The sequence below is a fragment of the Conger conger genome, chromosome 7, assembly GCF_963514075.1.
Source record: "Conger conger chromosome 7, fConCon1.1, whole genome shotgun sequence".
In the NCBI taxonomy this organism is placed as follows: Eukaryota; Metazoa; Chordata; class Actinopteri; order Anguilliformes; family Congridae; genus Conger; species Conger conger.
The window spans coordinates 30,572,038-30,630,429 of NC_083766.1; the positions used below are offsets into that span (position 1 = coordinate 30,572,038).

At 44.3% G+C, this 58,392-nt stretch overlaps 4 protein-coding genes across 8 annotated transcripts in view; all 4 read left to right on the forward strand.

Annotated features, from left to right (window-relative positions):
• Positions 1-221: 221 nt before the first annotated feature.
• On the forward strand, positions 222-22,149 carry smtnl (smoothelin, like). Of its 3 annotated transcripts, none has more exons than XM_061249958.1 (10): positions 222-498; positions 749-1,545; positions 13,962-14,055; positions 14,459-14,728; positions 14,965-15,027; positions 15,243-15,309; positions 15,773-15,916; positions 16,734-16,854; positions 18,254-18,405; positions 20,001-22,149. In XM_061249958.1, exons 2-10 carry the CDS (start codon positions 1,060-1,062, stop codon positions 20,125-20,127), a joined length of 1,524 nt encoding a protein of 507 aa, XP_061105942.1. In that variant the 5' UTR covers positions 222-498; positions 749-1,059; the 3' UTR covers positions 20,128-22,149. The 3 variants fall into 3 exon arrangements, with proteins under 3 accessions (XP_061105942.1, XP_061105941.1, XP_061105943.1); XM_061249957.1 differs by having other exon boundaries at positions 222-480; XM_061249959.1 differs by having other exon boundaries at positions 222-467.
• A 4,067-nt stretch (positions 22,150-26,216) lies between these two features.
• On the forward strand, positions 26,217-27,975 carry sebox (SEBOX homeobox). The gene is made up of 3 exons (XM_061249370.1): positions 26,217-26,326; positions 26,762-26,954; positions 27,358-27,975. The coding sequence occupies exons 1-3, from the start codon at positions 26,217-26,219 to the stop codon at positions 27,973-27,975; spliced, it is 921 nt and encodes a 306-aa protein (XP_061105354.1).
• Positions 27,976-30,831: 2,856 nt separating this feature from the next.
• Positions 30,832-48,927, forward strand: poldip2 (polymerase (DNA-directed), delta interacting protein 2). Of its 3 annotated transcripts, none has more exons than XM_061248712.1 (11): positions 30,832-31,120; positions 33,310-33,391; positions 33,723-33,820; positions 34,395-34,494; positions 34,898-34,973; positions 35,285-35,392; positions 36,132-36,268; positions 37,367-37,393; positions 37,490-37,615; positions 38,384-38,463; positions 44,127-45,765. In XM_061248712.1, the coding sequence occupies exons 1-11, from the start codon at positions 30,942-30,944 to the stop codon at positions 44,236-44,238; spliced, it is 1,125 nt and encodes a 374-aa protein (XP_061104696.1). In that variant the 5' UTR covers positions 30,832-30,941; the 3' UTR covers positions 44,239-45,765. The 3 variants fall into 3 exon arrangements, with proteins under 3 accessions (XP_061104696.1, XP_061104694.1, XP_061104695.1); XM_061248710.1 differs by lacking the exon at positions 44,127-45,765 and adding an exon at positions 41,391-43,403; XM_061248711.1 differs by lacking the exon at positions 44,127-45,765 and adding an exon at positions 46,560-48,927 and having other exon boundaries at positions 30,833-31,120.
• Positions 48,928-56,104: 7,177 nt separating this feature from the next.
• Positions 56,105-58,392, forward strand: part of LOC133133269 (leucine-rich repeat-containing protein 75A-like) — a 32,307-nt gene continuing 30,019 nt past the window's right edge. Inside the window, exon 1 of the mRNA XM_061249373.1 lies at positions 56,105-56,458. Coding sequence (XP_061105357.1) covers positions 56,201-56,458 — 258 coding nt within the window. The 5' untranslated portion in view covers positions 56,105-56,200. The remainder of the gene's footprint in view (positions 56,459-58,392) is intronic.

Genomic DNA, 58,392 nt, shown 5'->3' on the forward strand with positions numbered 1-58,392 from the left:
CCAGTAAAAGTTGAGCCAGTTGGGTAAGGCCAATATACGAGAAGGAGGAGATCTGGGAGGAGAGAAAAAACAACAAAAAAAGCAGAACTCCTGCCAACTGCTGACAGCAGGCTGGAATGAGGTGAACACTGGCCCCTCCTCTCTCCCTCCCTCTCTCCCTCCCTCCCTCTCTCCCTCCTCCCCCCTCCGTCCCTCCTCTGCAGAACAGAGAGATGAACCTGCCTGCGTGACTTCAGCTTTAGATGAGCTTGTCAGGGAGAACAGACACACATGCTCACAAACACACGTACACACACACACACACTGGAACGGCTGTCAGCTCTGAAGGTGAAGTGGGCTGGAGGTCACTACAATTGACACACACACACACACACACACACACAAGAAGAGAGACACACAGACACATATGGGCTCACACATAACTCCTTGGTTGTGTGCACAGACGGGACTGCTAACCCAGATTGAAGGTGACTGACAGTGGTGAGGCTCGACTTGAAGGTTTTTTCTTTGCTAATCTTTTCCCTGAAATATTATTCTTTCAAGAGGAAATAATTGAGAATTGTTTTTGCAAGATTGTTAAAGATGAAAATTGTTAAAAATTTGTTAAAGTGTTAACACATTTTTGTGAATCAATTCTATTTTTCAGATCAAGACAGTGTTTTTAGATTCTATTTTTCATTGCACTTTTGACTTTTGCCGCTCTTTAAAGCCCTCCCTCTCAAGTGTCTTTTTTTCTTTCTTCTTGCAGTGGGTGGTTGACTTTTTGCCACGGCCCCTGACAGTGGAACTCTCCTGAGGGACCTCCGCGCAGTTCAATGGGATTTTAAAGGGTTGACTGCTCTGCTCTGCTCACCCCTGCAGACTGTGAGTGCGTCCCTCCCAAGGACCTCCCGAGACCCCCTGACAACCCCCCCCGCACCCACCCCACGCCCCTCTCTCTGATAGAGGCAGGAGCAGCTGAGCCCAGCCCCACCAAACACACACAACCTGAGGAGAAGTGAACAGACCCAGAGAAGACAGCACAGCGGGACTGAGGTGTGGGAGAGCGCGGTGTCACAGATGGATGTGTTAGGAGAGATGGGGGGACTTCCTGACGGGCGGCTGAAGGAGCGCGCGGACGTTCCTCCCGAGGACGAGACCGTCTGCGCGGCTCTGGGGCGCTACGAGGCCACCCTGCGGGACGCCGTTCGGGAGATCCGGGCGGACGTGGGCGCCTTCAAGGCGGGGGTGGAGCAGCGGCTGGACGAGGCGGGCCGGGCCAGCGGGCCCCTGGGCCGGGCCGTGTCCCAGCTCCAGCAGGAGAACCGGCAGCTCCGCGGCCAGCTGGAGGCGCTCACGCGTCAGCTGGAGGCCTTGACCGGCACGGTGTGCGACAGGAGCGCTCTGACCAATCACAGCTCCCACCGGGGGACCCACTCGCCCGCTTCCCCCACCAGCGCCACCCCCCCGGGCGTCTCCGCCGGGCCCAGCCCGGCCCCTGCCCTCTCCCCCACTGCCACACGCTTCTCCAGCCGGGCCACCTTCGCCCTCTTCAACAAGACCAGCGTGAGTACTGCAGGAACTCTGCTCGGGGGCCTTCTGTGTGTGTGTGTGTGTCTGTGTCTGTGTGTGTGTATGTGTGTGTATGTGTGTGTGTGTGTCTGTCTCTGTCTCTGTCTGTGTGTGTGCATGTGTGTGTGTGTGTGTGTGTGTGTGTGTGCAGATACATTTGTGTGTGACTGAGTTTTTGTAGTACATGGGGCTGGTGGAACGTGGGGGAGGAGAAAGCGAAGGTTTAATAGGCAGTCACTGGTCAGTCAGCAGCATGGAGTCCATTTTTCGCTTGTGGTACAGGGATTTTGAAAAGACCCCCTTTGGCTTGCGGCATGAGTGGAAAGGTTTTTTTTTAGGGGTTATTTGTAGGTTCTGATTGTACTGGCTGCAGTTCCTCCTTCCTCAAATCTGAAGTTTATTGTGTGCTTTGAGCACAGACAGTCCAGAAGGCTCATCACAGAGAGAGCTTAGCCTAGCCACAGGGTCAATGCTAACCATCTCTCGAGGACATTATTCCCTCAGCAGTTACATGCTGCAGGTGCTTCTCATTATTTGATTGTCGTTGGCTGGTGCGGTGGTAGATTTCTTTCACTCCCGCTGAATTTTGACAGTTCTCACGCCAGGTATTACTTGACCACTCAACAACGCACCTAACAATAATTCCAAATAGTGGGGTAACTATAGCTGCTCAAACTTCAGATATCTGCTTCAGTTTGTTTTTATTTCCCTGTCTCTTGAATTGTGAGATGAATTGCATGTCTAATGCTCAATGCATCCATTGTTCAGAGATCAGATTCCATTTTTTCACCCTTCTTTGATTAGATTTTCCCAACTCCCATCTGAAGTCCCTCATTGTTATTGTGCTGAAAAACCCAGACATTTCTGCCAGCCCAGCTGCTTTCTGTCACTCCGATCGGTGCCGGGTGTATTCTCAGAAATAAGAATACACACACACGCACACACACACAATCTCACGCTCTTATAAACATGATTTAATTTACCTTGACAAATTAGTGTAAAACATATTTATGCTCTCCCATTAGACCATCATTTTCATAAGTAAATATCAGCAAGGTCACACAAAACCCAAATCCTCCATAAGCAGGGAACGTGTTCCCTTTCATGCTTTTTCATCTCTTTAAAATGGACACTGTGACCCTTATATAATGAAAATTGTATGAATATGGGCCCTGAGCAACCTTCTGTTGTCGCAAAAAAGTGCAAATTAAGAATGGAAAAGTATATATATTGCGAAATGAAAACCTTCGTCTTTCGGGGCTAAACCTCTAGAGTGTGTGTTAATGTGAAGGTGTTCCAGCCATAGTAAATATGAGTCATGCACAGCATAGATTCCAATGAGAAGCGCCTACAAGCTTGTGTTTGGGGCGCCTGATGCCTGTTAGGTCTCACCACGGTGAAAAGGAAAAGGGAACACAGAAAAAAAGGCATTGATGACGTCATCCCTCTCCGGGCCCACACTTCCGCACCTGTTCCTTTCCTGTTGACGATATCTTGGAATACGCGCTAGTAAAAGGTTGTGAGGCTGTGAGTTAAAATGACTCATAGGTTACATATTCTGGACATTTATCATCGATGTATTAAAATGGAATGAGACCATTTCAGCAGGTCACAGATTCTGTGAACAGGGAGGTGTAGGCGGACAGATTGACAGGGGTATGAATCCTCCCCTGCGTGTTATTGCTGTGTGTCTCCTCTCCCTGCCGGACCCCTTCTCCCAGTGATGCGCCTGCCGCATCATCTTTCTTTCTTAACCGTTGTCTTTCCCAGGAGTCGTTTGAGACGATCGGGCCATGTGGGGGCTTGTGAGTGGTCAGAGGAGGATCCTACTCCCGCATAGGCCCCCAATATTTCCTCTTTAAAGAACAATATATCAGGAAAAAGATAAGCAAAGAAAAACCCTCTCTCACCCTCACCCTCTCTCTCTTTCTCTCTCTCTGCCTCCCCCGTGTGGAACCCCTCTCTCCCTCTCTCTCTCTCTCACCCTCTCTCTCTCTCTATCACCTGCGCTCTCCTGCTCTCTCTCTCTCTCTGCCTCCCCCGTGTGGGACCCCCCCTTCTCTCTCCTCTCTCTCTCTCTCCCTCTCTGCCTCCCCTGTGTGGGACCCCTCTCTCTCTCCCCTCTCTCTCTCTTTCTCCCCCTCTCTGCCTCCCCTGTGTGGGACCCCTCTCCTCTCCTCTCCTCTCCATCCTCTCATCCTCAGGTCACAGCAGAGTTAAGTTCTCAGTGCGTCTGCTGCCGCACGCCCCCCCCCCCCCCCGCGGGCTGGCCACACCTGCACAGCCAAAGTCACCGCGCATTCCTCCGCTGTTATCAGGGACGCCGTGCTGCCTGTTACTGTAAAAGGTTGGCATTTGGCATTTGTCAGTGTCAGTGTATACGGCTGGCTGAGGGGGTCAGGGGGTTATCTGTGACTTTACTGTACCATAACAAAGCAGCAGCACCCTGTAAACCTGCAGGGAACGTGTTTTACAGCTGTGCTCTGGAGCCTGCACAGCTGCAGGGGAGACAGTGGGAGAGATAAGAGTGTGTGCGTGCGTGCGTGCTTGCGTGTGCGTGCATGCGTGCGTGCGTGCGTGCGTGCGTGCGTGTGCGCGTGTGTGTGTGTGTGACCTGTGGAAACTGCGTCAGAGCGGTTATACTCAGAGTGAGAAAACGCAGATGGCAGAAAGGGGAAGAGTTTAAGGAAGAGTGCACACAAACAAGGAAAAATCAATTCAGTGCTCAGAGCATGCAAGAATACTCTTGCACAAAGCCGCCTCTCTTCCTCCCTCACGCACAGAAAGCAGAAACGGACGTTCTCGCATCGTGCGAGAGCAGGCTGCTGGAGCCCCCGTCTGGAACCTACAGTTGTGGTTCTGCATATGTTTTTTTCCACAGAAATCTGGAAACCATGCTGGTGTTGTAGGCTTCAGGGCTAGTTGGGGGATGTAACAGGCTTGCTCCAAAACCTCTGCAAATGCAAGCACCCACACACATACAGCCCAACATTACTCAATCTCAACTTTATCCTCGTTGGTTCAGGACACTTAGTACAGTGGAACCTATGGTATAGCAGGTTCATGTTTAATTCCATCTAATGTTTGGGATGGAAATGGTTTTGTATAGATGTATTATCTGGATCAAAAATGGTTTGCTTTATTTAAATAGAATCAGAAGGAAGCAATATACTGACTTTTGTGCTTTTCATTTAGTAGTTAAATGACAAAAGATATTGGTGATGGTGAATTCCAGGAACTGCTCTTTGAAGGACTATCAACATAGTTTACAAATGCATGCAATAAATAAGGAATCCAAACTGAAGCTGCAGTCTCAAGTCAAACAGGCAAAGGGTGGCACGATGGTGCAGTGGTTGCCGATGTTGCCTCACAAGAAGGAGGTTGTGCGTTTCTGGCCTGGATCCTCCCTGTGTTGACCTTGCATGTTCTCCAGGTGCTCTGGTTTCATCCCACAGTTCAAACACTGATCAAAATTAGCTTGTCTGGCTAACTTTGGCACATTTACAGAGATGTCCCTGCCAAATAAAACAGCACAAGCTAGGTTTTGTAGCAGCTAGTAGCTGGTTAACCAGCTCTATCAACATTGTTTGACCAGCTTAAGCTATGATTTGAAACAGCTGGTAGCTGGTATTTTAAGCTGGTCATAACTTGATTTTACAACTGGGATTATTAATGTCCATGTTACCCTGTCAAAAACAAATGAGCATGTCAATGTAACAACACAGTAGGGTTGCGGCAGTCACAGGGCTGAATTGGGCCTCCTGCCAGCTGAGCTGACACAATGTTTAAGGTTCATTTGAGTCGATGTAAAGTGAAATATCATATCTGGAGGTGGCCAGGCAGAGACAGAGAGGACTTGGATTTCATCCGTTCTGAATTCCGGCTTGCCTTTATTCCTGTGCGTATTAATTATGTTCTGCATTTCGATGCACGCAACAGATGTTCATCCGTAAACGCAGCAATCTGCACAACCCGAGCTTATGAAACGCATGGCTTGTGAAATCTTTTGCACTTTTTTTTGTGCAATTACCATTATATCGCTCCATAATCACTAGGAAACAGGACCCCTTAATTCTTTACCTTAAAAAAGCATTAATCTTTCCATTAACAATAAGGCAATATGGTGCTTTTAATGGATCTTTTTTAAATGCACGAATTAATGGACCATTAAGACATCTTGGTTTCCTTTTAAGGGGTACTTAATTTAAATTAAGGGGGTTGTTATGGTTTTGGGGTAAATGAATGTATAATTAATAATGATGTGTAATTGATTTGAATAGTGAATACCATTGAAGAACCATGTCTACCTGCTTTAGTGTGCCTGTGTTGTTGTGTACTGAAAAGGAGCTGTTTATCCCAAGCATGTGTGTTCTATGGTGCATGATAGAAGGCCACTTGAGTGGATCCGCAGATGGAATTGTTCAAATTATCCCCTGAAGGGGAGTTTTGTTTTATTCTTGGCAGTGATGATTTATTATTGGGATATCCAAGTATTCATTTTACCCACCATACCCCTGGCACCATCATTCAGCTTTTAAAAGTAGCCTGTTTAAAGGGCTTATAAAATATCGGGGGGCGGGGGGGTTTAAGCACTAACCCCCCTCCCCCAACCCACTGAAAATGAGTCTAATTTTGCTTGCACATTCTTTTATGTTTTAACCATTCCAACCCAGCCGATCAGTAACTAGGGTTACTAACAGCCCATAATAACCTGGATGTCCCACATTACAGCCTTAAACTGTTTGAGGCCCCATGACTCCTTCACATTTTACCTTCCATTGATGAATGACTGTGATGTATGCTAAACACAAAGCAGCTGGCTCACAGAGCAGGTCATTAACTATCGCTCTTGCACATACCCTACCAAATTAGGGTGGCTTTATGGCCACCATGTGCCACAAATGCTCAAGTAAAACTGATTTGATGATTTCCGCCACCCGGCGCGCACACGTACTTTGTGTTCTAAAGGGAGAATGTTGGCAGCGGCGTCAGTTACCAATTCTTAGTTATAAGCAGCTGCAGAGCAGACCTTACAATGCTGTCAAATACTTCTCAGAGAAAGTTCATTGGGAACAAAGGGCCAAATCCAAATTCAATGGCTCGTTTCTCCTGGCTGTACTTAACCCCACCTTTCCTGGTTCTGGCCACCATTTTGTCCTTGTTGGGTCTGTACATCATTTTCCCTCTGTAAACCTACAACTGACCTTTAAAATCCTCCACCAATAATAACAGCCTACCTACATATCTTGCAAGTTTCACAAGTACAAGTTGCAACAAGGAGATGGGTCGAGATTAAGATCTTAGGGCATGGAGTGTACATTGTGGAACTTTTCTGGGAGCATAAAACTGTCAATGACTCGCGCTGTTAACAAGCAGCCAGACAGAACAGGAAATGTAGCTCACAAAATGATTCATTTAAAAAGTGTCAAGTTGACAATTATCAAGGAAATCGCACTGGCTTATGTTGTGCAGCAGCCATGATGGTTAAAAAGCTTGGTATGGATTTATAAATGATTGGTTCAAATGAGCTAAACACCTTATATTGATTTTAATAAATTAATAAATATTTAAAGACACTCTCCACATTGAGAATTCACCCATCAAGAAAGGGAAAGAACACAAAGGGACAAAGAAATTAGACACTCAAAATCACAAAATGAAAAAATAAAAGAAAACGCATTAAGCCAATTGAGCTAAATGTGCTTCAGGCAAGTGTGTGAACAGACATATAAGAAATATGTTCACTTTTATCCACAGCCATACAGAACATGTTAACATACTTTTGGTCTTGCTGAGATATCCCAGGAACACTTTCTGGAAGCATCTATGTGGGGATATGGGCTTGGTCTAATGTGAAATGGGTCCTAATAATACGCCAAGTTTCCACTGCATGTTTATAAACCATTCACAGGCCACGTGGTACAGACAGAGACAAACAGCGGCAGAGGTTCTTCAGAAAGACTTATTTTCAACATCCCTAGAGTGTAGTGTGTGTGTGTGTGTGTGTGTGTGTGTGGAGGGGTGGGGGGTGTGCATGAGTCTGTATATGTGTGTGCGTGTGTGTGTATGCATGCATGTGTGGGTGTACATGTGCGCGTGTATGTGTGTGTGCATGGCTGGTGTGAGCCTTCTCTCAGTCAACTCTGAAAAAAGGATTGACTTTTTAGAGTTGTCACTGTGGAGCCCCCTCTGTACCCAGAGCTGAGCCGGCTGCTCCCCACCCCACCGCAGAGTTCAATGCCTAATCTCTCCACGCATGGCCGTGAGGATTCCTGGAAGACGAAAGGCCAGACCTAAAACCTTTTGCAGTGGCTATTAATACTGTCTATGGCAGAACACACTGACAGACAGAGCGAGAAAGGGAGAGAGAGAGAAAGTAGTGGGAGAGCGAGTAAAATCCATAGACCCTCCAATTCTCCAGACAGTTGCCACACCTAGCTGCCCCCAGGTCTCCAAATAACAGACAGATAATGTCTGTCAGGATACTAATGAGTGTTTGCGTCTCCCTGGTTACGGGTTAATAACGTTCCGTTTTGACGATGTCCTCGCCAGCCGCCCCTCCTGACTCCCATTGTTCTCCCGCTCAGAGGTCACCGAGAGGTCAGCTGGGAGAGCGAAGGAGGGTTTGTCTGGGCCAGACGACGGAAGGATGGGAAAAATTACACTTACTTTCTTTCTTTTTTTTCTAATTTCACAGATCGCTTGTATTAGACCCACAGGGAGTCGCCGGGGTCTTGGCGGCTCTGCGTTTTATTGCGTGCTTTAATTTAGGGACTGTCAGCTCAGGGGTTAGGGGTCAACTGGGGGAAAGAAGGTATATGTTCCAGTCAACCCCAACTGCGGAGATGTGGAAACCTTTTTATTTTTGGATTTTATTTGCTTGTTTTCGGGAGAGGAGACATGGGGAGAGGGACAGGGTGTGGTGATGTCTTCTGCAGCTGGTGTCTCTGAAATGAAAGCCAGGCCGAGGTTGAGGCCTGAGCATTAGCGTTAGCATTGAGACCGATAGCTTCACCGGAGGCAGCGTGTGCTGTGCGCTGAGCCGCAAGCCTGCTTGTGTTGCAGGTGCAGAGGCCATACTGACTGAGGATCACTGTTCCCCTAATCTCTGCTACAGATTTGATTGAAATGCACATGATGGTTATGTGCGCTAGCTCTCACTTGGCCATTTTAGGGAGAAGGGTCCCACTCTGCAGCTTTATTGGATACAGTCAGATTTTCATGTACATTAATTGATTGCTTTGGAAAGAGGGATAGATAGAGCAGTTACTCAGGAGAGAGGGATAGATAGAGATCAGGATCTGGATTCGTTCATGGTAATTGATTTAAGAAGATTTGTGGACCTGTGCAGATCTTGGCTTAGAGTCTTCGAGTTTGCATGCGTACTGCAAACACTTTGTGAACATGGTTTAGCTCAACTTCTGGAAGCAAAGTGCAGATGTAAAAAGTGTCCCTTAAAGTGTCCCAGCTTTCAGTCATAACATGAATGACTTGTGTATGCATGTGGGTGTGGGGGTGTGTGTACATGCGTGCGTGTGTGTGCGTGCAGGTGTGTGTGCGTGCGTGTCCTTGCATGTGGGTGTGCGTGTGTGTGTACATGCAGGTGTGTGTGCACATGTGTACATGATGCAGCTTATCTTTAATGCCCTGGATGCTTTACCTGCATGGACACAAAGCTAAGCAGCTTTCTCACAGTGTGTGTGTTGGAGAGTGTATGTTTGTTTGTGTTTGCTGTGTTGGAGACCCCGGAGCCACGGAGATTAATGAGCGATACATGGAAAATGTGAATATTACTTTCAGTCACAGGGTTATTTATATATCCTGTGTCGTGCAGGAGAGCTGCCTGCAAGGACATTTTGTCCCGCCCTCCCCCTCCCAAAACCTGACACTGACATTACACTTTGGTGAGACGTCAGTGTCCCCTTCAAGTGAGTCCTATGACATCCCCCCCGTGTCAGAGCTCTGTTTCACGACCCTTACGCTACAGGAAGAGCCTAGCTCAAATGTCGTCCGGTAGACAGCAGGAGGTCCGTAAATCCCACTGAAAATGCTGTCCTGGCACTACCTTAATCTAACCACGAACCATTTCCCATGTTAAAATAAAATAAAGATATACTTTTGGGTCCTCACAATGTAACCCCACAGGACTGAGGAATGGTATAGCCTCCGTTCTGTTTTTCTTCTCTCTAAAGGGAAATGATAGCGTTCCACTTTATTGTTTAATAGGGAGGGCGATCTCTTGTTCTCATGTTCTTAAAGGTGCATTTCAGTGGCGGTAGGACAAAGCTTGATCTCAGAACTCCATCATCCAATCTGTGATGAGATCAAGTGAAGTACACATGAATTAAAAATACAGGAAACATTTCAAAAGTGCTGCGCTGTGTAATTGGGCATTGTTGAAGTGTGTCCACTCTGAGCCAACGTACAGACCCAGCAGTTTCCCCTGTCTTCAGCTTCTAATGTTCCCAGAGGATGATCCGATGACGCATTCTCTGAGGTTTCAGGGATTTGCTCTTCAAGTAGAAAAGCAGGGTTTTTATGTGGCCTTGTAGAAGTGGAGGGGGGGGGGCATATGTGAAATTGGGGCAGAAATGTTCTGTCAGTCTGTGACTGCAGCAGGGCTGGGTGGACTGTGTGACACGTTGACCGGTCAGTTATACGCAGAGTAGAGTGACTTCTGTCTCCCCCAGCCAGCTGTTACATCCTCACATTTGGCCCCCCTCTCCCGTCACACCACCCGCCCCAGGCCGATCCCTTCCCTAAGTGCACATTCTTGAGAACTGATGCCACCCGGCTGTTCCCCCTGGCAACCGTAAAACCTGCTCTGCTCTGGCAGGAATGCGCTGCCCATTCACTTGCACATCTGTACACATCTGTGTTTGTGTTTGAGTTTGAGTGTGTATGTGTGTGTGCCTGTATGTGTGTGTGTGAGTGTGAATCTGTGTGTGTGTGTGTGAGTGTGTGTGTGTGAGTGCATGTGCTTGTGTGTCTGTGTATGCATGGAAGTGTGCATGAATTTGACCAAGCATAGATTATACATACTGGATCTCTGAGACCTTCCAAAGCAGGGATCAAATATGGCAGGAAAGTACACAGAGCTTTACATGGTAATGATTCATTGCATCTCCCCAACCCAAAAACCCTTTAATCTTGAGTGCCTCCTTATATAAGCCTAAATAATCACCCCTGTGTCCATGACAGCCTTGTATTAGGGTCTCCTGCCCTGGAGGGCTCCTCCTCACACCAGATCAGAGCTCACTGCGTTCAGAGACTTTGTTCTAACTGTCACCGTGTCAATGTTTTTATGATGTGCAGATCCACGTGGATCCCATAATTTATTTTTGAGAGTGTCAATAGTGCATAGTTGTCATGTACAGCATTGACGCTCCCAAAACAAATGTTTGTTGTGTGATGGGTCAAAGCGGATCTTCTTACTTGGCAAAATGTGTCTGGATCTGAACATTGACACAAAATACAAGGTTGTTTTGGGAATAGTATGTGCAAGGGCCATTCTCAAATGACACTCTTGAACAAACCTTTGGATCCACTTGAGTCCACCTTGTCAAAATGATGTGAATTCGTTTTGGGGGCATAAGCAGTGCACGTGCATGTTACGTGTGACAGCAGCAAATGATCTAGAGCCAAAATATGATTTGATTTGATTTATTTATCCTGCAGTACAATAGAATGAGTTTCCCAAGTTGTGAAAATAAAGAACAACAGTGAGGTAGGCTACAAAAGAGTAGGATATTCTACACAGCAAAGACTTGAGTGGAAGATGAACTCTGATACACTGTGTTTCACAGAGTGTATTTGGCCCCTGTTGGACTCTCGCTCTGTTAGAGTTGATTTAAGACTACACGAGGGGCCTCTGCTCCTTGGCTGCTTGGTCGTCATGGATACAGGTGTGCTTATTTGGGCCTATATAAGGAAGCACAGAGGACTACTGTCTCTCAGGGAGGGGAGGTGAGTGGCGACGCAAATCAAAAATAGATCTTAACAGCCCTGGCCTCTTCTGCCCAGAGAGCTGCTCTTCACCTCAGTTCTGAGACGAGACAGAGCAATAATATTCATATGATGAGTGTAATGCTCCTCTGCAGGAGTCCCCTAATCTACTGTCACCTGTCTATCTTTAGCCCTGGCATTTTGAACCTTAATCTAGGAATTTGTATTTGTCTCTGTACTGTAGTTCCTGAAGTTGTAGATGTCTTTTTATATTAGTTACAGACTTGGCCTATCTATCTTGTTTACGCCGCTTTGGATAAAAGAGTCTAAATAAAATGTTATGTAGAGTAATGACAGAGGACAGATTAAGGCCATGTTCAATACGGGGCGATGCATTTATCATTTATCTTAAATTTGATGGGCCAGAGGTGGAACTCAGATCTTTTCCTCTCATGAAAATGGAGTCCCCCATTTGTGTAAAGTTCACTGGCTTCACAGTCCCGGCGGCAAGAGCGATTTGAGGCACTTAAATACCAAAATACCAGCCTTTGAATGCGCCCTTTGGAAAATCTGTGACCCCTTTGTGACTCTCCCCCTGAGAACTGAAGCCTTTTGTGATGAATAAGCAGCACAATTTTCATGGTTAAATCAACTCTAACAGTTTATACGAGACTGCATGTACTCTATTAGGGTAGAATGTGTTATGTCAGAGTCCATTTTATACTGGACATTTTGCTCTGTGGGGCTACAGGGAGGATGATTCATTTACCGGCAGCAGTCCCTCTCTCATTCGACCTCTCCACGGGAAAGGTCACATGGTCTCACGCCATGATAGTTCTTTTCCAGGCCTGGCATGTCTAAAGCCCTCTATGAGGTGCCACTGACAGGAGCCTGGAGCCAAGATGGCTAAAGGACCGTTAGATTGTACTCCACACAGTGGGGTCTCGCATATCAAGCGTAAGCGTCACTCACTGAGGACTGATCTCGCGTTCACATGTGTCCAACTACTTAAAAAACACACATTTCAATCGGAGCAACTACACTAGTTTTACAGTGAGTCGTGTAGATGGTCTTTTTTTCTTTTTTTTTTACAAAATGCCTTGAAATTCTGCACCCCTCTCCTGCTCAACCTCCCATAATGACACAAATACTGTATTTGTTTTTTTTGATAGATTGCTTAGGGACAGATTAAGTCAGTACACAGCAAAATGCCTGTTGTGTACAGTACCTTGGACTCCTATGAGTGTACATATGGTTCCAGTTTAAACACTGCTTGAGTTGATTTAATGCTAGGAATTTTGTTGTGTAGGTACACAGGCCATACTGGTGGCAGTCCCTGCGGGTCCTTGCGAGAGCTTTGTTTCCCCTGCCTGACGTACACATACACCCGTTATGTCTCCCCTCCCAGCCTGGAAAAACAAAAACAAATCTATACATTTACTCATCCCTCCTGAGCCCCGTGAAGGAGATGTTTATCCTTCATAAATAAAGGATAAAGGGATGCTGAGTTTAGCCTAGCACAGAGAGGTCAGTGACGGGAAACGCCACTAGTTTCACATCTGTTTACAGTGCGTGTCCAAGCCTGCATTAGCTTACGGTACCAGCACGATACCCGATTGATTGATTCAATTCAGCCGGTGCTTTGAAAACTTAAGCTTTCATTTTGCATGTGGGTTTATCTCATTTGTTTCTGGAACATCCCAACATTGCTCACCGGGAAAGGAAAACGGCCCATGCCCGCAGATACAGTGAGAGATTATTCAAGTGGTGCTAATGCTAACTCGAGTGGTGCTAATGCTAACTAATTACTGTCGCTCAATGGTTAAGATGGCTTTTGTGGGAACTCAGCTGGCTGAACAAGCCATTCTCATACAAATGGGGCCAGGTGCTAGTGCCCGGGGCTAAGCAAATGGTGTTCATCAGCACACGCGGTACCAGAATGTTTATCTGTTGTGATAAACTATACAGTTGGTTGTTTACTGAATTCATTCAAAGCATCTTGCTCAGGGATAGGGTAATTCACGTGATGGGTTTAACCCTTTAAGGTCCAGATATGCAACTACAAAGCTACACATGATGACATAGATTTAGTTCAGCTGGTTTTTGATGCCCAGATAGAACAGCAGGAGCCAATGAGATTTTTCTCCGAAGCACCTGGGACATCTGCTTAACATGGCTGCTGAGAGGGAAGAGATGAGGAGCTGTAACTGAGAAAAGTCAAATATTTTATAAAAGCTTGCCATGGTCATATTATTATGTACATTTGTAGGTTTGATATGAGCTGGTTTGTAGAAAGTCATAGAATGTTGTGAATGTGAATGTACATGACAGAATATTGTGTCCTTTTTCACGTCTGTTCCAGTAGAGGAACGTGTCATGATAGTGCCAGATTCCATGGTGCGCTGCCCTGACAGAACTGTGTTTGCTTCAAGTTTCTCATCGTGATGCGTGTCTTCATGTTTCAGAGTGTGGATCGGGATGAGCCCATTGAGGTAGATCCAGCCCCAGCCCCTGCCCCTGCCCCTGTAGTGGTACAAAATGGGCACCAGCCTGCATCAGGTATCAGCACAGACACCGTGTCTCATGCTATGCTCACCATGCACACACTCTCAGAAATAAAGGTATGCAAAGGGCCTAAAAAGGTCCTTTAGGGGCAGTACCCTAAAGGTACATAAAGGCCCTAGCCAGCAATATAGAGTAATTCATTTGTATCTGCTTGGAAAACATACTCATTTGTACCCAAAGAGAACATTACATTACATCCAGGCTACAGTTGTGAAATGTGACCCTTGAAGAACAAAAATGTACCTCGACTGTTACTTTATTTCTGAGAGTGCACAAATTCAAATGTGCTATTTGTAGAAGTAGGACTACACAACTGTGGTGCTAGCGAGGAATAAAAGGATGTGATGAATCACAGTGAATGTTAGACCCCCTTCTGTTTCCCTTCTCATCCAATCAGAGAGCTCTGCCCTGCCTGCAGAAGTGAGATCGCCTCATACTGATGTCCCCCAAGAGCATATAGCCCCCATGTCCATGGTGAGGCCACACCTGCCCATCACCGCCACAACCAAAATGGCCGAATCCTCTGTCGCCTCAGTAACTAAAAGCCAAGAGTCTCCAACCAGTCCTATTCAAGCCCCGCCTTCGGCTCCGACAGAGGTGCAGCCACCCAGCCATTCAACGAGTGACACGCCACCCCAAACTGTGTCAGAGACTCCTGTCATACCAGGTGAGAGAAAGAGTATGCGAGCCAATGGTCTTACATTACTTTCACCTCTTGTTGCACATTATCATTCTCTTTTTTGATCTCTCGCTCTCTCTGTTTCTGTCCATCTCTCTATCATGATATTTAATTGTATGCAAGGAGGGACTATATTTACAAATACATGTGTTTCATATCTAATATGGGTTGCTTGCCTCTTCTTCTTCTTCCTATTCTTACACCTGCCTAACTATGTGTTTCAGCACCTACAGTGAAGACTTGGGCCCCAAGTCCCATCCGAGCGATGGGTTCCCCTCAGATCCCAGGTAAGAGCATTGCTGTCAAACTGTATGCTTGCTAGCTGGGGTTACTCTCTCTCTCTCTCTCTCTCTCTCTCTCTCTCTCACTCTCTGTCACTCTTTATCCCTCTCTCTCTCTGTCTCTCTCTCTCTCTCTCTCTCTCTTTGTGTGACTCCTTGATTGTATGTCTGCCCGTCTATCTCTCCTTTACATTGCACACTCTCTGCTTTGTTGTTTGCAGATAAGGCCTCTTCGGCACCTTCCAAGACAGTGAGTTACTCAGGAATTGGCTCAGCCAATACAGAGAGGTGAGTGATTCTGTGGAGAGAAAACCCCATACAGATCCAAGACTGGTGCTGGGGTGGAGATTGCTCTATCTCTGGTGCTGGGGTGGAGATTCTTCTATCTCTGGTGCTGGGGTGGAGATTCCTCTATCTCTGGTGCTGGGGTAGAGATTATTATATTGCTGGTGTTGGGGTGGAGATTTCTCTATCATCATTCCTATCAATTTCCCTGCAGCTCCTAAAACAGGAATGTCTAATAATCTACTGTAAATGCAATTTATTAATAACACAAACGATGAACCCTTAATTAATTGAGAAATGAAACCATGAATCATTTGCATGTGGAGGGGATGCTCTCGTATCTGATTCAGGGTAATGTAAATGCTTTATGTTGATTACAGTCCCCATGTATAAAAATGTCACAGCCTACAGTGGATGAAGTAATGGTCACTCTGGTTTTGTAATTTGGCTCATTGCCTCTCTGCAGGGACGGGGATGTGGGTGCGCCGATGGCCTTTGGGCGGGGTGTGGAACGGAGGCGGGAGCTAGTGAGGTCACAGACGCTGCCCCGCTCCATTGGAGCTCAGGCACGCCGCTCCCTCTTCGAGAAGCTGGACTCCGACCCCAGCAAGTACGGCTCACCCCGCCCCCTTCTCCACATACTCTATTCCAGACTCCGCCCCCTTCTCCACATACTCTACTCCAGACTCCGCCCCCTTCTCCACATACTCTACTCCAGACTCCGCCCCCTTCTACACATACGCTGCCCCAGACCCGCCCCCTTCTCCACATACTCTACTCCAGACTCCGCCCCCTTCTCCACATACTCTACTCCAGACTCCGCCCCCTTCTCCACATACTCTACTCCAGACTCTGCCCCCTTCTCCACATACTCTCCTGCAGACTCCGCCCCCTTCTACACATACGCTGCCCCAGACCCGCCCCCTTCTCCACATACTCTACTGCAGACTCCGCCCCCTTCTACACATATGCTGCCCCAGACCCGTCCCCTTCTACACATACTCTACCCCAGACCCCGCCCCCTTCTACACATACTTTACCGCACCCCCTTCCATACACCAACCTGCCTCCTACCCTACCCCCTACACCCCCCCTGCATCCATACACACTGCCATCTTCCATCTTCCACACACACACACTCACACACACACATACCCCACCCTACCCTGACACCATCTGTCCTAATGTATTTGCCCCCTCCCCAAACCCATCTGCATCCTTCTACTCATCAACTCTTCCCTACTCAAATTCTTCCCTTCTCTTCCGTTTATACATTGTTCCTGGTTGTGCCGTTCCTCATTTTAGGCGCTTTGATAATTCCTTCCCCTTCCTCATTCCTCAGGCTTATTCTTCTGCCGCTCTGTTTAATCTGACCTTTTGCCATTTGATGAGCCCAGCACTGATTGTGTCCCTCAACCCCTGTGCAGGCCTAAAGCCATGGACTCCAAGCCCAAACTGAAACGCTCTCAAAGTTTTGGGGTGTCCAGCGCCAGCAGCATCAAGCAGATCCTCCTGGAGTGGTGCCGGTCCAAAACCATTGGATACCAGGTACTGCACATTACCTGGGCTCAGGTAGCAATATCATATATTGGTTTGCACAAAGGGAGTTTAGTCTGCAAGCTGTAAATTGTGAATGGACTGCATTTATATGGCGCTTTCATCCAAGGCGCTTCACAATTAATCCCTCTCTTTCACCCTTTGACACACACACTCACATGCCAAAGCTGAAAGGCTGCCATGCAAGGCACCTACCAGCTCATTGGGAGCAATTAGGGGTGAGGTGTCTTCCTCAGGGACACTTTGACACTCATACAATTAAAATTTGTAAAATCTTTTAAAGGAAAAAGGGAAATTTTCCATTGCAGAACCTGAGAGCTCTACCCTGAAAAGCCCACTCTGCTTCCTTTAAAGCCTTGAGACAGGAGTACAGAGAACAGATGTACTTGATATCTAGAAAGTTCAAAAATGTAACTGGGAGCAATGCCAAGTCTTACCTTAAAAATAATCAAGGAAATCAACACACCCAAAATCAGTGTGATATGACTTCTCCTATTTGCTCTTATTAGTTGCCTAGCACCAGCTGGCTAGGGGGGAATAAATGGAATTCCTGTAGTCCAGCCATGAAGAGAGATGAAAGCATGGATTACTTTCTCTCAATAAAATGACCCTATTTTAGTTATGTTTATAAGCTGATGGTAGCAAGACTGGACTAGCTTCTTAGTGTGCAATTCAAGGCCATTCAAGAACATTCAGTTCTAATCCCAAGGTTCTCTGCAAACAGTGTTTTACCCTGGGGTAGGTAGGCAGCCATGTTTGGACTGAATTAGTTCTGCTTCATGCTTGAGGCCAATAATCAAAACTACTGTCAATTTGGAGTGCCCTCCAATTATTCACATGCTTGAAAAAGATGAGCAAAGACAGTTGCATACTATACATGTATACTGTGTGTGTACAAAACGACTAGTTGTACAAGTGATGTATAGAGAATAAAATGTTCTGTGTTAAATCAACAGCTGAAATGTTCTCTATTAAAGTCCATTTACTCCCTCTTGGACTCATAAACTCTGTTGGAGGTGAATTAGCGCCGATCATTTTACCGTGTATTGTGATAGCTTTCAAATACTTGTGTGGACTCCAGGGGTGGAGAGGGAAAAGTGAGCAGGGTTTCCTCCTCCATGGTGACTCTGCGCTCCATGCAGAGAGGGCCCAGGGGAGCTAGCTCTATGAACCTACAGTCTGCAGCCAATTCACTTTACTGCTCCACTTCCTGTATTTGACTCCACATTTTATTTTGTCTCCACTCCAAAGATGACAAAACATAACTCTCTTTTCTCTCACTCCCTCTCTCACTCACTCACTCAATTTCTGTCTCTCTTTTTCTCTCTGTCTCTTTCCCCATCACCCTCTCTCTCTCACTCACTGTTTCTCTCATCTGCCGCTCCCACAGAACATTGACATCCAGAACTTCTCGTCCAGTTGGAGCGATGGCATGGCTTTCTGCGCCCTGGTGCACTCCTTCTTCCCCACCGAGTTTGACTACAATGCACTGACACCCACCAACCCCAAGCACAACTTTGAGGTGGCCTTTGGCACAGCAGAGTAAGTGGGGCTGGGTGGGTCCTGGTGTCCTCTTCTGGTGGGTGGGATGAACATTTAAATGTTCTTTTATTTACATAGTGTATATTTTAAACAGCAATAGCTATAATCTCTGTATGCATAACATCAGCTGCATGAACCTGGTGTAAACTGGCTGTAATGATGCTATGTCTCTTGGTATTGTCTCTACTCAAATAAAATATAGCATTCTATGCATTGTATTGCAGGGATCAGTGATATGGAACTAAAGCCCAAATTATACCGTGAACATCAGCATGACCAGGGAACATTGTTAGGCATGCCATTTTTATATATGTTATATAAAAAACTATTCCTCATATCTAAACACTTAGAAACACTTCTAAACCTTAGAAGGGCTTTCTAAAGAGGTTGCATGTAAATGGCCGTTTGAAGCTGGCATTAATCACCCACACAATCAGTCCTCAATGTGAGGTCATTGCCAGCAGCAGCCACTCTGATTACATATTGCATCATTCCCAGTTCTGCACCTCACTCCAAGTCTTACGTGACCGTAACCCTACTGGTCCAATATAAACATATTGCTAGTATTCATGTTTTTATGACTTTGGACACACTTGAGTTGCGTTCTTTTATAGCATTGTACGTCTCATAGCAGTGTGTTCATGATGAAAACTGAAAGACCATAACTGAGCTGTCAGACTTGCTGCAATTGCAGCTGAAGTCACACAATGTTATAGCACTGTGCCTGTGTGTGTGTGTGTGCCTGTGTGTGTGTGTATGTGTGTCAGTGTCAGTGTGTGCATGTATATTTCTTCACTCAACAAGTGAGCAAAAGAGACAAAGGAGATTATGTCACACAATTCCAGCTCTTTCTCCACGTCCCTAGTCTACCCTAGAACCCTAACCCCCCCTTCCCCCCAGTACCACGTCTCCTTCTCTCTCCCCCATCGGACTCCGCCCCCTCATCTATGTCTGACATTCCAACACTCTGATATCATACTACTCTGAAAAACTGCTCAAACTCCACCAGTTCACAGTAACTTGGCACAATTATACATCTCAAAGTTTTTCTCCTTTTCTGACATTCTATTTATCGCTGTCTCAAGCAAATTCACATGCACACCACTTATATATATACAAACATTGCATCGTACATATTGTAAATGCATTCATAGACATGCATAAACAGCTGTGCATTTTCCAACCCCTCAGGCATATGTGCATGATGTCACTCACAGACTGTATATATGGACAAATATAGCTTCTTTCCTTATGTGAACTTTTTCCATATTTGACAAAAATACAAAATATGCTTTCTCCGTTTTCTTCCCATCTTGGTATACCTAACCAGATTCAACTCCTTTTGCCTTGTAGGGGGTGGGTGTGGGGGGGGGGGGTTAGAATAATTCCCAGAGCCCTGACTGACAAGTGCCCTTAAAACATATTAGGATAGGATAAATACTTTTCTCTTATTGAAATTAGCATTCATAGAATATATACTAATGAAACTAACGGTTGTGGTTTCAGTAAGAATGGGGTGGCTTGGCGTGCGCTGTTTGCTTATTGACAGGAAGAGATCCCCCTCACGCTCTCTCTCTCCTCTCCATGTGCCCCAGGGACAAGGCGGGCTGCGACCGGCTCATTGAGGTGGAGGACATGATGGTCATGGGCCGCAAACCAGACCCCATGTGCGTCTTCACCTACGTCCAGTCCATGTACAACCACCTGCGTCGCTTCGAGTGACGCGCCGAGACACGCCAGCTCCTAGCCCTGCTCAGGGACAGAACTCTAACACCTTCAGACGTCAGTTTGGCCATGGACATTAACATACACTCAGAGACAACCCAAAGTTTACAAGTGCCTAGAGGATGACAGTAATGTGTGTGCAAGTAGCCCTGACTTAGCCTTCGCTGTACTTTCCTCCAACGTAGGGGGAAGGTTGCTCGCTAAACCAGTGATCGCCCATCTCGTTTTCATCCACTCGTCCTGGCTGCCCTTACAAGCAGTGTCTCAGAGAGCAGTCAGAGAGTGCTGACCGGTGTTGGCAGTAGCAGTGGGCACGCTAGCTTTCTGTAAGTTAGCACCACTGTTAGAAGCAGAGTCATTTTGCCTTTTCTCAACAGCTGATCCATCCTTATTTCAGCAGACCACTGCAGTGCTGATTTCCCAAAGAACAGCCAGGCCAACGCTAACAAGCTAGTGCGCTAGCTGGCATTCTGTCCCTCCCTCCCTCTCTCTCCCTCTCTCATACACATTCTCTCCCTCTCTCTCTTTCTCTCTCTCTCTCTGACACACACACACTCTCTCCCTCGCTCTCTGCCCCCCCCCCTCCTCTGTTCATGCTTGTTGTTCAGAGCATACTGACAGAAGTAGAGGAGGGGGTAAAAGGCTATGGACATATGCCCTGGTCTGTTCTGGTCTGGCCCACAGTGCTTGGGATTGTGAGGCAGCAGCAAAGCCCTTGTGGAGAAAAGCATCTGATGAATTCTGCCTCGTCTCACAGCCACAGAAAAGCCCCGGGAAGAACACAGACGCCATCCAGTGGAACCACATTCACAGACTGTCCATACCTACCATGAACATTTTTACAAAACATTTCAGAGGACTGGAGACTGTAATTCAGTAGTGTTTCTTTTTTGTTTGCCTAGAAGGAGTGCTTGGGAGCTGTGGTAAAATGTTAATCTTTTTTTGGAATGTTTTTGTGTTTGATTCTATTGCTGTTAGCAGGTGTTTGGCACCATGTTTTGTTAAAGTGTTCCCCCTATGTAAACCTCACCTTACTTCACCAAAGTGCCTGTGTCCTGTGGGAACTGCATCTACTCTCAGGCTACATATTCACTGATGGGATATAGTACATGGCTCAGAACCTCAGTTTGACAGTTGCGTCATTTAAATTTCAGCATTCGAGTGAAGGCAGGTGAGTGGAAATATTATTCTGTCATGAAACTGTGACCTACAAATCACTGCCAATGTGTGTAAAACTGTACTAGCTGGAAAATGTTCAGATAAAAGGTAAACTCTACCCTACTTACGAATATTTATTAGGATAGAAAAGGAGAACAGTTCCTGCTGTATCTCTTTAGCAGGGATTGGCTAAGTGTTTTCATTGGAAAATTAGCAGGGTATTTTTCTAGTAGTCTGTGGCCTGTTGCATACAAAATCCTTTGACATCACATATACAGGTACATTGGATATGTAAAAAGAATTAGTTATGTAAATAACAATAAGCTCAACTGCTGACAGTGTTTGCTGTACTACTTGTGTGTGTGTGTTTGTGTGTTTGTGTGTGCGTGTATGTATGTGTGTGTGTGTGTGTGTGCACATGTGTGTGTGTGTGTGCGTGTGTGTGTGTGTGTGCATGTGGGCGTGTGTGTGTGTGTGTGTGTGGGCATGTGTGTGTGTGTGATTCATGTTCATGCAATAGGATGCATTCACTATGGTGGCTGAAGCTGAGATCCACAAGAAGACCCATGACTGTTTCCGGGGCACCAGAAAAATATAAAACAAGATGAGATTAATCTTTACTCATGCCATCATCTTTGTCACATATTCACATATTAGTGCTGAAGCCACCAAACGGTGCCTTAATTAGCTAGAAATATAATATATACAATATTAGTGCAAGTGTTAATTGCCCCGTTTGTCACACACATCTACAACATTGGAGCGTGAGGAACGAGTTAATGTCTGGCTTGTTATTGCCCACTGCTGGTCCTTTAGTGTTACTGCATATAATAAAAATGTTGCTCTGCGTTCTTTGTTGAATCATTCTCCTTCCGTTCTTGTCGACGTATACAACAGCGCCCCGATCGGGGGACGGGGTCGTAAACGGTGTATCCTAGGCTTAACATGGGTCATTGGAATAGATAGGCTACAATTGGCAACCAAATCGGGAGAAAATGGGAAAAATCCGAAAAAAAAGGTTAAGCTATAGGTTGTGGGGAATTAATGAATGAATGACAGGAGAACTGAGAATAAAGTTGAAGTGAACGCGATTTTAGAATTTAGTCTGTTAAAGTTGTGTGTGTGTTTGTGAGTTTATTTGCTCTGCAGAAGGCTTCATGAATATTGCCTTCAGAAAATATAATCATAAAATATTTGTTAATTCTTTGATCAATAAAGATCTGGTCAAAGCTGTGACACATCCAGTCAGGTCCAGAATTATTGTCACCCTAGATGAATATGCACTAGAAATATTGTAAGAAAATTTTAAAAAATAGAGTTATTTAAATAAACTTTATTTTCCAAAACGTGTAAAGTACTGTGCTTTATTAATACATTATTCATAAATAAATTAAACTTTTTCAGATGAAACAATATTTCTCCAAAAACCATTATTGGCACCCCTGATTTAATACTTCTCCAGTTCAGACCATGGGTTTCTGATGGTATTTAAGTGTGGAGACTGAGATGGCCATTGCAGAACAAGGATGTTGTTTTCACTTCACCATTTCTGTGTGGATTTTGAAGTTTGTTTAGAGCCATTCTCCTGCTGGAAAATCCACCTTTGTCTCAGTTTTATGGCAGAGACAAGCAGACTTTATTTCCTGGTACTTTGTTGAATTCATTATTCAATTGATCTCAAATAGTCCCCCTGGGCCACTGGCAGCAAAACATCAATGACCCACCCCAATGATTGACAGTAGGTATGAGGCGTATTCTTCTTTTGCCACCAAACATGTGGATGGCGCCAAAACTTCATCTGACCATAGCACTTCTCTTCCTGTCATAATTCCAATAATGTTTGGCAACCTGATGCTTGGTTTTGCTTATTGTGCCCAGTAAAGGATTTCTATGCACTTCACTCTTCCGGAGAGTTTTTCGGTATGGCGGCGGTGTTTAATGTAACTTTTTGAGACGTGCATCTCTGCAATTCTTAAACCGTGACCCTTATTGCCCCTCACTATCTTCATCACCGTCTGTGGGGACAATGTGCACTTGCATCCTCTTCCTGGCAAGTTTTCAAACATTCAATATGTTTTAAATGTTTTATTATTGCCCTTACAGTGCTAAGTAGTATGTTTAACAGTTCATGTTTTTTTTTTGTACTCATTACAAGACTTGTGACAGTTAATTACCATCAGTCTCTTTTGAACTGACAGTTATTTGGCTTTTCCTATGCTGATGGATGACAGGGATTTTGTTATTTTTTTATATGACCAGTAAGTGATGGAATTACACAATATAGTTCATCTACACTGAGATTAACTAAATTACGATTTCATTGCCAATTTTACTTTTCTTACATTTTATTTTATTTACAATCATTCCTAGGGCTGCCAATAATTTTGACACGTATGGTTTTCAGAAAATTATAATAAAACAACATAATAAAATAAAATAAACATTAGAGCAAATGTATTTAAATAAAAGTATACGGTTTTCCCACATGTTTGATTTCCCATATAGATTATTATACATTACAGATATAGATTTAGTTTCGTTCATAGTTTATCATATGCATCCTTTTTTGGTTGGCGCGCGCTTTTCTATATGGTTGTGTCACAGTGCTGGAAGTGATGGTAACCGTGCGCGTCGGGTGATTCAGCAAGAAAACACACCGCCACTGAAGGCAAACAATGTTCTAAAACAGAAAATAGTGATAAGTCATAGTGATAAGTATGTGCTCAATCGGAGACAGAACTCCGACAGTATATGAATGCAGAGGCTTGAGGCCCGCGCACAAACACGCGACGACTATGCTCCAAAAATATATTTTTTAAAGACACATGAGACTGCCAATATAGTTGGCCTAACGAAAGTAATGCCGGAGTTCATTGCTGTGGAGGAGGCCGCTGCTGTCCAAGGTCCTGTATGCCTCCCTGGTTGTGGGAGGCTACAGGTAGCCTCCAGCTCACCGCAGTCAAAGCGGAGGAGCAGCCTTCTCTACTCGTCCTTATCACACATCTCCCGGCGTCACTAGAGCATACTGAATCGTCATCGAATGCACATTATATCACTGTATCCGTAACATTCAATGTGGGAAAATCCTTCTTATGTGCGGTACACATGCAAGCAACCTTAAACCTAAAGCATTTTACCGAATTTTTCATGTAATCTTTTTTTGGATGTGATTATTTGCAACATATTCGTTGTTTTCTACGTTGATCTATTATTTTTGTATTGTTAATTCGGCATACTTCAATGTGTCATTTCCGAGTGTAAATAAAGGTTGAATTAATGAAAACTAGACGTGTAGGCTAAACATAACGCTTGTATTTTATAGTCCAGAATCAAGGCAGGCTTTGGTATCTAGAGTACTAGGCTACTAACGTATAATATTAATGAAAAAACATGCGTAGAATTGATGATGCTGTGTACACAGCAAAATTCTCAGTGTATAGACTAATATGTAATAAAGTAGACTATTCTAATTGAGTAGCTAGATATTGGATATAAAATCTGTAAGAGCTGATTTAAAGGTGGGGTATACTATTTTCAGGAAAATGCTTAACTTTTTTTGCCTCAGTTCATTTCTTTAGGAAAAGATTTCTCCTAACTGCTACTAATTACACATAATGGGCAATCAATATTAAAGGCACCGGAATCCGCGTCCTTGTGTGTATTCGACAGCTTCACGGCGGGGTTAGTAATGCAAATTAACTGGTGACAGCGCTCGTCTTTACATTCAATGACTTTTGAAAAAGTTGATCGTGGATGTTTTAAGAAATCGCCTGTCGACAAAAATACTCATGTATCTTCACAGGGAATGCATTCTCACGTAGCCTAACCTTTGAACTTAAACAAAATCGAATAAGAAACGGAGATAGGTAACCAGGTAATAAATCAGCACAGTAAAATGCGTATTTAGTTCACAGTAAAATGCCAAAGTTAATTAAATTATGAGAGTTAATGTGGGAGGATATGGACTCTGTAAAAGTTGATATAACAATGATTACTGTGCTGTTACTACTTAAACTGCTATCACTGGCGCTCATTCGACTATCTTACTCTACTAGAAAGGGTTCATAACAATAAAGTTCACAAACGCACAGATTACCAAACTAATCTTAGCTCAGATTACCGTTGACTCGAATGCACTGTTGTTCATCGGATTTAATCCCTACAACACCATCCCCGAGCTCTGGATATAATTTGCTCTTGGATAATATTAAATATTAAAATCGAGATATAGCCGATGGGAGATTTATCACAATATAGATTGTTATTTGTTCTGCTTATATGTTGTACAGGACAAAGTATGTCATTACGGGTCGTTACGATTAAGGTTATTTATATACACATTTAAACGGTTAGCTATTCAATTTCCCAATATATTTTAACGAATGTATTGCAGCTCTTCAGAAAAAGGCAAAAAACAAATGTATTGTATATATTATTCTTTTTTTAAGCATGTATATGTTAATCATGATTGGATAAAGGTGAAATTAATACTCTAACATGTCTGCTGTGTTCAGTGGCTTTCGGGAATATTGACAATGAATAGGACAAAGAAGTGACAACATGTCTTCTTGCCTAAACGCTATAGAAGCACACGCGCCACTTGGAAAGAGGCTCCAATCTGTAAGACTGGTGTGTGTAGTGTCAGACTTGGCGGATTGATCAAAGGCCAGATTCTATGTAGGGTCAGTCACAACGTCACACTTGAGCCCAAGAGGCGGCTGGCTGCCTTGTCGACATCTGAATGGGGGGGTTGTTGGGTGTGATAGAAAAGGGCGCATAAAAGACCGAAGCTTTGCCAACCCATGTCACAATTTAACCCTGGATTTAGATAGTGATTTTGATGGTGAATTTATTGGAAGAACAAACCCGTAATTTGACTTTGTCGTCAGTATTTTTATATTGCTAACTAACAGAACTTTGTGGACCTTATGGCGCTCTTCGTGGAACCCGAATTCTTCAGCGTCCAGAAACTAATAGATGACCGAGATATAGATTTTGTACTATCCAAAAGCAAGGACCAATTTAAAGGTGAGCTGTGGTTAATTCTTAGAGTATACAATATTTTTCGTAAATTATAAATAAATATAAATAAATATTATGATGTCATTGTTAAAAGGCACTGTTTGCGTGCAGAGCAATGTTTTCGCCACACACACGAATTCGTTTTATTTTTATTTTATTGTTATTATTAAACGCACGGTACAAATAAATGTTTAATTTGATTTGACACGCGAATGTTTAGCCTACATGCTTTTAGAATGTAAACTAATAATTAATTTTGTAATTTACAACTGACGTTATAATAATATAATATATCCTTTATAATGCGACCTGTATATTTTCACATCATGTAATAATGTAAGTGATTAAATACAAACAACAAACAGCAAAAAGACTCATAAATCTATCAATACTCCCAATCAATAATAATAAACAAGCTTATATGTGTTTGTGTATTATCAGACTTGATGAGTGAGTCGGTAACGTCCTCCCGAGAGCCAGACAAAGCTGGGCTGGCGGAAGGTCAAAGGAAAAGAAAGAGAACCATCTTCAGTCGAGCGCAATTATCAGAGCTGGAGAGAGCCTTTGCAGTGACACCATACCCGGACATAACACTGCGGGAGAGGCTGGCAGCGCTCACACATTTACCTGAGAGCAAGATACAGGTAAGTGCTCCATCTCGTACATAGCCTGGCGTTGTGACTGGAAAGTATTCAAAAAGGCTCAACTAGTTTACAATGATTTCATACTTCAAGCCCATTTCCAACTGATTTAACATCACATTTAACATGTAGGCATTTAGTAGATACTTTGCATTGTATTATTTTGTGATTTTTTTTTATTTTTTTTAAACCCTTGTTACGGTCTAAAATTCATGCATTTAAAAAGTCGCCATTGCATTTCCAGACGATTCAACATAAACGATCACACTTGGGAATAAAAAGTGTAACTTTCTGGAAGCAGATCAATTTAATTACTAGGCCTAACTATTGTGAAAGTTCTCTCTCAAGGTTGCTTTTTGACTCAACATTTCATTGTAACCTTTTTGCTGCCTTTTTGCTGGGACAGGTGTGGTTCCAGAACCGACGAGCTCGGAGCATAAAGAGCGGGAGACTGAGCCGGCCCGTGAAGAGGAGTCCAGGAAAAGAGGAGGCCACCGCCTGCTTCCCCCCTCCAGGCCTCCCCTCCCTCTGCCCCACGTTCGTCCCTGCAAAAATGGGGGCGCTGGGTGGCCCGGAGCAGTACCAGCCTGAGGGCCGGAGGCAGACCTACTCAGACTGGGCAAGGCAGTACAGCGGAGGGGTTTCCCAACTTGCTCCGTCCCCCACGCCAGCCTCTCCCGACCTTCCCGAGTCGCTGCTCTGGGAGGACGCCCGCCGCCCCCGTGCTCCTCTATTGGCCGCTGCCAGACAGGTCCGGCCCACCCAGCAGCGGTGGGAGGAGATTAGCCAGCTGTGTGCAGCCTCCCCAGGGTACAGGCACCCCCGGCCCCAGCCTCACTCGGCCCCTCAGGGCCGGTACGGCTGCCCCTCCATAGACCAGGTGGTTCCCACCCACCCGCAGCAGATGTACTGGGATATCCCCCACGGACAGGACCACGCCATGGCCGGACCCCAGACTTCGCTTGGGTACATCTCCGACCTGATCTACAACGCTGCCGTTGTCACTAACCTGCTCGATTTCTGATAGGCCAACATGGATGCGCACCTGCACACACATGAAAACGCATACTGAAACACGCACATACAGGTACACACATAGAACTGTACATACTCACAGACAGACCTCCGTAAACTCTCCCTCTCTCTCTCTCACACACACACACTCAGAGTCACAGATATACACATGGACATGAACACACGGCTTCTTCTCAGACATATCACCGCTTCTCAAAGAAATTACTCAAGTTGTTGGAAATCCCACATTGGCTGATAGCATAACAGCCAGCATCAGATTAAAGCACACACATGCTAGTAACTGGAGGATAACAAGAATAGACTCCAAAGCTGCATGTTGTAAATCCATCATGGGCCCGTTGAGTATAATAAAAGTGCAGAAGGGGTTTGGCTGATTGCATATTGTGTGGTTTTGTTGAATGCAGACTTTGAGAGGGATTGTCTCTGAATCTTTCTGTTTGAAATAGATTTCTGTATATTTATTTCCTGCTTAATTTAAACTAGCTCTTTTTAATGTATTATTGATATTTATTTGTATAGACTGTGATGTAACGTGATGGATAATGTGATCATTTTATACAGTTTTTTTGTGAAATTCCTTAAAAAATAAAGAATAAAGTAAGAAATTGCAAACACAAGCCTCTTAATTCATTTATTTACATTGTGGTGTCGCTCCCTTTGGTATTTGGTTTGGAAAATAATTCTGTGCCCAGCTGGAATTTGAAGAGGGATGTAGTTGAACTCTAAGTTCTGCTGGAACTGCTCAGACTTTGGTACAAAGCGTTCAATGAGAACAATCTCAATGTAACAAGTTAACTAAATACTCATCATTCTCAACTGGGATTTACCATCATGTATGTATGTTAACATTACTGTTTAGGGGTCTTTTGTCACATTCCAGTATGGTGGCTTTATAACCACAATGGCCAATATAGTCATGGAGATCAGTTTGTCATGAAAAACAAAGAGGGAATGTACCAGAAAATCTACTGGGGGGAATCAGTTTCAAATTTGAAAAACAAACATAATGTTCTGGTTTGATTTTATTTATTTACTTAAAGGAGAAATAAATAAAATCTCCACATGAGGAAAATATTTAATCAGAGCGATATTTTCATAGATATCACTCTGATTAAATATCTTCCTCATGTGGAGACTGCCACAAGTAATTATATTTTCCTGGTAACAAATGGTTTTGTCCACAAATACAGATAGAAGGCAAATAAATAATATGAAAAGAAAAAATAAATTAAAAAAACAAAGCTCAAGTTCTATCAGCTTATCAGCACTTTAATTCTGGCTGGATTTAAGGTTCGCATGCTGTATTACAAATGAGTTATTACTGTGAAGATATGACTGGAGCCTTAACAGTTTACCTGACCTGCTGGACAGTGATCTCTGCATATCATAATCATCTCTAATACCAAATAATCTTTCAAAAAACCTTAATCCGGGTGTCAAATCTCAATTCTTTGAGAGATACTTTTTTTTGTATTCCAGATGTAGATACATCCTTTAATCTTAAACTGATATGAAGGGATATGTTGCAACTGTGTGCTTATTTATTAATAATAATAATAATAATAATAATAATAATATATATATATATATATTCACACACACACACACACACACACACACACACACGCATGAGGTGGATACAAAAGCCATACTCCTTCAAATCCAACTTTAAATACAGGGCCTGGAATTTACAGCGTGGTTAAGGAAAATGCATACAATTTTTTACAGCAAACGTGTGTCTCAAAACTTTTTATTTAAAAAAACAAGGAATGGTAAATAAAAGTGTTTAGATACAGTGGGCTCCAGAATTGACTGGCAATGCAGAAAAATAAAAACAATATGATTACGAAGATAAACTCAAAATGCTGAAAATACTGTACTTTAGTAATGTTTCAATGGAACCAACCAATTATGAAATAATTTCATAAATCTTCTAATTATTTCACATTATCCCCAATGTGTCCCCACAGTGATGGGGACACAGTGCTGTAGGAGATGCTATCTTTGGGATGAGACATTAAACTGAGGTCCTGACTTGCTGTGTTCATTAAAGATCCCATAACACTCTTTTCAAAGAGTCAAGGGTTCCCTGGTGTCTTGGCTAAATTCACAACCCTGTCAACCTGCCACCAAATCATCCCGATTTAATTAGCAAAAACATTGTTCTCTCCACCTCAGCTTGTGTGTGAGCTATCTATCTAACATTATTAGTGAATTATATGCCAGAAATTTGCCTGGATGCATTTTCTCTATTCTTCTTGCCTTTGAAGCAAGTACTGTAGGTCAGCCACATCGTTCATATTTAAAAAAAAAAGGGAAATAAATCGTATTCGTATGCTGAGGTAGAGCCCAGTATTCACATCGTAATACAGCGCGGGAGTTGATACGCTTGATTGACAGTTGGCTTTTCAAGGTGGTCGACTGAATAACTAGCAAACAAACGAACATCTACTGATATCGTAAGATGTTCAGTTGTTTCTTTGTTACTTCACTAACTACCTAAGTTCATCAGACAGGTTGGTGATATGCTTAGCTGTCTAACAAGATGTAGCCTATAATTTAGTTATGTGATTCCAGATGATGCTTGGAAACTTTTCGCATTTAGCCCCATACCAAACCGAAAATTGTCGCACTCCCGAATTCGCCTTATTTCGCAACGATCAATTGACTTCCTCTTGAATTGTAACAATTTAGCACTCCGTGAACAGGCGACTGAACAACAGTGTAAAGTAATGGAATGAGTCTATTGTAAATTACGTTATAATTATTATCTGAGTATCAATGCATTCCGGCCAACAAGTTCTATACAACAGGTCTAAAAGCCTACAAATACGGAATGATCGGGATTATGTAATTTGGTACAACAATTTCCCAAGATGCCCTGGGACGAGACTGCGTAGTCATCTGAGAGAGGGTGCACTCTGCACGCTTCTAGCGGCCACTAGCAAAATAAAAATGGCTGCGTGTGCAATACGACGCGGTTTACTTTCTACAGTTACTAAATACAATAGAAAGCACACACTTAGAATACTGAATGTTGAATACAGCGGCAGACGTGAACTGAACAGGCTTCGTTTGCCCTGTTCTGCTTGCAACCTTTTCAACGTCCAGCAGGCCCGGTATCTGTCGTCACGGTAAGAACTGCTTTTTATTTCAGCTAATTTAGCTAGCGGGCTACGTTCTCTGACTGTGTGTATATGTGTGTTTTAAATAACACCATCCTTATATAACCTATTCGTTAACCACTTAACTAACAACTCGGGTTAGAGAACAACATGTTCACACTTAACCTATGCAGCGGAAAGGAGACGTACAAAGCATGTCAATATCTTACTAGTCAGTCTGTTTAGCTATCGCGATTGTGAAATTGGTGTGACGTTAACGATTATGACAAGGTCAGATTGACCATTAGGTACTCCGTTTCGTTATTGTGTTTCTTGTCGTCGTTGTTAGCCTAGCTAGTGGATTGCCATGCGTACGGACGGTAATCGTACCTCAAAGTACAAGCTAACGTCGTCCTGTTTAAATATCTCACTATCTGCAGAGCAACGTGTACCCAACCACGTTTGCAGGCTATTGTCGACGATGTTGGTACCCTAGCTGGATAACGAGCGTTATCTCGACATGTGGAATTGGCTGTAAAAATGGGCAACAGAGAATGGCTTGCCACGCGTTCACTTGGAGGCGATTTATAAAACGTTGACTAAGGTTATTTTAGCCTCTATAGCCAGCTCGTCCTTGTGAGTTGGTAAACATCATTTTCATACTTTGAACAGTCGGTTGATTATAGGAATTTGAATTTTTTGGAAGTAAAGAATATGGCATACGTAGAATCTTTTGCAGTCTCGCACTTGACCTAGACTCATTATAAATCAGATATACATGTCGTACTTTTAAAATTCATTAAAAAGCCACGGTAAATAAGTAAAGGTTTTGTAAACATGAATAAAATCCAGGGTGATGCAGATGGCTGAGCTCTACTCTTCATGTCCCTTCCTGGACAGCGCCTTCCTCTAGGCGTCAATCTGGTGGCATACAGGAGACCGGGAACAGTTTGGCACAGAGCCAGACAAGTCAGTAAACAGCTTATGTGTTTTTGTAGCCCCGCCATGGCAGTTGAAATCTGACTGAGACCATGGGACTGTGCCGACCCAGCCTGGCTAGCAATTCCAACTTCTGTTCATGTAACCACTGCGTTGTGCCTTTAAATTACAGTATCTCAGTGGATTCATATGAACCCAAAAAGTGTTGCAAGAGTGTGATTATTGTGTAAGTAATGGTTTGGTATTGTGTTTGTTTACATAACAGCGCAACCTCAGGACTGAATGTGGTTGACTGGCTGGTGTGTTGAATGGTCCTTTTATCCCAACAGCAGTAATCATTTACAGTTGTCATGTAGCGGATTCACACAAGGTTGAGAAGTGAAGTATTGCCATTGTGTTGGATTACAGTGGCAATTGAAAGGCCACTAAACCCGTGACCTTATAAACAGGAAACTAGTTTGGAGAAAGAAGTTTTTAACCCCCTCCCCTCTCTCACACGCACACACACACACACACACACACACAATCTTATGAAAAACTGTAATCCAGAATTGGCATGAATAGAATATGTTACTTGCTATTGATAAATCATTCATCATAAACAATTTACCAAGGCTGGGGTAAAAAGGTAAACACACGTAGCCTGTGTGGAGATTATTTATCATAATTTTGATCCAGGCAAGTTTTTCTGAGCTTTTAATCTTAAGCATCTATTTTCCTTCAGTATTAAGAGCAACGTGACCTCGTAACCACACTGTTATTCACAAGCCTGACGTTGTTGTCTTCGCCTTGTTTTGTATCCTGAGCAATTAATTTTCTAGTTTGCCTAGCTTTTCCCCCCTGCCTTCATTTTAGACAAAAGTCCTTTCTCACACAGTTACTCAGGCCAGCCTGGATTGATGCAATTTCGGTATGGGCATTTAAGGATTTAACATGTTTTGTGCCACTGATTTCTCTTCTGTTTTTCTGAGAGGGTGTGCACATCCAAAGTTTGTTCCATCTGCCCTGATCTCGTCGTCTCTGAGTTGGCACATACTGCTCAACAAAACCAATTGGGTTCAAAATCGCGAATGAAAGGCAGGCTGGTAAGGACTTGCCCGCAAAGGGAATTCCAAATAAGACCTGGGGTGGCCTACAGCCGCTGAACAATGTTAACTCACGGCGCGTAAGAGAGACGGCCTCAGCCTCCTCACAGAACAGTGTTGCTCTGTCGTTTCCCTGTCATTGATGTCATTGTTGGTCTCTGTGTCCTGTCTCTGCTCCTGTACCGTGTTGGGTAGAAACAGACCTGAGAGTAAGGTGTTGGAGACGGTGGGAGTGTTTGAGGCACCTAAACAGCACGGGAAATATGAAACGGGGCAGGTGAGAGGGCTTCTTGCATACTGATTTTGCATTGTCATGCATTATGTAATTTTGCCTGAAGTTGGTAGAATGCATTGCATATTTGTCATGTATGATATTATACATTTTTAGCTTGTTTGCATGTCCCTGAACAGAACTAGCTTAAAAGGCGGAATAGTTGTCTGCCCTTTTCAAGAACATTATTGCACCAGTACTGGTCATATTGAGCAATATAATTATAATAATAAAAAATGACGATAATAATTTAGTGCGCATATTTGTGGTTGTCCTTGCTGTGTATTGTGTGTGATATTTGTGTCTTGTTGGTGAGAAGTTTCCTCTGTCCCCATAGCTCTTCCTGCACAGTGTGTTTGGCTACAGAGGGATTGTGCTGTTCCCCTGGCACGCTCGACTGTACGACCGTGATGTGACGCCCCCATCGGGTGAAAGGTACCACACTGCTCCCTGGTCGTCGTGCATCGGTCTGCTCGTTGATATGATTTATACTCCCTAGATACCGGAGAAAAGATCATATCGGGTTATGAAATGAAAGGGGCCGAGAATTTAAAGCATGTCGGTGTGTAGTGAAATCAGAGTAAACAAGGCTTAAGAGACCTCCGGCGGCCTCGTTCGACTGGTAATGTCAATTGCTAATCCCGATTGACAACCTGGCAAAGTGCCTACGTAATGCAGGTGCAGTACACCAACATGTCTATTTTTTTTGTTCTTGGTGCGAGTAAGGACTACTGGACCTCCCCCAGCGATTGTCTGTATTCTATGAAGACAAGAAACAAATGAGAATGAAATGCATTTAAAGAAATCGCAGTGGAGTATTTTCACAATATGGCTTAGCAATCACTCGCTGAATATCATAAAAAGTATCCATAAAATGATTCAAAAACACCATAGTTGGTGATTGGGTGAATGGTATGCCCCCCTGCTCGATGGTGCCATTAGACTTTAGAAAGTGTTCTGAGACCTGAATTTTGTACTGAATATTGAATTGTGTCATTTTCTTTCCCAGTAAGCCGGAGCCTCCTGGGACCCATGGGTCAAAGGAGGTTAAGGGAAAAACGCACACATACTACCAGGTCCTGATCGACACGCGGGACTGTCCACACATAGTGAGTGATTTCTCCCAGATACCAGTGACACCCTCTGGTCTGTGCTTGGTGTTCTCATGGCTGATATATTTTAAAATGTTCTGCTTAATGGATTGATGTGGTGTTCTTTGTCTGTGTGCCTCATCTCTCTCTTACTCTTAGTGGTGTTTAACTTTTGTTATTTATGTACTGACAGCTGTTATCAGTTGTGACACTGACTTGGCATCATTTGTGCTCAAGCAACTATATACGTTTTGCCACTTTGGATATGAGTATCTGTTAAATGCAAACTTGATTTATTTTGGTCCCAACACATCTGCTATTTTTACATGCTGGCTCTCGAAGGCGCTGTCACAGTTTTTCAGCGCTCGCTGTGAAGTATGTCACAGACGTGTGGTTGACCGGTCTTTCATTGTGCCACCAGTCTCAGAGGTCGCAGACTGAAGCGGTGACGTTCCTGGCCAATCACGACGACAGCAGGGCCCTTTACGCTATTCCAGGTATGTCCTCCGTTTCCTCCACCATTTTGACTTCACAAGGTTTCTGCTGTGGTTTGCACTCTGTTTACCACCCAATACGTTTGTGTGAGTGCTGTACTCTGCATGACATGCACATGGGGAGTTTCACAACTCATTTCCTTCTCCCCTCTTATCCATGAAAATCTTTTCTTTCTTTCCTCATATCTACTCCTTTCTAATCTAATCCTCTTGCCATTCCTTTTTTTCTGTCCTCCCTTTCCCCCCCTCTTCCTTCCTTATTTCCCTCTCCATCCTTCCCTCTTTCTCTCTCCTTCCTTCCCTTCCACTCTTAGGTTTGGACTACGTGAGTCATGAGGACATCTTGCCCTATAACTCCACTGACCAGATTCCTATTCAGCATGAGCTGTTTGAGCGATTCCTCATGTTCAACCCCTCTAAAGGTACACTGTTCTATGCTCTGACGGTTTTAAATAAAATCTGCATTCCTTGGACAACCTGACTACAGAAATGTTTGCTGGTGGGGCAAGAGGCTGGTGCTGTGAAATCGTAGTTCAATTATTGCAGCAAATCTCCCAATGTACTTTTATTATGGCAGAAATGAGCATGAAGTTGAGAATTTCTTTTTATTTTTTTTATTTTTTTTTTTCAATGAGCGTCCATGGGTACTCTTAGTTTTTTTTTGCAGTGCAAAGAAACAAAAAAGTATTTTAGTCTTGTATTGAGATTTTATATCTTATTTATTTTACTTTATTTGCTACATGTGATGAGAATATTGTCAGTGAGCTGAGAGTTTGTCTCATTTCAAAATTTGCCAATGGCTTAAGATCTTAAATCTTATTGCAAGACTCAAATGCTTAATATGGTCACTGCAGTGTGCTCTACGGGATTCTGTGTGCTGGTTTTTGATGTGTTCCTGGCTGCTGATTGAACGGAAATCACAAAAAAGCAGCAGAGACTGCAGTCCTGCAGAACCGGTGTTTACCCCCTGGTCTTAATGAATTGCTGATAGTCTGTCAGGTTGGTACATTAGGAGTATGACTATTGAGTACAAGTACTGAGTGAGTAATGTGATTCAGGGTAAGGGGGGCGTTGAGTTCACGGGCTGACGGCGGTAGTGGGTTCCGTAGTGAGTGGATATCAGTCTCACCGCGGTGCTTGTGCCTCCGCCTCTCCCTGCAGTTCCCCCCTTCATCCCCCGGGACACGCTGCGGGCCTGGCAGGAGAAGAACCACCCCTGGCTGGAGCTGTCGGACGTGCACCGGGAGACCACGGAGAACATCCGCGTCACCGTCATCCCCTTCTACATGGGCATGAGGGTGAGGGAGGAGCGCTTACCCTAGCTCCGGCTGGCCACGCTAGGGACGTGTCCGATTAGACCTCTCCTGCTGCTTCAGCCCTCATACTGCCCCTCAATCTCCTGCGCCCTCTGGTGGAAGAGATTTGGCATTGGGATTGGGATTGGGATTTAGACGTTGCCGGTGTAATATACCCATGAGCAAAGGTGCCCGACCTAGAAATGCAGCTGTATACAGGGATCGCAGGTGCGGTAGTGGTGAAAAGCCTGCAAGGAACTCTGGATTAGCGCAGCTCATAAACGCGAATCCAGTGTGTTGACGTAGAGAGCTCAAGACACTCTCCCTCTTCTAAGAACAGCACGTAAGGCAGCAGCAGTTGGTCTCCTCTGGGCTGTGATTTGTTTGAGAACCTTCCAAGAACTGACCTTTATAACCCTCCAAGAGGTTGTAAAAATATAAGATTTGTCAGACAAAGAAGAAATGGATAAGATAAGCCTGTAAACTAGATTGTCTTATGTCATATCCGCCATTGACAAATTTAAATCTTATTGAAGTTTCCTTCACCAATGGCTATAACTGCCACTTAGTGCCAAATAATACATCTTCCCAAATGGATACCCGACGCAACAGACCCTCTCGCTTTTTTATTTTTTATTAAACCTTTACTTAATCAGTATCCTGCTGACGACGAGCCCCGCCGACCGCACAATTTCAGGCAAAGGCCTGTACGAAGACCTTATACATACAGTAAATCTCTGACCGTATAAGATAATTATACATAGCAATGGCATGCATTTATAGGGCGGCCTGTAGTGTAGTGGTTAAGGTAAAGGATTGGGATTCACAAGGTCGGTGGTTCTAATCCTGGTGTAGCCACAATAAGAGCCGCACAGCCGTTGGGCCCCTGAGCAAGGCCCTTAACCCTGCATTGCTCCAGGGGAAGATTATCTCCTGCTTAGTCTAATCAACTGTATGTCGCTCTGGATAAGAGCGTCTGCCAAATGCCAATAATGTAATGTAATGTAATTTAAGATATAGAAAGGCCACCAGCCTTTATAGAAATACAAGACTTTGTGTTCTGTTTGGCTAACGTGTCCATCTCTTCTCTCTCTGTGGCAGGAGGCTCAGAATTCCCACGTCTACTGGGTGAGTAGCATTTGGTTCCATTAGGCCGTAGCGTAGCCTTCCCCGTCTGTAGCTGGTGTTTGCAGCCTCTGACGGCCTGCCTGCCTCTCCCCGCAGTGGCGCTACTGTATCCGGCTGGAGAACATGGGCTCTGAGGTGGTGCAGCTGAGGGAGAGGCACTGGAGGATCTTCAGCCTGTCGGGGACGCTGGAGACGGTCCGGGGTCGAGGGGTCGTGGGCCGGGTGAGCGGATCCTCTACGGAGCGCCGTGCTCCTTCCAGTCTGTGGTCTCCGTGTTTTCCCCATGTCATTTGGATTTCTGGAATTGTGCAGGGACTTCTTACGCTTGTGTACAGGAGTTCTGAAGCACTGTTCTCAATCTCAATTGTCTGCTAAATGGGGAAAATTTGTTTAGGAAAGGCTTGCATGTGTAAACCATGGGCCCCTTGTGCTCGGTGGCAGTCAAAAGCAAACTGCTTACCAGGGCTGCTGGGAGGCTCATGATGTGAAGGCACTGTTCCAGAGTGTGGATCAGCCCCCTGGGCTGCTATCAGATCCAGCTACCACCTACTGGTCAGTCCAGGGCCTGCAGTTTGCTTTCTCAAAGCTGCACATGAATAGTCTTCCTCCAACTTGCGTCTGTGTGAGCTAAGCTTGTGCCATGCAGTCTGAAAAGAAGCAAGTCTGGCAACAGTGCTTTGGAGGAGAGTCCATTACCGTCTTTAATCTCTGGAATTACTAGTGGAGGCTGCAGAAATTGGCATTGGTGAATGATTCATGTTCAACATCTACTAGCTAATGTTTTTTTGTTAGTGACTGGTGATTTGGCTGGATTAACAGCATTCATTTTATTTAAGTGGGCTACTAATGATACAGTACTCTGTGAACTAACAGGAGGCCCCGTTGTGTCTGGACTGTGCGTGTCCAGCCAGGCGTTGCTATGGCCGTGACTATGCTGATGACGCTGCACTTTAGCTGCGTATAATGAGTTTGTGTGTGCTTGTTCCGCAGGAGCCAGTGTTGTCCAAAGAGCAGCCAGCATTTCAGTACAGCAGCCACGTCTCCCTACAGGCGCCCAGCGGACACATGTGGTAAGTCTCCCCGAGGACCACGACCACACGACCGCACGCTGACCAGACTCGACCACATCCATCCCACAGCCACACTGCGGCTAGCTCAACCACACTCCACATCCCAGCTGTACGGAGCTAATTCAGCCAGACTCCTCAACCCAGCTGTATAGACCTAATTCAGCCACACTCCACAACCCAGCTGTAGGGCAGCTAACCCAGCCACAATCCACAACCCAGCTGTTGGGCAGCTAACCCAGCCACACTCCACAAACCAGCTGTATGGAGGTAACTCAACCACATACGACCACACAGCCGCACAACACCTTACTCAACCAAGCAACAAATCCTTTTTTTTTTTTTTTACAAATCTTTCTCACACTTTGGCATTCTGCAGATTACAAGCTCTCTGCCTTTCAGGTTTATTCACTGACACTGACACATACGCATGTATACCCCCCGCACAGGCTAATGTGTCTAGATTCTGAAAGAAGGGAAGAAATTGAGTAAATATCAGCAGCACATTGCGTCCAAACAAACCTTGGCCTGTAGACATGAAACACTGTCCGCTGACTCTGTGTAATTGGGATGTTCCCTGACACAAGTGGCATAGAACAAGGACAGAATGTTATTTCATTTTAAATTCTGCGAGTGAAGCTCACGTACTCCGTCCTCACCCAGTGTGTGGTCCAGCATCCTCAGTCCCGCTCACGCGCGTTCAAATCAAGCACAGAGTTCAAAGAACATCCAGTTCCCCTTCGTCAGTAGCCAGCCTGGCCCGTGTTAGCCCAGCAAATTGTGCGCGAATGCAGTCGGCAGCGATTGTTTTAGCCTCAAGTCTCTTTAATTGGCCTTCAGGTCAACAGATTTCATGTCGCTGTCACTTCGTTCCGAACCAGTGCAGTCAATGGAGTGAAATGCAAGTTAATGACATTTAAGGTCATATTTGTGGGGAGAAAACCCACTACAGCTGTGGAATATTTTACCAGTATGAAAACACGTAGAGCACAGCTCAACAGCTTTTCATGCTATTAAATGATTGAATGGTAAGCGGTTTTTGTTGGAGGATTTTTCAGTTATCAATTAACAAAATTCTCTATATAATGATGCTTCTTGACTCATGTCTTAAGGGGACGTGAGCAGTCTTCAGCTGTTACTCATGAGCTTGCATAAGTGGTTCTTGCAGAAATGCCAGATTATCTGGACCCTTTCAGGACCTGATCATGATCAGAACGAGAGTAGAAGACCGTGCCTTGGGAGAGGTGGCGGGGGGTTCGAGAATTACGGTTCTGTAGGTTTAAGTGAGGTGCTTTGCTTCAGCTCCAGTAAAAAGCCAGCTTTATAAATGAGTCACAGGATGTGCCAAAAATAAGCTGGCCTCTTTGCCCTGGTTAGTCAGTCGCTGGGGATGAATGCAGTCTTCGGAAATGATGACCAATCAGTCCCTGTTGCCATGCTCCTTTAGCATTCGTGCATTTGTCTTCACCATGTTAGATGGAGTGCAGGCACAAGGCCTGGTGTGCATTGTTTAGTTAGTGGCTGACACACCCTTGTGAAGGGGAGTTATTTGTGCAAATACAAAGGTAGGATAGGTGGGGTTTTTTGCTCTTGCTCATGGCCTGTAATGGCAGAGCACACCCACTGGTGCGTCCTGGCCTGTAAGGATGTGGGGATGAGTGGGAAGCCGTTTTGGTGCACCTGCATCTACGGAATGAACAGATTCTCCCTTAGCAGCCCACACCGCTGAAGTATAATCCCTGCTACTTCTGTGGACAACACTGACGCATGCATAAACACGCACACATGCACTCATTCTCTCTCTTGTGCCCACTCAGTTCTCTCTCTCACACACACACACACACACACGCGCGTACATACGCGCACACACTCTTGTGCACACACTGTGGATGAACGCTGGGAGCGTGCTCCGTTTGGTCCCTCGTGTGTCGGAGTGGAGGAGCGCGGTGCCATTTCCCCCTCGGGGGGGTTTTCACTCTGGCTGCGGTTCGGCCTTGGCCTGGCTCCCGTGCCTTTCAGTGAACTTTTCCATTCTGGCGCGCACAGAAGGCATTGTGCTCCGCTGTATCAGTTTACCAGATAAACGGGGCTCTGGCACACGCTGGGCGCTCTGAGGCCAGCGGCAGGTCCCGGTGTGGTGCGGGGCGTGTGGCTGCAGGTGCAGGCTGGCGTGGGCCGTCGCGTGCCCTGTCCATGCAAATGTGCTTCGGCTGTTTCCAGCTGGCGCGCGTCCTGTGTGCGGGCGCGTCCTGTCCTGTGTGCGGGCGCGTCCTGTCCTGTGTGCGGGCGCGTCCTGTCCTGTGTGCGGGCGCGTCCTGTCCTGTGTGCGGGCGCGTCCTGTCCTGTGTGCGGGCGCGTCCTGTGTGCGGGCGCGTCCTGTCCTGTGTGCGGGCGCGTCCTGTGTGCGGGCGCGTCCTGTCCTGTGTGCGGGCGCGTCCTGTCCTGTGTGCGGGCCCGTCCTGTCCTGTGTGCGGGCGCGTCCTGTCCTGTGTGCGGGCGCGTCCTGTCCTGTGTGCGGGCGCATCCTGTGTCCGTATGAGGGGGGCGGCTGCTGCAAGTGCATGCTGCTTTGTGCTTCCTGTGCCCAGGTGTTGTTTTTTTTTGCGTTTTCCAGATGGCTGCAGGTCATTACACTCCATAACAGCAGGTGGCAGTATGCACTGCAGCCACTGTTATCAGCGGGTCTGGTTTGTAGTTAAGTAGGCCACGGAGATTTTTCAAATTTTAGTTCCCCCACATTTTTAGGCGGGCAATCGTAATCGCGCAGCTCCTGCACACTTCTAGAGATGGCACAAAGACTCGGTTAGCTCCTAGCGCGACCAGGAGGCCCATATCGGCCACGCGGCTGGCCTGAAACGGTGAGCCCCAGGCAGGGCAGCGGGGGCCGTCGCTCGGGCTCTGACGCTGCCTGTTTTGTTTCGTTCCCACAGGGGCTCGTACCGCCTCGAGAGGCCCAACGGCACCTTCTTCGATGTCCGCATCCCGCCCTTCTCGCTCGAAAGCAAGAAAGACGATACTCCTAACGGGTTCCTGCCAGGGCCTTTCAGCTCCTTAGCCTGAGAAGCTGCCCTTCTCCCTGCCCAAAACCGGGCCTCGTAGGCCCCTTCCCCCCCCCTGTACCGGATAGCACTTCCTGCCACCAGCTGCAAGCCAATGATGCGCCTGCATTTATCATGTGACCCCTGTGGTCAGAACTGCTGTAGAACAGCTAGTCTCAGGCAGGCCCTAGCTACCGTCGCCATGGTGTTTAAATGTTGCCGAACAACATTTTTTATTGCCATTTTAATGGGTCCATTCATTCAAATCCTCGCCAGTTGCATTTGTTTTTGTTATTACGTTAAGTTTCACCCAGCGCAATTCCAACATGTGTAATCTAGCCGCTTTTGGTTGAAATTGTGTTTTTTAAGGGGGATAAGAACTAGACACAAAATTCACTGCAATATCATGTTTTTATAAATGAATGCTATAACGAAACACATTCAATGCTAATAACGCTCCAAAATGTTGTTTTGTTTGGGATATAACTGCTGCCTAAAATAAATGGTAACATATGATTTTTCTGAATGGGTATTAAACCTGATGAGCTTTAAAATGTAAAATGATCATGTTCCAGCTCTCATCCACTGCTGAGCCATTGTGTTGAATGAGCTAATTTTAACGTTCAAGCATCTGTTGAAGCACATAGCACTTCCTGTTGCATACCGGGCTCTGAGGAGGACAGAAGCTGCCTCTCTCCGTACGCTGCTGTTGCTCAAAAACGCCGGTTCTTTCCACTTATGCTGATTTATGGGATCCGGATGGAGCCCCTTCAGTGTTTCAAAAAGTCTCTTTTCTCCCAGGTGCTAATTTTAATGTGCCGAAACTAGTCCAGGCTTTCTGTGTAAAATTAGTTCTTCACTTCTCTCGGAAGAACACATGTATGTATTTAAGTATTTCCTATGGTCGTAGTTCAAGCTGCTTTGACTTAATTTTGGGTGTGAGTGGTTTTCATAGTCCCATCCATTTGTACAGGCTGATGACCCCAGTTAGGTCATGTGTATATTTGTAATTTATACCTGCTAATTGTACTTTATATATAATATCTAATGGCTAACACTACTGGTACTGTGTAATGTGTATTAATCGACAGAAATGGATGTTTTCTTCCTTTCTGGAGCTACACCATCCTGTTTGATGCTGCAGTAGTTCCACAGTATTGTCATTCGCAGGGACAAGAAGGGGAATGTAATGTGGAGGTCAAACTGTAACAGAGCCTAAGTGAAAATATGAATGTCAGAATAAATAAATGATAGTAAAAACATTGTTTGTATTGGAGTCACTGTGAATACATTATTTGGCACGTTAAAGAACCGTCAGTCGTGTGTGTTGGCTTGACTTTCGTTTTGTGTTGAGCCTCACCATATTGAGCGCGTTTAATCTACAAAAATGTGATTTAATCTACCATCACATTATAAATGGGAGGAACGTCTTTGTCATTCTGGGACAGTTCATACCGTTTGAGCCCCCCCCCCACATGCACAGGCAGCCATTTTAAACGCTCTTCACATCAACAGGCCTGCCCCTTCTTTGTATTGTCTAAAGCAGTTCTCATCAAATCTGGACCTTGAATCCAATCCCAGTCCTGGTTTCCCTTTCTCCCAGGTAATTAGCTGAACAATTAACTTCTTTGAGCCCGCTCAGAGGAGCAGTTTGGAGAGGTTTACACTTTTGGGATTATCTAATTTGTCCCAATACATCAGACAAACTTGGTCAAATGTAGAAAATTGCTTGAATCCAGAATACTACTTGAACTGCTTCGGAGTCGCAACTCGGTCATGAAATCTAGACATCTTTGCCTGTTAATCATCCGGAATCAGAGTTACTGATCCTCCTTTCTGAAAGTCTGCATTGCCTGAACAAATCCTTTACTTTTGGCGTGTACATTTTCCAGGCTGATTTTGGGCAGGATAAGACACTGGTAGCGAAGGTCGTAGAACGTTCCGTTGCCTTGTGATACGGTCACTGCAGGTCTGGCTAACGGCCGCGGGCTGTGGTGGTGGATGGGAAGCCGGCTCTGGGCTCTGGGCTCTGGGCTCTGGGCTCTGGGCTCTGGGCTCTGGGCTCTGGGCTCTGGGCTCTGGGCTCTGGGCTCTGGGCTCTGGGCTCTGGGCTCGAGGGGAGAAGCATGCTGTGCAGGGTTTCCACTCGTCCTGCTAAAACCTGGAAATTTATGGACTAGTTTTCCGCTCATGGAAAACACCTGGAAAATTGACACTTCCCGGGAAATATTTGAAATGTCCTGGAAAATTGTAAGCTAGGCTATAAGATATTAAACTTAAATGATTTTAATGATTACATTGTTATAGCCTTCTCGGATCACACGGCAGCATAGCCCTCCCGGTCCACCACTAGTTCTGGGTTGCCTTTATCCATGGTAAGGTAAGGGAAAAAGCTTTAGCAAAATGAGTGGGAGCCCCATGCTGCAGGACAGAAAGGCGGGGAGTGTGGCTGAGGGTCTATATGGAGCGAAACAGAGAGAATGTGTGCTAAAGGTTGAGGGCGAGACCCAGGTCCTGTACATAGGCTTCATAGTCGCCAAATCCCCTGGCCCCACGGGGGGGTGAATGAAGGGAATGTTGGAAGTGCCGCATGTGCGGCTGCTGATTGGTTGTTTCCGCCTTCCGCAGGGGGACGTTCTCCTTCCAGCAGCCCAATGGCAGCATGTTCGACGTTGCCATCCCGTCCTTCTCTCTCGACAGCCACGGGCACTCTGACGGACCCTACCCGTTCCTCTTCTGAATCGAGTCCTTAGGCTTTTCACAATACCTTTTGTTCAGTTGCGAGCTGCGAGTCTTAGGGCAACGAACAAGAATCTTAGAAAATAGGCGTTTTATGGAGATTCAACGCCTCCGGTCATGAATCCAAGACTATGCTGGTCGGCTCAACTGACTCGTGATTTGTTGCTTTTAATCTGTAACTTCCATTTAATCTAGAGTGTACTCTGTAACATTTCCTTTTTTTCTTCTTTTTTTTGGTGCGACCTTGCTATTCTCATCTCATATGTGGTTGCAGTTTTGATATGAGCTCGGTGTTACACAATGTCTTGGTTCTCTGTTGACATAAAGGGTACAGTACACCTTGGCACATTTTTTCTGCAGTTGGGATTTTTTTTGGATACAGAAACGTGTACTTAACGGCTGTCTACGGACCACATACAAACCTCATTTCTGTATTATATTCACTGCAGTATTTACCTCAGTCATACAGATCTACACAAAACTACCTCACACAAAACTGCCGCACAGACTGATGCAAATACACATCACATTTATCCATTTCTGTTTGTGTCACCGTGTAAGAATAAAGGAAAGGGATGCTTTGAAGTATGTTTTTAAGACCACCCTTTTTACTGTTTTTGGATAAGAAAAGAAAATCATGGGCCTTTTCATTTCCTACTCTGCCTTTAACTCTGTATGTATTGTATTGCATTCAGTCAATCCTGGGCATAAAACGTGCGGTAGCCGTTTCAAATTCTTGGTTTCCTTACTTTGCTACAGTGCTTACTATTCATTTTAAAGCTTATGTTCAGTAGGCTCCTAGTCGGTTACATTGGAGCAACGGTGACTCAATGGTTGTGCCAATGGTGTTGAGGCAGTGTTGGGGCTTAATTTCAGTGTTTCTCCGGCCCATGGGCTCCAGTGTGTGTAGGTGTTGGTTCCAGTTGCACTCAAATTTAATTCTGTTTAGTTAAGCTGATGGTACTGGCCTTTGTATTTCCACTGTAATGGTTTATTTCTTATGGAAGAGGCCTTTTGTTAAATGTGCTTGTTCAAACTGTTTCTGTTGCTGCTTGATCTAGCCTCTGTTGATCAAGTGACATATTTTAAATTGCACCCGTGTGCTTTCGTAATTTCTATAATTCATGTCAAGACCTTTTTGAGTGTTTTGTTCACACACTTTAAACCCACGCCTTTCCAGGTGCAGTTCAGCCCAGTTAACCGTTGGAACAGTTCAGGCCTAATTCCCCTCAAGCTTTGATAGTGTTTTTAGTAAGGGTTTGTTTCATGATGTTCAAAGTCAGTTTACTTTTTACTTCTTGCGGAGTAAAAATCCGATTCATTTTGTAATTTGAACTGTTATGAACCGTCTAGATTAATAAATTGGAAACCGTTATGGTCAGTCCTATAACTGTTTTCAAAGCTTTGTTGTGTATATGAACGCTTTTAGCATGAGTTGTTGTCAGAATTCCCCTCTGGCCCTTGTCACCCAGTCTCTGAAAGGGGCCAAGTCTGGGTTGGAACATGAACAATAAACAGACTAAAAACATTTTGTTCACGCAGCCTCATTTTCTCTAACTGGTTATGGTTTCAGTGGGAAGATTTGTTGTTTTATTGGTCACTTCTGTCTTATTGAAGCTTTTACCATTTTAATAGACTGGCAGCTGATTAATTTATGACGGAGCGATTCATACATCAGAAGCATTTTGGCATATTCAACTGAATTTCAAATGGTGGCTTGGGAAATAAAATGTAATGATCTGAACAACAAAAAAAAGGAAAATTCAATTCCAATCTTTCAACAATTGATGTGTGGAGCTTTTTTCAGGTCTTCATTTTCGAGTGAGCACATTAATCTCTTTAAGGACAAGAAGGAACAAGACAAAGGACCTTTAGCCAGCAGGTGGCGCCTGTGCATCAGCATGTACTCAGTCCATCTGTACAGACCTCATCCTAGTAGAAGACCTGGTAACCTTTTCAGTGTTGAACCACGCCCTTAAGGTTAATTCGGTACTGATTACTTGCCCAGTCAACGGCAAGTTGTCTGTCCAGGTGGCAAGTCAGAACCGGATTTGCATTTTTTATTTATTTTTGTTTCCCCAACCAATGCTTTTTGAAATTCTGAAAAACCAAAAATATTTTAAGGTAACCCATTTGTGTGTGTGCATGTGTCAACATAACCCCATTACTTCATCTCGCCTCCGATTATCTTGTTTCCAACTGAAAGTTGAAAAAGTCTGTTCGATGAAATGCATAGTACCTCTTTGGAAATTTGCCTGGTTTTGTCCAGGTGAAAATGTGCTGTGTTGTTCAGTACCTTCTGTAACCCACATCTTTGCGCAGGGGGACGTTTCGCATCGAGAGGACCGACGGTTCCCATTTTGACGTGCGCATCCCGCCCTTCTCCCTGGAGAGCAACAAGGACGACAAGGCGCCCCCTGCTGGCTACAGCTGGTAGAGCAGTGCTGACCTCCGTCTCCACAGCGACCGGAGACCCCATATCTTGTTCATGCCAAATTTATTTCCCTTAGCTCTTTTTTTTTTTTCATCCCTGAGATGTTCGCTCACTGTATTTATTTTTTCCTTGTTGCATTTGTTCATATAAAACTAAATAATAAAAATCAATGAAGAGATTTCAAAAGTGAATTAATAAGTGAGATGGTTCCAGAAAACCATAGCAATAGTAAACCTGTGAGCTTCCGAAGTTGCAATCATGAATTGGGGGAGGGGGGTTGTGGCACAAATTCCCAGACTGTTCTAAGGGGTTGAAATTGCTATACTGGGACTTTGGAATTCCAGTCCTTTTTTTCTACATGCAGTGGAATCCAATTGTGAAACCTTTTCCTCCATCAGACCTTGGACTCGTGTCAATAGGTGGCATCTTTGCGAATGTCCACAGCTTCTCCTTTTCAGATGATGCACCCTAGTGCATGCTGGACTGTTTTAACGTTATATTTTATGTCATTTATCACATGAATTCTTTTGGAGACCACCATCCATTTTAGTTGACATTCATTGAACACCCATAATGACCTCTTGAATTGACTAAGGCCTAATTATGTATCATGGTCAAAAGCCTCCTTTTTTTTGTAGTTCAGACATTTGCACGTGTGTTGTACAGGAAAAAAATGGTGGTACGTTTTTTAAGGGTTTGGTGGGTGGGGTGGGGACAAGGAGAAAAGGGTGCCCGGAATGTAGCCCTCGTTCTGTGAAGTCTGTTAGCCTCTGGCAATGTCTTTCAGACTATGAAAACTGTATCAATCCTGCAATCAGGGATAAGAAAACTGTAAATTCTCAGAAGGACACGGTAATGTTTCTTGCATACAGATGTAAAACGCTGGCCCTGATTATAAAGGAATGGGCGGTGGGTGTGCTCCAAGACATTTTATCACAGGAGAAGAAGGTGATCATCGTTTGACATTTGCAAACAGGAAATGTGATTTCTGTCAGCGGCCTTTGTCCTTGCACTGAGAGGGAGGGAGAGAGGGAGGGATCAGGAGGGTTGTTGACGTGCGGGTGAAGATGCCACGGTCTCCAGCGAAGTGAATGAAGATGGTTTGTGGCGGTAATGAATACAGATGTGAACAGGCTGACGGCACAGGGTAAAGTATGGGTAAACTGGTGTCCAGGTTGGAACCAGTAGCTCCTGCTCCACAGACGTGTGCCTCCGGAAGGTTCCAGCAGCCTTTCCTGTCCCCGTTTCCCATTTCTGCAAGAGTAGCCCATCTCATATTCATCTTGCTGTCGTTGGAAAGGGTTGTGTCCACTACCGAAGAGGATAGAGAATAAAGAACCTGAGGCTGTAGATTCCTAGTGCGACTCGGACGGCTGTGGAACCGCAGCATTACTGCGGTCCGTTAAATGGGATCCGGTAATGGTCAGACCGGGGAATGCTCTGGTCTGACTGAGGGCACTTGCCAATTGTGGTTTGTTAGTGTTTTTTTTTAAGGGTGGTGGGTGTGGATGTGTGTTGGGTTGCTGTTCAGCCTGAGCACCCACTCGTGCTCCCATTTTTATTGTATGGTTCTCACAACTAATGAGACTACTTTTGATAAGAAACTGAAATGTAAGATTGTGTGAGACTGTTTTTTCCATAGCATATGTTTCTGTAAATAAGGTTCCTAAGGACAAAAATAAACATTTTGGGGGAAAAGCTAAAAACATTTTTGTTCCTTTTATGTGCAGTTCTCTGTGAAACTGTCAAAAATATTTTATAAAATATTTTCTTTATTTCTTTTCTTTCACCGAGCCATAGTAAGCCACCCTTACTATGTTCTCAGAAGGAAATGGCCCTGAAATGTAATTTGAATGAGATCAAGGACCGGAATTTATATTTACTTTATATTTCATATAGGATCAGCACCCAGTCTTATTCATTATATTCAGTGGAGCGCATTTCTTGTCAAAATTTACTGAAGCATCATTTCCCATTTGACGGTGACAGCGCCCAGAATGTCCTTGTGTGACCCTGAGGGCAAAGATCAGGGCAGCATAGGGCGCTTATCCCTCTTCTTAAAGTGGGGTTTCCCTGCTCTGCTCGGCTGAATAGAGTTAGGTACTCCAATTTAAACAGGATTTCCCCATTGTCGGCTAAGAAGGAGAAGTGTGAACTGCATCTACAAATACGCATTTAGTATTTTAAAAAGGGCTTTTGTATCTCAAATCCTGGTATGGTGTAGTAAGTGAATAAAATGTTGGGAATCCATTTCCACTATCTGTTTGGGTGTTATTTTTTCCTAAGAGCAGGTTTAAGGTTGATGGGGGGGGGGGGGGGGGGGTGTATTGCGAGCTTGGGGGCAATGTTGTCTCAGTGATGCTTAGTGTTGCTCTGTTAGGTCACGGTGTCTGTAGCCCTGTCTGAATAAAGCACAACAAGGGGCCATCTGTTTCAGGATTTTCTGCCAACTTCTGCTCTTAATTATTTCATTAGCTCAATCATATATTGATCTGACATTTGTACAAGCACCAGCTACAGCCGGTATCCTAAAGTCTCTACTGTGCTGAAGTACAGGAATGAACCTACATAGTTTACTGAGCCATGAGAAAAGTAACGAGAAGGTGATTGGTTATAAAACGTTGTGCTACAAAAAATAGGTTGACGCCTGAGAATATCCATCTCCCCTATTGGGCCAATAATTATACAACATTTGTCGTATTTTAGGGTCACCGTGTCTCCCAAAGTACAATTACATGCTTCCTCCATTCCAACAAGCTGTGTGAAGCCACCAAGTTGTTTGAAAGGCTTGCCAGGACAAAGTCACAAACATAAGTGCCTGGTGTTTGATAAATATCACTGGAACTTTGGAACCGGGTTCTGTGGTCAGATGATAGAAAAATAGGGCTTTTTGGCCAAATTCACCATGAAATGGGCATGAGAAAAGAATGGGGAAAGAACCATAGGGGTGGTGTATATATGTGGGGCTGATCTGCTTCCAAAGGCCCAGAGAATCAAGTACGAGAAGATTTTATTCCAAAAACTGCCAGGCAGCTAAAATTGTGCTATATTTTGATCTGTTTTTTCCGTCTGGACAATGGTCCAAAGCATTCCTTCAAATCCACAAAAAATGGTCAACTGACCTGAGAAACAGGCTATTTATTGCAGAGGCTGACCCAGCCCACTGACCTAAATTCTATTGAACATCTGCAGGGTAAGATGAAGAGGACAGTCCACAAACCAAGGACTCTAGATCTGGAGAGGTACTGCATGGAGGATCCCTAGCACCTCAAAAACACAAAAACATTACTGATCAAGTTTCCCACGGCATACGGCGTTTGGCTCTGTACTCCACAATTTTAGATTTGTAATAAAATTACATCTGGTTTAAAGTGCAGACTCTCCCCATGCATTTTTTAGACATTTTCATTTCACCAGAAATTAGTTACACATAACCCCCCATTTCAGGGCGCCATAATGTTTGGGACATATTAATGTCATGTAAATGAAAGTAGTCATGTCGCATATCCTTTGCATGCAGTGACTGCTTGAAATCTGTGACCCATTGACATCATCAGGTGCTATCAGAGTATTCTCTGGTGTTGCTCTGCCAGGCATGTACCGAAGCTATCTTCAGCTCCTTGTTTCGGGAGCTAGTTATCCTTACGTTCACGCAAGTGAATCAAGTTAATCTTGGTCTCATCTGTCCACAAGACGTCTTAGCAAACTTTAACCTAGCTACTCTGCTTTTGCGGCTAACTAGTGGTTAACCTCTTTAGTTGAATTCTTCTGTGGACAGTAGTCACTGACACATCCACATCTGCCTCCTGAAGAATATTTCTTGGTTTTACTTCATTATGGTGAGAATTATTTGGTCTTCAACCGATCTTGCTTGGCCTACCAGGCTCTTTGCGATTACTGAGCTCATCAGTGCTCTCTGTGTTCTTAATGATGTTCCAAAGTTTATTTTGGTAAGCCTAAGGTTTGACCTATGTATATGACTGTTCTTCTTTTTTTTCTTTCTTTTTTTTCAGCCTCATAATGGCTTCTTTGGCTTTCTCTGGCACATTTCTGATCATTGTGTTGACAAATGGCAATAACAGACTGCAAAGGCAATCAAAGGCCTATTATCAAGGCTAGATACTAAACGCTCTTTTATACTTGAACTAAAGAAGCAACTAAACATACAAATCACAAGTGCAATCACCTGTTAAAGCCAGCAAGATTCTGTAAAATCTCTATTTGGAGCATATATCCTGAAACACCGCCTATGTCAGCAGACCAAAGTATGTAAGTTATAGCTTTGGTCATGAGATGCTTCTGTACTAAATTGCGATTGGAATGGTTTTCTTTTCACAAGTATCTTGAGAATTAAAAAATGTGTGTAATAGGAATTGTTGCTCAGCTGTCAAGAGTCCTGATCTAGGATCAGTTTTGTGTTTCAGCTCATAATGTGCTTGGGTAGGCTTTGTTCATTTCACCTCAGACTTATTCAAGTAGATTTTACAGCCAGAAAATTTGCAAAAATGCTTTTTGAAGTATAATCAGTATATCACAACCACATTATATGACACACACTTTTTTTTTATTTTTTTTTTTAGCTTGAATGGTTTCTCAGTGCAAGCATTTTATAAGGTTACTTTTCTTTTATTAAAGGGTAACCATATCAACATTGTTTTGAATAATTTATTATATGGTTTACTAGTATTTTTGTAGAGCCATGGATTGTTATGAACCCAAGAGCAGATATTATTCCGTATAATACCAGTTATTTTTGGAGTACCACCACCTGCTACACAATCAAGAGTGTATACATTACATTACATTACATTATTGGCATTTGGCAGACGCTCTTATCCAGAGCGACATACAGTTGATTAGACTAAGCAGGAGACAATCCTCCCCTGGAGCAATGCAGGGTTAAGGGCCTTGCTCAAGGGCCCAACGGCTGTGCGGATCCTATTGTGGCTACACCGGGATTAGAACCACTGACCTTGCGTGTCCCAGTCATTTGCCTTAACCACTACGCTACAGAAGTATACATACTTCTATACAGTATATCCTTCAATTAGTTTTAGTTCCCTGGAGGGGGCATGAGTCTCTGTTCTTAATCTGAAGAAGCACATGTTCTACTATGCTCAAACCTATGCTACAAGGGACATTCAATTAAAATCAAAATATGTTTTTTAAAAATATTTTCAACGTTACATGTTTTTGTAACCCGGAACCCCAAAAATACTTATTTTCTGCTGGGTCTCAGGAGGGTAGTATAAGTTATTTCTGTCGTGCCAAGGATGGCTGCACTTCTTCATAATACAAACCATCTCTACTCACCAGTGAGGAAGGCAGGAGACAGGCTTTGAGAACATTTTAAGGGTTAACTGAACAGGAAAGGAAGCACACTCAGTCAGACATTACTATATTTGGTGCTGGAATTTATAATGTAATCCAGAAGTGATCAGGCTGAGCTGGATTTTTGAGGGGGAAGCAGCTAGTCTGTGGATATCTAGGCCATGTGAAAAAGATGTTGGCCATGGGTAGGACTTCACATTTCACTTGAATTTCCATCAAAGCCTATAGAGTTCTGTGGAAACTCAATAAGGCTTAATGACCATCCTTTTTTCTTGAAATGACATTATAATAGTTTTAGCCATAGTACTCATGGAATGCTTATCCTGCACAACCTTGGGGTTCTTGGAGTTGGCTGTATATTTTGGTGCATTAAGCCTCTCAGCAGATTCCTCAAAGATAGCATGAATGTGTTAACAGGTGCCTCGCTCATTACTGACATTAAATGACATTACATTACATTATTGGCATTTGGCAGACGCTCTTATCCAGAGCGACGTACAGTTGATTAGACTAAGCAGGAGACAATCCTCCCCTGGAGCAATGCAGGGTTATGTTATGCCGGGGGGAACAGAAGAACCCAAAGCAGGCAGGGTTGCAGAAAAAATGGCAGGTTTAATGCAAAAGCAGGGGCAGACAGAGTGGAGTCAAAAAACAAGCCAAGCTCAAAACCAGGGGGTCAGTCCAAAAAGGCAGAGGTACAAATATCCAAAACAAGCAAAGAAGAGTCCGGGGAAGCAGGCAGGGGTCAAAACCGGAAATCCAATGGGCAAGGGCAAGGGCAAGGGCAAGGGCAAGGGCAAGGGCAAGGGCAAGGGCAAGGGAACAAGGAGGCTAGAACTGGGGGAAGGAATCAAGGGCACAGGACAAGAAAACAGGGCAAGACAAGCTAGCAGCATGTCTGAAAAGGACAGGTATAAATACACAGGGAAATGAGACAAACTAGGCGGGGCATGGGAGTGAGGTCGGTCTAACAAATAAACATCAGGTGAGACACATGAAAGGGTAATAAGACAATAACGAGGGGGAAACGAAAACGCGGACTGGATTCACAAAGACACACATGTAATACAAACGGCTCCGGACTAGGGAGTAGACAATTTGCAGAGAATCAGGAGATGCAGAGATACGGAGAGACAGGTGCGAATACTTTGCTGAAACTAAGCAAGTAATCAGTGATAGAATAGGGAGGTGGAGTTACAGAACAGAATTGAAACTGGAGATGCGTTAGTAAGTTAGTTAAGTGATTTAAATTACAAATACCCAAAACTAGTGAATGTTAGTTTGTTAGTTTGACAAACATATTAGTGTGTTAGTATAATTAGTACAGTACAATTTCTAAGTTAGTTGAGATTAGTATAGTAGTGCTATGTACAAACATGAAATGGAGAGAAAGCAGGAAGTAAGGAATGCAAGATTGGAAGGAAGGTTGAACCCCGGGACTACCGTAAACACCCGAATAGTGGGGCACACAGACAGGGGAGTGACTGGGCTAGTGAACATTCAGACTCAGATATCACAGGGGAAGACGAGTGCAAAGACTAATGAATATAAACAGAACAGCAGACATGAATATGAAAAATAATAAATTACAAGAATAATGATAAACTAACAGACAGAACACAGGAACATAACAGGTTAAGGGCCTTGCTCAAGGGCCCAAAGGCTGTGCGGATCTTACTGTGGCTACACCGGGATTAGAACTACCGACCTTACTTGTCCCAGTAATTTATCTTAACCACTACGTTACAGGCCGCCCATTAGATCATATTCAAGCTGATTGTCTGTATAGGCTGGGCTACACCGGTAATGTTGTGGGCTTCTGGCTTTGCAATATGGTTTTGCGTTCAGAATGGAGAATTGCCACACTTTAACTCAGCTTAGCCGACCTTGAACCTCGACTTTCCAAATAGATATCCAATTGTATATGAAAAATGGAAGTTTTGTTAGTGTTCTTGAACATAGCCACTGCTCAAAATATAGAGATATGGCCTACACTGTTATCTGGTTAACATTTATAAAACATGTCCATGTACCATCCATTTAAAAAAAATAAAGCACATGTGGTCTGTGCTATAGGCAAATTCATATGAGTCCTAATCCTCTTGTAATCCTTGTAGGCGTGACTTTCATGCTACTCATGCCAGGAGTTGAAACATGCTCAACCTCTATGTTGCAATATAATGCGGTGTAACAGGCCTACGATTTTCTTTTTACCAACGCAACCAACAGGGGGCGACCGGAACAGGTCCAATGAATCTATAAAGCGCCCCGCCATATCCCCCGTCTAAAGCATTATAATCGTCATCTACGTTACAACTATCCATTGCACAATACAGTCGGGAAATGTAGGTCAGAGTGTAGGACTTGTTCATGAGAATACGAATGAATATTTATTCAATAAAATACACGGAGTCTTAGGCCTAATCTCTCTTTGATTTAGTGCGGAGGCATCACAGAGAAACAAGCAAAACGCAAAGTAAATGTGCTCATATTTAATTGCATTGGGTACGTGAAATACAATGTAGATGTAGGCTACCTTATTATCTTGCGTCAACAGGTGTTTCATTCCAAGTTTCTCTGTGTCGTTGAAAGATTGATATTTTAACATTCAAACCTCCCACTTGTAGCCTATTAATTTGTTAGTCATTCAGGGACATGTAGATTACGAAAGACGTTTCTATTGTGTAGGCAGCATCTCAGTGACAGAGCTCAGTTGGATGAAGTCAATCTGCTCTGCTAATTAAATAGAAAAATCGGACTTTATAGGACACATATGTCCATCTTGAGGGATTTCAAAATTTTACATTTACATTTTTGTCATTTGGCAGACGCTGTTAATCCAAAGCGAGTTACAAGTGCATAGGTTCTTCCACAAAATGGGAGGGGTAGAAAATACATTGAGGGAGAAAGTCTGATATAGCTATAATCCTGCCTTGTGATCACAAGCTAGAACGTCTTGTCAATGTATTTCGAAATATATCATGATCCAGTTAAGTTTCCAAAGCTAAACAAACAAAATGATTACACGTAAATAAATATAATTATGGGCAATTGATTTTACAGTGTACACGCAGAATGACATGTGGCAAGCAAGCATTGCGAACCTATATTGGAGTTATGACTGATAACAAAAACACAAACTGAAGGGCGAAGTTACCAAGTACACTCCCCCTTTCCCCGTCACCTCGCTCCGTTCTCGGTTTCTCTCTCCCTCTTTCTCACTCTGTCTTTCAGTCTCCCTGGGTTTAATTGCTGCGGATCTACTGGTGAAAACGCGTTATAGTTTCACATTTAACATCGTATTCAAGCGAATAAATAAAAGGAGATGGCGGTGACGAAGGATATCAGTTTTGTTTCATAAAGCGATACCCTTTCTGACTATGAGAAAAACAGGCGTCGTCCCCTCGAAGATGTTCCAGACCTGGGGAGGTCTGGAGGGATGTACATTGAAGCGACAGTGAAAACAAACCGTCACACTTCAGGGCGCCAGCTCCTCTCTCTCTCTCACTCTCTCTCTATCATCTGTTAATGACATCTTCACTGTCTTCTTGTCTCTATTTCTGTTCAGATTGAACGCCTGTATGCAGACGCATTGGGCAGTCGATGGATTTACTGTGGACTTCAGCTTTGTAATCCTTTTGTTTGGTTATGTTGGTCCACCCCCATCACATCTGCGTACTCGTAGCAATCGAGGAAAAAAGCTTGAAACTTTTGTGTGGTGTGCGTGGTGCCACTGACAGCCCTGCGTGGTCTTGCGCGCGGATTACTCTTCAACGCTGGAGGGAAAAAAATATTTCTTGCACACGGGTCAAGTAGCTACTCTGCGTGTGCTCTTCACGACCAGCTGGAACAATATGCCCTTTTTCACTTGCAAGAGCATTTCTGAAATAATACAGAAATTATTTCGACCCGTGGGCCATACTTTCGATATATTGCTGTTCATTGTCATATCTTAATGGGATCCTGAGTTTTTTTCCATTTCCTCCCGCTTTGTTAAAAACACGGTGCTACAACGTTACTACAGTAACTGCATTTCTATCATTATATCGTGATCGTTTTATGGATTGCTAATATCTGTAACAGAAGCGATGTTACGTGTTAGAATAGCTTATGTCATAATTAAAGCTTGGTGACAGTGAAGTTTGTATGAGTACGTGGGTGTACTTTTTTGTTTGTACACCTCGTTTACGACACCTCCATGGGCACTAAACAGACTAAGGGTGCCGGGTCGGACCCGGGGTCGAGCCCACAACAGAGCGGATGGAAGCGGACGCCCACCAAACAACGGGGCGATATCTTCGCCTCATTCGTGCTGAGGTCAGGGGGGGATAGGTTCGGTCGCGGCGGACCACCACCCCCATACCAGCGCCGCATCGGAATGATCCAAGAGATGATGGTGATGGCTAAAGAGGGGAAACAGAACGAGGCGACAGAGCTACTTAAGACACTCCGACAGGTGAGTGAGTCACAGATACCAGGCCTATGTCTATCAAAGGATGGATGATTGACACAAAGTGCTTGCTTCTGTAATATGGGTGACAGCTTGTAACTCAAAGGTTATGCACTCAGTTCCCAGGTGGTGTCCTTGTACCCTTCAGTAAGTTGCTTGATAATAATTGCCTCAGAATAATATACAGCGGTATAAATTGATTGTATGTATAAAGACTGTAATCTACATGAGTCGTTGTGGATAAGAGCATCGGCTGGATCCCACAATGTGAAAATTATGAATTTGTTAATAATTAGCATAATTACACAATGTTAAGTTGGAATAGGCACATGTTGTTTTTCAGCATTACCATGTACAAAATGTAGGCCTATACATTAAATATCATTTATTTATTTGTATAATACTTGTGTTATTCATTGAAAATGTTCTTTGGAGCATGGACAATCATGGACAGTAGATTCAGCCTGAATCATTACATAGGTACCATCTTAATCAGTGTCAGTGGTGCAAATGGACTTTATCAATCAATTTTAGGATGTGGTGTAATTGGAAAGTAATTCATTGGGTAACTGTGGAGGTACTTCAGGGAGTATTGATGTGTGGAGTGTGTGTGTGTGTGTGTGTGTGTGGTTAGGGATGAAGAGGAGGGGGTTAGGCACTCTGACTGCAGCCAGGGAGGAAGAACAGGCAGTGGATATGCTCTGGAGGTGGGCTCCGTGTTGCTCCCCAACCAAAATAGGAACCCACACAGTAAAATATTCAGTGTCTCTGTTGGACGCATATGTACTCCTTTAGAGTGGACAGCCTGAGGGGCAGAGGACTCACATTGAGGAATGAGAGATAGGGTTAAGTTTGGGTGAACATGCCCAGTGCTTACAGTTTCCCGGATGTCCTTTCAGCATTATCTTAAGGCTCAATTGAGCACAGTTTAGTGTGGCCTGGCTAGCCTTGCCATCCCTCTCAGTCAACCCAGCCCAAAGCGGCGTCCCTCCCACACACTCTTAATCTCCCGGACCGGATGTGCTTCTGTGACAGGCCTGAGTGCCAGGCGTGTGCGTCGCTTTGCCTGTGCATACCTGTTTCAGGGTCTGCTGTTTGATTAGCGCAGTCATGTATGCAAATCCTATATCCTCCCTCCCCTTGCTTCCGCCCACTCCCTGGTGCCTGTGCTTTCCCCTTCCCTGCTTTTGGTTCCCGTGATGAGTGCTGTTGGCGGATCAGGCTGTTGGACGGAAGGGAGACGCCGCTAAGCTGCGGCATAGCCACACTGGGAGAGATGGACGTTTCTATTGTGGGGAAACTGGTCTGCAGCTGTACTATGCAGTGAGGAACAGGTGAAATTAAAACAGGCAAATAGCCATTTCAGTATGCTTTATTACAGTCAAATATTAGACTACCACACAGAGTAAGAACGGGAGATTACTCGTTAAATAGGCTACAATAAATTATGTGTAGGCTATGCCAGCTATTTTCATTAATTTTACAATAACGAGAGAGAGAGGGAGAGATAGAGAAGGAGACTTCTCTCTCCTTTGCACATTCCACCAAAACAAGACCTATATGCCCACCATACCATCCACCCCAGCACTTGTATGCTATCCACATGCACATACAGGTAAAAATGAAAGGCATTCATGAGAAAATAAGAAATGAGAGAGAACCCAAGAGAAGGACAGGAGGAGAGAGAGCAAGAGATTGAGGGTAAAGGTGGGACAGAGGCATTCAAATAGGCTGTAGGGGGATATATCACTGACACGTAATCTGTTGTGAGAAGTGCCCACTGCTTTTAGACCTCCAGTCTTCACTGTGCATACCGCTGCGCTTACCTAGCCTCTGTCACTATGTGTGTGAGAGTACGGAGTCCTCACTTCTCATATCTCTTGTCCCCAACCTGGCTCTCTAAACCTCAATCATCCCCCAATTTAATTGGCTTAAAAAAT

Coding starts and splice junctions, on each gene's coding strand:
- smtnl (XM_061249958.1), top strand. CDS start 1,060: ATGGATGTGTTAGGAGAGATGGGGGGACTTCCTGACGGGCGGCTGAAG. Junction 15,310..15,772: donor GGCTCAGCCAATACAGAGAG/GTGAGTGATTCT, acceptor GCCTCTCTGCAG/GGACGGGGATGTGGGTGCGC. Junction 15,917..16,733: donor CTGGACTCCGACCCCAGCAA/GTACGGCTCACC, acceptor ACCCCTGTGCAG/GCCTAAAGCCATGGACTCCA.
- sebox (XM_061249370.1), top strand. CDS start 26,217: ATGGCGCTCTTCGTGGAACCCGAATTCTTCAGCGTCCAGAAACTAATA. Junction 26,327..26,761: donor CAATTTAAAGGTGAGCTGTG/GTTAATTCTTAG, acceptor AGACTTGATGAG/TGAGTCGGTAACGTCCTCCC. Junction 26,955..27,357: donor TACCTGAGAGCAAGATACAG/GTAAGTGCTCCA, acceptor TTGCTGGGACAG/GTGTGGTTCCAGAACCGACG.
- poldip2 (XM_061248710.1), top strand. CDS start 30,942: ATGGCTGCGTGTGCAATACGACGCGGTTTACTTTCTACAGTTACTAAA. Junction 34,495..34,897: donor CGCGGGACTGTCCACACATA/GTGAGTGATTTC, acceptor TTGTGCCACCAG/TCTCAGAGGTCGCAGACTGA. Junction 37,394..37,489: donor AGAATTCCCACGTCTACTGG/GTGAGTAGCATT, acceptor CTCTCCCCGCAG/TGGCGCTACTGTATCCGGCT.